The sequence below is a fragment of the Sylvia atricapilla genome, chromosome 4 (assembly GCF_009819655.1).
Source record: "Sylvia atricapilla isolate bSylAtr1 chromosome 4, bSylAtr1.pri, whole genome shotgun sequence".
NCBI lineage: Eukaryota > Metazoa > Chordata > Aves > Passeriformes > Sylviidae > Sylvia > Sylvia atricapilla.
The window spans coordinates 27,452,550-27,522,828 of NC_089143.1; the positions used below are offsets into that span (position 1 = coordinate 27,452,550).

The 70,279-nt window shown below is 42.3% G+C and overlaps 3 protein-coding genes across 7 annotated transcripts; 1 reads left to right on the forward strand and 2 right to left on the reverse strand.

The window, feature by feature from the left end:
- Positions 1–408: 408 nt before the first annotated feature.
- On the reverse strand, positions 409–11,115 carry LOC136360255 (histone RNA hairpin-binding protein-like). 4 transcript variants are annotated; one of them, XM_066317356.1, is made up of 12 exons: positions 11,017–11,115; positions 9,368–9,484; positions 8,039–8,143; positions 7,545–7,676; positions 6,638–6,787; positions 5,711–5,851; positions 4,989–5,105; positions 4,482–4,580; positions 3,954–4,067; positions 3,519–3,632; positions 2,573–2,716; positions 409–1,721 (listed from the first exon to the last, which is right to left on the reverse strand). In XM_066317356.1, exons 1-10 carry the CDS (start codon positions 11,067–11,069, stop codon positions 3,527–3,529), a joined length of 1,134 nt encoding a protein of 377 aa, XP_066173453.1. In that variant the 5' UTR covers positions 11,070–11,115; the 3' UTR covers positions 409–1,721; positions 2,573–2,716; positions 3,519–3,526. The 4 variants fall into 4 exon arrangements, with proteins under 4 accessions (XP_066173453.1, XP_066173451.1, XP_066173450.1 ...); XM_066317354.1 differs by having other exon boundaries at positions 2,573–2,748; XM_066317353.1 differs by having other exon boundaries at positions 2,573–2,765.
- Positions 11,116–16,413: 5,298 nt separating this feature from the next.
- Positions 16,414–23,838, reverse strand: TMEM129 (transmembrane protein 129, E3 ubiquitin ligase). Its single transcript, XM_066317358.1, has 4 exons — positions 23,553–23,838; positions 21,939–22,413; positions 19,549–19,708; positions 16,414–17,053 (listed from the first exon to the last, which is right to left on the reverse strand). The coding sequence occupies exons 1-4, from the start codon at positions 23,755–23,757 to the stop codon at positions 16,805–16,807; spliced, it is 1,089 nt and encodes a 362-aa protein (XP_066173455.1). The 5' UTR covers positions 23,758–23,838; the 3' UTR covers positions 16,414–16,804.
- Positions 23,839–25,481: 1,643 nt separating this feature from the next.
- On the forward strand, positions 25,482–45,392 carry TACC3 (transforming acidic coiled-coil containing protein 3). 2 transcript variants are annotated; one of them, XM_066317359.1, is made up of 16 exons: positions 25,483–25,574; positions 29,181–29,361; positions 29,501–29,646; positions 31,989–33,071; positions 34,203–34,299; positions 34,752–34,944; positions 35,944–35,990; positions 36,878–37,008; positions 37,625–37,736; positions 38,432–38,584; positions 40,883–40,959; positions 41,050–41,093; positions 42,044–42,204; positions 43,520–43,626; positions 43,833–43,953; positions 45,221–45,392. In XM_066317359.1, the coding sequence occupies exons 2-16, from the start codon at positions 29,182–29,184 to the stop codon at positions 45,284–45,286; spliced, it is 2,718 nt and encodes a 905-aa protein (XP_066173456.1). In that variant the 5' UTR covers positions 25,483–25,574; position 29,181; the 3' UTR covers positions 45,287–45,392. The 2 variants fall into 2 exon arrangements, with proteins under 2 accessions (XP_066173457.1, XP_066173456.1); XM_066317360.1 differs by lacking the exons at positions 36,878–37,008; positions 37,625–37,736 and having other exon boundaries at positions 25,482–25,574.
- Positions 45,393–70,279: the final 24,887 nt, after the last annotated feature.

The following is a 70,279-nucleotide window of genomic DNA, read 5'->3' on the forward strand; positions in this document are numbered from 1 at the left end:
GTCCATCATAGGCAAAATCTTAAAGGCTCTTAATATTCATAAAATACTTCAGATGAGTTTAAGTATTTCTCAACAGCCTATTCTTTTCACCTAGGAGTTTCATCTTCTCTAGCAGGACACCTTTCCATGGCAGAATGGGTGCTGGGACTTCAGCTGCTCCCTTCCACTAACCTAAGATTGCCCTAAACAAACTGAGGGGCTGGACAAAACCAGAATTGTAAACTACCTTCAAGAGTCTAATTCTAACCTCTGAAGACTCCTCCTTTCCCCTTTTAGCAAGGGCTAAAAATCCAAAATCACCACACAAACCAAACAAAACATGATAAAACAAACAAGAAAGGAGTACTGAACCCACATATTTCTTTTATAATCGAACCAGCAACATAACTGGAAAAGCAGACTAACAAGGATTTTTAAAGTTAAAGTCTTTAATTCTTCTGCATAAAGGCAAATTGCCAAAAATGTAACACATTGCCTTATTTACAATCATCATAAATCACAAGGAAACATGCACACTGGAACAACAAGGTTCTAAATATTACATCTTAGAAAAGTGCTGTACAGATGTGTCCCTTGTACACACACTCACTGTGCTCTATGGTGTGTGACTGATACACCCTTGTGTTGGGTAAAACGCCTGAGCATGTCTGGAAATAACATTTTGGAAGTGAGAGTAGTTTCTGAGGAAGCAGCTTTCTCCCAGTCAGCAGAACAATGGGCTCTTGGCCCTGAGGACTGCCAGCCCCACAGCAAGGGAGAGCAAAACCAAACTTCTGCAGAGAGACAACTCCCAGGCCTAGCAGACATTGGTATCCCAGTACATGCCACACAAGGACTGTAAAATTCTTGTAACTGGCATATTAATTTAGTCTAAACCCCTGTAGCCATAGCTCTCCCTTTAAACTTCTGCACACAGTGCTAGCAGAGTAAAAGGAGAGCCTATCCCAACACCATCACAACCCTTAGTCTGGACAAGAGCAGCTCCATACCTGCAAATACTGCTAGTCATCCCCCACAGTTGTAGGAACAACAGGCACTGAATGCATCCTCTCCTACTCTTTAATCGTAGTGCGGCTCTTTGGCTGCAACACACACAAAAGTAAAATCCAGGTATTTTAGCTGTGCTGCTGCTCTAACAGTCACTCAGCCCCTTCAAAAAAATAAAAAAAAAGAAAAAAAAAAAGGGATCTGATTTTGATAAACCATCTACCTTTCCTTTCTCTTCTCTCACCTGGCTTAGGCAAATGCCAGCTTAATACATCTCAGAGAACAATAAATAGGCCAAATGGGTGATCACCCCATCCAAAAGTTATGAACGGCTTGTCTTTAATGACTGAAGGAAGGCTGAAATTATCTATTCTTTTGAAGCAGTTCTTCAGGCTGGATGTCCAGTTCTGGTCCAGTGAAGCAGAGGAGTTTCCTTGGCTGGAGGGGTTCCATTCTTCAGTCTGACTTGACACTGGACCAACTCACTGGTGAAACATCGGCACACTCTAAGGAACAAGATCTCCAGAGGGAATAGCAGGATCCATCACCTGAAGCAGCCTTTGAAATATATAATGCATATGTCACCTGCCAAGGCAGGCACAGCAAAAATGTCCTCACAAAAGCTTTAAGAAACATCCACTGTAGTTGCAGCACAGGCTTCATGAAATCTGAAGTTTTACACTTGAGGCACAGCTTGCAGAAAACAATCTATCCTTATAAAGATCTGGAGAAACCTAAACAAAACAAAACAAAACAAAAGGCAGGTAACAGCATTTTATAAGTGTGCTATATCCAGGTATTAACAACAAAACATTTCCTCTTTAAACCTGTAGTGTTACAGTAGCAGTAAAAGGAAGAGAGCACAGCATATTGTGAGTTTACAGCACAGTATAAAGAAGAAACACAATATCCCTACCAAAAAAAGGTGTTACAGCTAGTATGAACGTTTTGAGAACATAAATTACTGAAAAAAAAAATACAGTAGCAGATACTCGACATTCCTAAAGTATTTGGTATTTGTTGGAGAGCAAAGGAAGCAGCTGAGCATATTTTTTTCCAAACCCCTTGCATCGTTTTCATCTAAATGTCATTATTAATTCATAAGCCAGACTTTTATCTCAATTCTAACTAAAATTTCTGCCATATTTTAAGTATTATATTGACTCAGGTTTTTCCCTAGAAAGCAACCAGATACATTCCCATTTATTCCTGTTTAAGACAGAAATTTTCTTTTAGCAAAAAGGAAGGTAGTGTGGAATTCTACCATGTAAACCATTATCTGGTTTTTCTGACACTTGAGAGTGAGAGCTCATCACACCTAAAAATCCAAGGTTAAAGGTAATGCTGCTCTAAATGCTGATCTTTCCATACCAGAAAACCAATGTGTTGATCCACAGAGAAGGTATTTAATTCACTTTGTACATTCTACATCTAACAGAGCTTTTTTTTTCAATTAGAACAAGTGATTACAAACCCACTCCTTAATACAGACTTATGTACAACCAAGACCACTGCAAAAAAAGCTAAGTATCAACTATGTGGAAACCAGAAAGGCTTTTAGCTGTGATGTAGATGCTTCTTTTACCTGAATAATTTCACCTTATGTTGATTGCACATATGCTGACTGTAAAGCTCTTCCTCTTTCAGTGCAGATCCTACATGACAGCACCAGTTTTCCAAGACTTGATCTGCTGATCTCAGACTACATCCCTATTCTTCAAGTCTTTTTCTGTCACAGGAGAAATTCTTTCTTCAGTACTTCTATATACAAAGAGAGACTAGATATTTTCAAATATTGAATTAGCACTTCAGAAAAGTGAATGAATGCATGTTAAATCTTATTCATGCTCAAAGAACTTAAATTTAAAATCAATAAAGTTGAAAGAAAAATGCCAGCTGCACAATTTTTTAAATGCTCTAGCTACCTTTTCCTCACATTGCTATAATCCAAAATCTAAGTGTAGAACTAATTTGGCCATATTCTGAATGAGTTTTAAGGCAAAATATTCAATTCAAAGATCACTGTTTAACAGGCAATTATATCCTAGTCTATGTTTCAGAGCCTGCATCAAATGTGTATCCAAGACTATCTAATTATACAAAAGACTAATTGCTAATAAAATCTGTTTGACCTGGATTACCACCCATCCTATTAATGCACCACAGGAATCTACAGTCCAAGAGAAAATTTTCACTAAAATCTACTGCTGCAAATGCCAAGTTGTGACTTCTTCACAAAAATATTAAGAGGCAGAAAAGGTGCTATTGAAATACTAAAAAAACTTGGCACTTTTCATTTGAGAAATAAAAACACATTTTCTGGCTGACAGGTAACAATTTCAATTTAGCAACAATTTCTGAAGCATTGGGTCTTTTAATTAAGGTGCTAAGTGCAAGAGGATGGGATAAAACACTAATAAAATGAAAGAGAAACTGATCTGCCTGAACTGAACAGTTGGATTCTGTAGAATGACACCGTGGATGGGCTACTGGAACAGAACAGATCAAGCAGGTAGTCAGCATAAACTCACCTTGATATTTAGATTTTTTTCCTCAATATTGTGTCTTCAGCATTTGCACTTTCCCATCCTCTGTCAGGGTATTCTGACTGATGCCCTTCCAATAAACTGCTACAAAGTTTAAGCCTAAAATAAAAACAAAACAAAACAAAAACAAAGATGAAGTGACTTTGTTATGTTAACTTTTAAATACTAAATACAGCTACAATTCATTTACATTAACACAGACTATAACATGAAAACATAAGGATACAATTTTACCACACAACATATAAATATTGATCAACACACCCCTAAGACAAATAGCAAAAAATAGCTAAATAAAAATTAAAAGTTAAATGTTTACAATAAATGCTTGGATTGAATTACAGCAAGAAAGCAACTAAGCTTCAAAAATAATATGCAAAAATACCCCTCAAACCCCAACTGATGAGCTGCGTTTGATACCTCTCCAGCCTGCAGTCTGCATCTCTGCAAGTCTTGCTGTCAGGCAGAAAGAAGCTGGATTTCTTCTGTTTTGGATTGTTCCACCCTGAAGAACAACTGGCTGGAATTGGGTCACTGCATAAAAACAAACAACTATCACTGTTGTCACTACAAAACAACTTAATCTCTAGGGAGACAGAGAGGAAGCTTCCAGCTCCTGGGCTGAGGAAGTCAGAGGCAAACTTCCAATTCTTTCCACAAGACAGAGTGTGAAAGGGGCTCATAATTTTCTAGCATTACCTGGGATGGCAAAGGCAGCAGAAAGCAACAGATGGAGAGCTGGATTTCAAAAAGTCAAATAAACTCAAAGAACAGAAATAACAACCAAACGTATCACATGCTGGAGGAAATGTAAGAAGGCAAAAAAAAAAAAAAACCCCAAAAATGTAGTAGTAACTAGTGAAGGAAAAGATTAAAAAGAAAAACAAGGACACCTTTACAGCATAAGCAATAAACAGAAATTAACAACATGATCACTGGGGTATTTACCTTGGTATTTCTATACTTTGTTCTACTGTCATTACTTCATCTTTTTCACCAAAAGCTTCCCACTCTGAAAAAGCCTCCTTTTGTCCTGAGTCAGTAAGGCTGGAAAGAAAATGAAAATGTCTGAATCCATGCACTGTGGTAATACAGTTCCTCTTAATTTTTCGGAAGGGGACTATGTAGAGAGAAGAAATAATACCTGTATATATATTTTTACTAAGGTTAGTGTGAAATGTCTACTAAACTGGCAAAATCCTTAGTGTCCTAAGGATCCTTAAATCTACACACAAAATACAACCTGTGCTGTGTCTTCTGTCACATTGCAATGGAGCACTGTAAATATTTGCTATCATACAGCAGAATTATTCTGACACAATTTCCCTTCTTCATTAAATTGCACACATTTAGATAAAATTAAAGCTACTAGCAAAGGGAGAGGAAAATACCAGTCATATTCCAAAAGTCAGTTCATAATATCAATGAATTCCTACATGGAGAATCATGTCATACCTTTCCAGTGTGTGATACATCTGCAGATACTGGTTTTTGCTCTCTGAAACCACAGAGGAGTCAGAATTGTTTCTTTTTCTGCGTTTCCATGCTGGAGAAGAATCGGGAGAACAGGAACTACAAAAACAGATTTTACACACGTAACATTTTTTATTTATGTTTAAATGTTTATCAGTGTTCTGCTAAATAATAGCATATGCTACAGAGGAAGTTTTCTTTTGAGGTATAATTCTTCAGTCACACAGAGGAACACTGAGCCAACCACTCACATTTTGAAAGCAAAAGCATTTTGAGCTCCACGCACATCCCCCCAGGACAAGGTATTTCAGTAAACAGGGAAGTACATGTCACAGTCAGTCTCCCTGCTGTTCTGCAGAAAGGCACACTATTATGGATGAGGACTCCTGCTACTGAAATAGCTCCCCTACTTTCAGAACATTCCAGCAATGGTTAAAGAAACCTCAGTACACCACTGTATAAACTGAGAATCTGAAAAACCACTGCATTTTCCTTCTTTTAAAGCATGTCATTCTGTAATGCTGGTAATTTTTCCATATTCAGTGTTCTGTACCATTGATGGACTACACTCAACAGCAAAAGTGTCAAACTTCAGAGCTGAGTATTAACTGCCCTTCCACAATAAACATTTCCTACAAAACCTGACAGCACTGACATGTACTGAATTACTTCCCGAAGTTAAGCACAGAAGTTTTCTCTCATACCTCTCAGGTGTGTAGTACGCAGTCTGTCTGCATTCATCTTCACACTCGTTTCTCTTCTGCTTTTCATCAAACACAAAGCAGCCAGAAACATCCTCATCTTTGCAGAACTGTTCCTGGGAACTACCTGAAGGTTCTGTACTACTAAACACAGGAGGAAAAAAAAAAGCTTTAAAAAATTACCCATCTGGCTTATTGCTCCAAACAGAAAACAGTTCAGCTGCAGTAACAATTAACGGTTTATCGCATATGACACCCAAATGATGTAAAAACTACAAATTCTACCACACACCAGTTACAACACAGGTAAAATTATTTACACAGTGCAGTAACACAGCTAAGAGAATTCCATTCACTTTTCTCCTCATAATTTACTAGTCCAAATCTTGTAAAGTATAAGGTGGCATTAAGTAGCAGAGCTAGCCTTGTTTCAGAAATACAAAGTTGTGAAAAGATAAAAATATTTCCTTCTTGAACACAGTTGCCACCATCCTGCAGAGAGCAGAGAAATCTCTCTCATCTTCTTAAACATCTCAAATCCTATAACGTATTGTCACTGTAAGAGACATGTGGTTCCACTGACATCAGGAACACTAAAGATGGAAAGTTATTAAAGTCAAAGAACAGTAATCACCAAATTTCTGCTTATGTCTCTCACTTTCCAGAGAGTAATCTTACCTTGTGCCCACCAATGTAAACACAGAAGGGAAGGGAATGTACTACTGCAGGCACACCAAATGCCTTTCTCCCCATAACACCTGACTGCAGATTAACTTAGACTAAATAACTGGAATATCTTGAAGACAACAGAATTCAAATGGAAAACAACGCATTCAAGAAGACTCCTATTTTTAAGTCTGATCTTTTTTGTCCCAGTCAGGAATACTCTAAAGATGCTACAAAGCCCTGCTTAAATTCCTTAAAACATACACGGGCTGCAGATCCCACGTTTCTCCAGCAGGAGGATCCCAGGCATGCAGTGCTATCTTCCACAGCCTGATCTGCTGGTCCCAGGACCTACGGCTGTACTTCTTAAACTTGTTGGGAGTTCTAGGGTGAACTCCTGGAATTCGCTGGTTCCTGTAAATGCACAGTAACATTTATTATTTCAGACCATAAGGAGATTTTTCCTTAAAAAGGATCCTAAGTCCATCAGGTCACACAAGTATCAGTGGTCTAATAAATAAGATGTTCATATTTCTAAACACTTAACTGAAATATGTATAAGATATTACAAAAAATAGATCACAAAAGCAACAATTAACCATAATGTGCTGAGTCTGGATGAGCCACCAGTCTGTCCAGCACTCTGACAGCTGCCAAAAGCAGATCCCTACTGCCCATGAACAAAGATGAAACAGAAGCGTAACTCATACTGCTTCAATATTATCCTAACCTTCAGCTCCTTCTACTTTACTCTTCCTGGGTCAAGTGCAGCTTCTTTTATTTAGTATTGTGGTGAGTCTGTCGAGGATGGAGTTACCATCCTTCACAGCAGTCCCTGTAGTGCTGTGTTTTGCATTAATTGCTAAAACAATGCTGATAAACACACTGGTTTTGGGGCATTACTGAACAGTGCTTTCACAGCTTCAAGGACTTCTCCTTCCCCCCACCCCAGGGACATTGAGGTGAGAACGAACACTAAGTTGAGAGGGAAAAGTGCTGGGACAGCTGACTCAAATTACCCAGAGATATCACACATCATATAATGTCACACTCAGCAATAAAAACCACAGGAAGAATTTGTAGAGAACTAAGGCTGTCTGCCATTCTACACACACATACACCAGGAACAAATAAGAGTTCATTTGGAAATCTGCAACACAGTGCAACTTACTTTGGAACTTCTTTAATGTATCTGTCATACGCGAGGGTATTCTTTCCAAAATTGATCTGTTTTTGTCTTCTCCTCAGGACCACTTCATCAGTTTCCCTTTCAGCTGGATTAGCAGAGTAGCTTGAAACACAACTTCAAAATAAAAATAATAATTAAGTTGAAAAGAACCTTAATAGCTTTCTAAAATTTAGCATAAACACATATTCTAGAACTGCCCTGTATTCTTACTGATAGACAGTGAGCACAACTCTTATCTCACTAGTTCACAGAAGTGAAAGCTATGCTAATTAAATCTGAATTTCATAAACACACAAGTAGCTTTTGAGATAAAAATTCTCAGTGCTACTCCCTCCTTAAGGCTTCCTTCAGGCTTGACATGAAACAGCCTGTCTGTGGTTTCAAGTCTTCATTAATGCATGTAAAGCAGTCAGAGATCATCAGATGATTATTGCTAAAACCAATGCAACAATAAGCAGTAATAGTTCAATACCTACTTTGTAATTTTTTTATTTGATGTCCTCATTGTTTTGCCTTCTTCGAGTCTACCTTCCCAGCTGGGGTAACTAGAAAGCAGCCTAGAATGTTCTGATGTTGTAGAGCTAGAAAATAACGAGAATTCAACATGAATGTTGGCCGCTTGTAACACATTTAATCAACAGAAACATCAATAATGGACAAAAACGGCTCCACAACTCTAAACTACAGACATGTTCCTTCCCTATTTCAGTTCTAACCTTCAGCTTGCCCTCTTCTGTCAATTCCAATGCCTCAACATTTAACATGTCATGTAAGTAATACAGAATCAGATTTAGCTGATAGTTTTACTTTCCCTAAGTGGTTTCACATCAATAGATGAAATTACTATCCAAGCTGACAATGTCATTTTAACACAGGACAAAGATTCCACACTGAAAACATATCCACTCAGCAAAAGAGAAACACAAAACACTGCTGGCACATCCATTTAAGTCCCACACTCATGCCATACCGTTAGTATTTTTTAGGACTATATCAAAGACATAGAAAACACAAATACAAGGCCTTTCCTAAGCTCTTCAAAAGATTAATTCATTAACGAAGCAATATTAAACATGCCATCAGAAATTAAAATCACCTTCATACAGTGGAATACTCAAAAATGTATGACTTATATAAAAAAATATTTTCAAGTACCCTTAGTAAAACATTTCCTCTTACATTCTGTTGCTTTTCCTGCACATATCTCAGCACTCACCACTTTATACCCTCACTATCAGACTGAAAGATACCAGTCTCAACCACTTCCTCCACCTTGGGTCTTTAGTCTAGAACATACAAAAGCTAAGCAAAATATCTATAGAATTACCTAAGTATAAAATTCTATCACAACTCAAACTGTCCTCAGTAATGGACTGTAGGAAAAAAAAGGTGCTCACTAAAAACTGCAGTACAGCTGAATATACCAAGTGGACTGTGAAGAGAAAAAGATGGCCTGCCCACATTTACACATAAAGATGCATAAGCAAAGTATGAAAATAACAGCAAATGGCCTCATTGGGAGTTTTAGACTAATATTGAAGACTTCAGCAATAAACAGCTTAAAATACTGCTTCAGTACATACATAACCTGTCTCCCCTTCATTTTGAATACTTGCTAATACTATGGCACATATTTCAATGAGACAAACTGGATGGTCTTCAGACATGATGCAGGTATCGTCTTCCAACTCTGTTACTCTGTTACAAGAAAACACTAAACCTAAACATGAACAAGCTTTTCTTGGACTCCTAAAGAAGAGTACAGCAAAGTTGAGATTAAAAAAAAAATTACACTTATTCCTTACCTCTCCAACCAGCGCTCTGAATGGTTACAATGATATTCCTCAAACACCACAGAATCGGAATCATTGCAGCTCCTACGTTCCTGTTCTTGATGCCAGCACTGTGGATGTTGCACAGAACTAGAAAACAAGAATTTTCATCTGAAATCAAGTCACTGGTAGTCAGTGAGTGGCCAATAAAAAGCAAATATCGTCAATCTGATTTGGCATATAAATATGATATGTGATTTATATCAACTTATTCAGGCAACACATACTTAACAAAGGTGTCAGTTGAACTGCTGGGAAAATATCTTTGACTAATGCAATTAAGAACTCAAAATTTTCAAATAAACAGTTAATATTTAGATAACCAAAAATGCAATTTTGCAAACAAAATGGTGGGGAAGAAAAACCTGAGGACTGCCACCAGTGTTTATGGACTTATGGACACTTATGCCAACATCCACAGACCATCCTCTGTCATCAGTGCATTATTCGATATTTAATACTGCCCCATTCAGTAGTAAACTCATAGAAAAGACAAGTCCAGCAACTACACTTCAGCCCAATGGCTAAGGAGAAGTAGGTCAAATGTTTATGTGGAAACACTTTTACGTCTTGACCAGACGCAGCTGTGGAGCCCTCGCAAGGAAGCCAGAGACAAGGTGCTGACTGTAGTGCTTATGACAAACTGGTGGGTCAGCCAGGGATTGCTTAAGGGTTGAGTTCTCTACATTCTCCTCCTCGGTTCTGGCGGCTTTGACTTCCCAAATGACTGGTTACTAAACAAAACACAATTGTAGCATCTACTAACACCAGACCTGGCTTCTGGGTTAAGGCCCACACCTGCAGATACACTGTCACACCTGCCCAAGAGACGGTCTGCAGTGCAGCCTCTGCTCTGTAAATACGCCGTGTTTCTGTGTGTGTAACAGCGAACACACTGCTCCGAACGTGCCAGGTCTCTGCCCTTCGCTCAACAAAGGAGAGGGAAGGATTTCTGATATTTTACTCCTGTGTTAACTACCCATGTTTTCTTCTTTCCCTTCCTCCTCCACCCTGCCTGGCTTTGGGAGTTCCCTGCTCCCAGAGGGCTCGAAGTTACCAACAACACACAGCACAAACAGCTGCCTCAGAATCACAGACGCAGGCAAAAAAGTCCGCTTCCAAACCCGGTCACGGTTCGCTAAGGCAATGAACGAATAAAACCCTTCTCTAACCACCTTAAACAATAACTCGGTTTAACGACTTGAAATTTTTTTTTGAAACCACCTTAGGTACACTACAACACACGCCATAACTACGACACTGTTTGAAAATGAAAGAGGAAATAATAACCGAAAACTAAGTCTTTCAGAAACAGTACAGTTATTTGCTTTGCGCTGCCCACCCCCTCCAGCCTGATACCAAGCCCCGGTGCCCCCAGCCGGGCTGGGGCGTCTCTCCCGTGCCCAGGGCTGCTGGTCCCTCACTCGCCACAGACACGGGAGGCCAAAGGAGCCGCCGCACGGGGGCGAGGCCGCAGGAGAAGGGGCCGCTCGCCGGAGGAGCACGGGCTGCACCGCCAGCAGCTGCCCCCGGAGCCGCCCGGGCACAGGCAGCGCCGCACTCCCGCCCGCCCAGCGGAGCGCTGCCCGCCCCGTTCCCCGTCCCCCCGCGGCCGCTCCCACCTGCTCAGCCCGCCCCGCTCCGCTGCGCCCGGGCGGCGCGGCCCGCCGGACATGGCTGAGGCGGGCGGCGGCCCGGCCGAACATGGCCCCGGCCCGGCCGCGGCGGCAGCGCAGGCGCGGCCCGTCCTCCCGCGGGGAGCGCAGGCGCGGCCCGGCGGCCGGGACACCCGGGACGGTGCTGCCCTGTGGGAGTGCTGTTCCTGCGGGAGTGCTGGCCCTGTGGGAGTGCTGTCCGTGCGGGAGTGCTGTTCCTGCGGGAGTGCTGTCCTGCGGGAGTGCTGTCCGTGTGGGAGTGCTGTCCCTGCGGGAGTGCTGGCCCTGAGGGAGTGCTGTCCTGTGGGAGTGCTGTCCTGTGGGAGTGCTGTCCTGTGGGAGTGCTGTCCTGTGGGAGTGCTGTCCCTGCGGGAGTGCTGGCCCTGAGGGAGTGCTGTCCTGTGGGAGTGCTGTCCTGTGGGAGTGCTGTCCTGTGGGAGTGCTGTCCCTGCGGGAGTGCTGTCCTGCGGGAGTGCTGGCCCTGAGGGAGTGCTGTCCTGTGGGAGTGCTGTCCTGTGGGAGTGCTGTCCCTGCGGGAGTGCTGTCCCTGCGGGAGTGCTGTCCCTGCGGGAGCGCTGGCCCTGTGGGAGTGCTGCTCCGTGCGACTGAGGAGAGAAAAGTGTCCTGCGCCCCGTGAGGGCCAGGGCTCAGCTTCCCTCACACCGAGGGCACCACTGCCCTCACACCAGCTCACTCCGGCTGCATCCCCCGGCCCACTCCGCTCTCAAATGCAGGGAAAACCCGGCTCCCACATCACGGCGGTACCCCACGCAATAGCCAAGGATTTGTTTCGGGACAAGTTATTTTCCTTCTAGACGTCGTGAAGGGGTGGTGGCCACCACAATGCAGACACTACAGGAATGTGTCCCACATTCATACCATTAATGGAATCATAGAACAGTTTGCCTTGAAAAGGACCTTAAAGGTAACTTGCTCCAATATTCATATCTCAACTCCTTAAATAGCACAAAGTCAACAAACATTTCTTAAGAAAGGCACTCAGAACTTTAGTCTTACTTAGGTTATTCTGACTGGAATGGTACTTAGCTGCAGGCTAGCCAGTGTGATGAAACCACAGAATGGTTTGGGTTGGAAGGGACCCTGAAGCCCATCTACTTAGAACTCCCGTGTCATAGGCAGGGGACACCTTTCCCCAGAGCAGGCCCATCCAGCCTGGCCTTGAACACGATCCCTTCCAGGGATGAGGCATCCACAGCTTCTCTGGGCAACATTTGCCAATGCCTCACCACCCTCACAGTGAAGAATATCTTCCCCTGTATCGAACCTGAACCTACTCCCTTTCAGTTTTAAGCCATTCTCCTTTGTCCTGTCATGCCACAGCCTTGCCAAAAGTCCCTCTCCAGCTCTCATGGAGACCCTTTAGGTAGTGGAAGGTGCTCCAAGGTCTCCCTGGAGCCTTCTCCAGGCTGAACAGCTCCTACTCTCTCAGCCTGTCTCCATAGCAGAGGTGCTTCAGCCCCCTGAACATCTTCATGCTTCTCCTTTGGACACACTCCAACAGGTCCTTTACTACAGGGATGTGATATAGGAATATGATTGATTCTTTATTGCTGGTGCTTAGTAATGAATCCGAGCAAGGTCACAATTAAATAAATGTTTTATATAGGACACACCTATTGCTACATGCCAGTGCTTTCTTGGAAAGACAAAATTTTAGTCATTGCCCCTGCTGATGTGGTGACATCCCGTGTCACCCTTCATATCTGGTAGTTGTGAAAAGTATTTGGAGGCATTTTTTCCCTGGGATTCTTACAGAGATTTCATACACACCTTCTTTCATTTATGCAACCCTCTGCATTCAGGCTGAAGTAAGAAAATCCATCCAAGGAAGACTTACCATGTACACCTTCAGGAGGATTTAAGCCCTATTTGTATTTATTCCCATGTTCTCAGGTAAGACAGTGCATACAGATAAGCCAGACTGATTTCCATATAAAGTTTTATCTGATAAATATAACTTTAAAATTAAAACCAGAAGTCTTACAAAGAATCAACTGTATTTTTATTCAGCTCTTCAGAGTTTTAAGATTAACTGCATGTATTTATTAAACCTTTTCCTTAAGGGCTATCCAAATAACTCTGTTCATTTTAAACAGGTAAGCTATCTAGCAAAAAAACCCCACCAACAAAAAAACCCCAAAAAAAAGAACCCAAATAAGAAATCTTGCAGTATGTCTTTGGAAGAAAATGTCTTGTAGTCCATGTAAGAGCTTGAGTATTTATATCTCAACTCCTTAAACAGCTCAAAGTCAACAAACATTTCTTTTAAAATGACACTGAGTACCTCAGCCTTACTGAGGTTTGTTCTGACTGGAATGGTGCTTAGCTGCAGTCCAGCAAGTTTTACAAATAAAGGTTTGAGTTGGAAGGGACCTTAAAGATCATCCAGTTCCAACCCTGTGCCACAGGCAGGGACACCTTCCACTAGACCAGGTTGCTCAAGGTCCTGTTGCTAAAATTTCTTTAGCCCTTCCAAGAATGAGGCAGCCACAACTTCTCTGGGCAGCTTGGTCCAGTTTCAACACAATAAAAATACTTACACTGAAGAGATCACATGTAACTTAGCATTTTGGTTTCAAGCGATGCCAAATGTGATGGTAGAAAAACTGTACTCATATAGTGGATTAAAAATATCTCCTGCTTGGAAAAAAAAAGTCTTTTTTGGGTTGACAAATTATGTTAACCTAAAAAAACACAGGTAATATGCTATACAACAGGTACCATATTTTCCCAATATGCTCTGGAACACTACAATTACAGAAGTAATACAACTGTGGAAATAAATTATATAGCCATGACCCATGTTTTGAGAAAGGCCTGTTGAACTGCAGCACGCCAGGAAATTTGGGTTATACATGATACACTCATATGGAGTATTTGTATTGACTCAATGCAGTCACAGACTGTCTTTAGTTTAATGACATCACATTTATATAAAATACTTCAGCTTACCAGCATTGCCCACCCACAAATCACTGATGTGGAAAAGCATACACACAGCTGGAAATGCAGAACTGAATCACTATTAGTGATTTACACACAATAATAAAAAAGAAACTTCTTTTAGTAAATATTTTAGCCACTTGCATTACTTAATTTTTCTGGTTTGTTTTTTTTTTTTTTTTTTTTTTTTCTTTTCTTTTTTTTTTTTTTTCGTTTTGGTTGTTGTTGGTTTTTTTACAAAATGCTGTAAGAAAACTGATTCTAAACACTATCCTCATATTTAATGGCCCTGTGTGTACATATGGCTCTTTGGATGATAAGCTGAAGCTATCACATAGAAAAATGCCTATTTTTAACTCTATTATTTTCATATTCATATGGAATTTTAACAAGTTGTTTCTCTAACACAGCCTTTAAGAAGCTCACAAATATTGGAAGCATGTCAGATTACTTTGAGAATTTAAATTTGGGGAAAACTACTTGTTTTAAGGAATATAAGTCAGGTACTATAATTAACATAAACTGTAATTTTGTTTTGGCAAATATTACTAAGTTTTCTAAGAGGCACTTCTGTAGATAGAGCATTAAAAGATGCAAGGGTATAAAACATTTATGACTGTTACTCTGTTGTACTTTTACATTGACAAAAGAGGTAGGATGAACAAAAGGTTAAGTTCCACTGAAGTGAAAACTTCCAGTCAACTCAGAGGAGATTTCACTGCAAGAGCAATTAGGAATCTAAAGCTTTTATTATGTGAGATGCTATTGGCATCTGACCTGGTTTGTCTGTAAATCATCTGCACCTACATGCATCTAAGATTCTCAAGGCCTTTACAATTTTAGCTTCTCAAGGCCTTATGATTTTAGCTTTACATTTGTATTTTTATTCCAAACAGCCTAAGTGTTGTAGGAACTGAATGACTGGGGGTGGCAAAACCACAGCTCCAAAATCCTACCCTCTCTTCTGCAACTATTTCAAGGGCCACATCCCTTGTATCTATGCCACATTATGTAAACTTTCCAGAAGCAAATGTTACAAAATGCTTATTTGTGAAGGCTGCTGTGTAGTGATAGGTGCATGTCAGACAACACCACCTGGGTGGCCCTGTAAGAACCTTCCAAAGGTTAAAAAATCCTGCAAAGACCATTTGAAATCTGAAAATAACTTTCCCACAGAAGTACTAGAAAATATTTTTAATTCAATCACTGATCAGCTCCTAGATTTTTTATTAGTTTTCAGACTTGCCAGCAAATCTGTCTGAAACTCTGGAACTCGATTTAATTCTATTCAGATGAAGAATGACATGCCAGTGAAGATCTCTTTGGGAAAGAGAGAGAAATCCACAACACCATCTCAGTGTCAAATTTTCACTCTGTACAATCCAAAACAGCAGGTAATGGAAAACAGAAAAGCCACTGTTATTAACAGGGAGTTTACTTAATTGCATAGGAGATGTTGTATATAAAGCAACTGAGATATGCTGAAGCAATAAATGTTCTTAAACTCCACCAGTTTGGATTTTTATAAATGAGTATTATTTATAAGTTTCAAAGTTAAAAGCCAACACCAACAGTTAAATGTTAGTTTTCAAGCAATGCTGTCAGATTTGTCTTCAGTTCCTTACCCCTCTATCAATTCTTGCTTGCAGACACATTTGTAACCATTTCCTGGCTGGCTGCAAGTGCCTGTGGCTGCATCCACCACCTGTAGCTCATCTGAGACTCATGAAATGTTTTATGGTTGTGCTTCCAATATTTGTACCATTTTTACATCCTGCCACCTGTTCCTGCTCAAACCAGTTGCCTGTCATGGTAATCAAGAGGCTGTCATGTAATCACTGGCATGCCACCTCTGCCCATCATTTACTGCTCAGATCCTTTTCATTACTCAGGTGGGAGGTATTAAGAGCTTTTATTCTTGTAGAGCAAAGCTTTAAAGCACTCCTTTCTCTATTAGATCCACTTGCGATTTTAAGTTACAAATTAAGGCTCAGATGTTTGCTGCACTCCCTTCAAACGTTTGTAAAAAAAGTTCCATCACCTAGAGAACATTGATATCCTAAGCAATGTAGCTCCTGGAAACCAACAGATTTTAACCATGTACCAGCAGTGTAGGTAAATGGGTTGACAGATCCTTCTGTTATTTGAAATAAAGACATCCATCAAAAAGTATGCTAGAGGCAAATTAATGGAATAAAAGGTCCATACAGGACTTGTAAATCTTCAGGAATTACACTTCTTAGCCTACTGCAACCCTTTGTGAGTAGATGTAGTGGAAGGAGCTCCTTCCAGCTGAAGGAGACTAATACACTTGTTTGAAGAACAACTGCAAAGGTTAATAATAACTTTACAACTGGATTAAAGAATAACAAAAGTATCAATGAAGTCTAACCAAAGCAATTTTCTTAGTTAGCCCTTTATTAAAGAATCAAAACCCTATTTAAATTTAAAAATGTAAAGAGTTTAACCTACGTTAAAATTGAAAAAAACAACAGTAATGAAAATATAGAACAATAACCTTATTCTTTCCAAAATGTAAGAAAGGAAAACAGAGACTTAAACTTAATTAAAATCCAGAAGCTGACATCAGGTGAGTAAAATCCACAGATACAGGTAAAAGTGGAAAGGAACTGAAAAGATTTACATCTATTTTCAACACTGTAAAAGAAACCTTTACAGTTTGTACCCTGGTAAAACATGAAGTCTCAAAAACAGATCTAGCAGGCCTTTAACCAAACCCACTATGAAACACAGTCAAATTAAAAAAGTTAAAACATACCCAAGTTACTACTCATCGTATTAGGCAAACATCTAGAATGCAAAATTTGGCTCGGCAAGTCGGGCAAGGCACTTGGCTCGACAGCCAGGTCTCTGGGTGCTGCTGGTCCTGTCTGCTGGCAAACCACTTGCCCATGCAGGTGAGACACCACATGGGCCGGCAGTAGCACTGCTGGCATTCCCCCTCGTTGGGCTCCTGGCAGTTCTTGATGAGCTTGATGTTGGCAATAGTCTGCATACACCCTATGCATGGCTCCAGCTCCTGAGGGAGGAGAAAAACCATCAAAACTCTGAACTGCACACAACGGTTCCTGCAACTGCTTTTCAAAGGCTTTTAGAAAATCATCTGTGGCAGAATAATCAAAGCAGAACTGCCCCACCAGAGGATATCAAATGGTTTTATTAGAACTCTAATGAATGACAGCAAAACTTCTCTCTGAACTGAAAACCCAGAACTGCTGCATGAGACTAATGATTAAACAAAAATGACTGAAAAATAAACATTATTTCACTCTCTGAAGAGCTTCCAGCAGCCACAGCAAGGTAAGCAAGCAACCACCTTTGTCATTCACACTATTTTTCAAAAACCATACCAGTATAAAATAAGGAAAACAAACCAAGCAAACAGTTCTTACCACTTAAAACAGCAAATGGCTGTTCCTACCTTCCATCTTTCTAAGTAAGAGACATAAACGAGGACACCAGGGCTGTACTGGACACAAGGATGCCCATTATGAAGATCCAGAAACTTACTTAATTGTTTTTTTATAAAATTGGAATAACTGATTTTTTGCCCACAGGTAATTACGCCACATCTTGCTATGAAGTATTTTATAATTAATAAACAATAATTAGCATTTCCCACATTTTCCAGCTGTCCAAGAACTTAACAAAGTTCAAAAGACAGCATACTGAATACGCACAGAGACCTGAATCTGTTCAAAATGCTCCTGGTGGAACAAAAACCAGCTCTCTCTGTGGTGTCTAGTTCCCACCTCCAGTGACTTTTCCCTTGTCGGCTCTAGTGTCTGCTCAGCTGCACTGTCAGCTGGGCTGTGGAGCAGATCCAGATGAACACAAGCCACTCAGCTTTAACTTGTGAAATTAGGTCTAATCTCCGCTTTTAAGTAGGAAAAATTCTAGCATAGAAAGATTAACTTTTTCAATGTAAGAATGGAGCTCCAGAATAGGGAAAAATTCAATGTTGTATTTTTAACATCCTTATCATCATCTGTGATGTCATTTGTCACTCAATGTCAAACCCAAGTTCAGTAGCTCAGCTGCCACTTAAATGTGTCACAAACTGAATGCTTTGCAAGAAAGCAACTTTAATATCTTCTCTTTATTGTGACCATCTTTTCACTGGCAGTGCAGTCAGAGCACACAACGTAATGTGCAGACACACCTGATCCTGTTTTATTTTAGGTAGTTCATAAACCATATAAGCTGCACAACAGTACCAAAAATACCAACCCCACACTCCATTAGCTGAACCACTGGACACAGACTCCCTGCAGAGTCACCAGTACTGGTTTAATTGGTTCCCTCTGGAACGCTGGACAGTGCTCCAGTCACACTTCCAACTGCTGAACAACTAAAATAATGACCAGATCTCTCTGAGTATTACTGGAGGTAGGACTCTGTGCTGTTATAATCAACACCATATAATAACAACCATAGTAATTATAACTAAAGCAAACTCCAATTAAGAATCAGTTTATTTCAGCAGAAGATCCAGCAAAACCTGGCTGTCTAGAAAAGCAAGCTGTATTGGAGCAAACTGCCTGAAGAACAGCAACAGCAGCTGTGGCTCTGGCTCCCCATAAACTTTCTGCAAGTGCAAGCAACATCATAATTTCCAAACATGTTCATGTAACATTTTAGTAGCAATTATTACAGGAGATTTTATTTCACTATGTTATTTCTCGTGTCTCAAAACTGCAATGCTCACAATACAGTTTGTTCCTTGTAGCAGGAACAGAAGCAGCAGCTAGAGTTACATTTATGATGAGTTTACTGACACAGAAGGTGAGCATTTGTGAGGGAAGCATCACCCTGACTGAGCAAAGATTTGGGTTTCTGGCATCACTGACCAGGAGGCCTGACTGCAGTCAGCCTTGTGCAGACCCTACGAAATTGTGCTGGGCTGTATCTTCTCAGGAAGTTAGGGAATCTAGGCCATGTCTTATCAAGAGCCAGTGATATGAAACTATAGGTCCTGCAGCCACACACCCACACCAAGGGGCACTTTAACCCCCAGTCACTCTCTGGGTAAGTGACTGCAGCCCCCAAGCCATGGAGCTCTCCTGTAGGGCAGCCTCAGGTAGGTAGGAGACCTCTCAAAGGATCTCTTGAGATCAAGAGATCCCTTACTTGGTATCTGTTATCTACAGCAAGATAAGTAATAGTCTATATTAGATCTAAAACAAATTGTATGCAAGCTAGCAGAATTATTAGAAGTGTAGCAAGTAGTAGGATGTTTAACTGCTGTTCAATTACCATTTAATTACTGAATACTGCTTAATTATTGAATGATAATTATTAAGCAGTAAGCACATGATAATTATAATTTAATCATAATTTGTAATTTAATCCACATTTTTAATAAAACTTTTTTGTTAACCTCACAACAATGAATTCTCTTCATAATTCACCTGAGATAGCCCTAGGTAAACATTTATCATTTACACAGTAATCACAGGCTCATCTATATTCAAAGTATAATTGTTACAGTCTCACATGGATAGAAAGTTTCACCTGAGTGCTTGGAACATGGTATGTCTGGTTTATTTCCACCAGAGATGTAAAGGTTTCTAAAAATAAATCACTAAGGCTTTGATGGATCACAACATTAGCTGCATTGCTGATAGGAGCACGGAGCTTCTCCCGGAGCTCCCCATACTCTGTGGAGTTCAACCTGAAGAAGAAAAGATGGAACAAAATGTTATCACAATTATGCACCCAAATACCTTGATAGTGTCTTGCAGATGTTAACATCAAGGAAGTGAATCCACAGAAAAACTGGTACTTATTAGTCAGAATAAATACACAGCATTGTGTTTTCTTGTATTTTTCTGCTGTTTAGTTATTGGTTTTGGTACAATTTGGTCAACAGAACACACTGTCCTCATTCATATCTGTGTAAGATTGCCAGCAGGATTATGTCAGAAATCAGCTAAAACATCATACCAAAATAAAGCATTTTGAAGTAATCAGCAAGAACAAAAGTAAATCATGCATTAACTGCAAAGTGCTGTATGCACCATTTCTGTCACCTTTTAAATGCCTATTTACCTAGACAATACTTAAATTCTCAATTATAAACTTCTGAGGAATTTAGGAGAAATTAGTTAAATCACACAGCAGGCATCACAAAGTGATATAGTACTACATAAGTAGCAGAAGAATGTCAGTCTATAGGTTCTGTGATTTTATGACACAATTTTAGATTGCATCATAACATAATCCCAGAAATTTCACAAAGGTCACAAACCACTGCTGATTTAAGGCTGCAGCAAGCTGTGTTTCACACCAGCTGCATCTGTAAATTAAAGTGATGCCCACAGCACTCAAGTGGCACCTGAGACCTCACACAGATCCTAAAGTGACATGTCCCTGTTGTTGTCCCTTTTTACCGCTCAATGCTTCCACTCATTAAACAGCTTTCATGGAGAAGTGCTGGGAAGACTTCCATCGTTTTCCTACTGCTCACTGAGTTCTTAGAGCCCAGCAAAATGCAAGGCTGGCTTAGCTCTGGCTCTCAGTGGTCTCCATTGTTTTTACTGCTACAGGAAAATTCATTTAACAGATGCTGTTCATGCAAACCACAGAGACATTTATATCCAGAGGAACAATTCACACTGAACATGCAGGGAATCATGGCCCACCTGCACAAAAGCATTTTCCCTCCAGAAACATCTCACTGTATTTGATTCTGATTCTGGATATATACAATGATCCTGTGTGATTCTGCTACATTCTAGCAGAGATTTACGTACTGACATCTTATTAGAACAGCTTTTAAACGCTGTTCTTGATGCTATTCTATTTAGTCACAAAATACAGTTTGGGCTTAGGACTTTTTTTCCTTAAAAGGAATTGTCAATCAAGTAATGATTTTCTCAGCTGGGGATGTAGTTTTACCACTCTAGCACTGAAGTGCTTGCAGAAGAAAATCATCAGTTGTTTAATACTAATATGGTCACCACTGTCACAGGTCTATAAAAGTCTCTTTTCTTAGCATTGTCATGCTTACCTTAACTAACCTCTTGTTCTGTTCACCTGGACCTCTACCATAATTATCTCTGCCTTCCTCGTACTTGCCCCACTGCACACCTAAAAGTCTGGTGATCTGCCTGCTTTTAATTACCTAATTACCTAATAAATGCTCCTGACATACAAATTTACAGCAAAAAGACACTCAAATACCTTTTCAAATATAGTTTTGGGAGCACTAACATGGCTCTTAATAACACAACAACGAAGACTTTAGCACCCTTCTACTCAGAGGTTTCTGCCGAACTTGTACTTTAGCCTGGTTACACAGAGACTGCTGAGATAAACAGCATGGCCCCTTGCAAAACAAGTCTTAAGAGTTCACAATTGTTATGATTTACTACTATGAGAATACATAAATCTGAAAGGGACCATAATTCCTTACTTGTTTTAGGGGCAGTTGGCTTGCAGTAGCTCAGTGAGAACTCTTATGAGCAGTGACAAAATTATGAGCCTTAAGCACAAGGAGAAATCCAAAGCCGTGGATAAACAACAGACAGTTTAAGACAAATAGGTATTTCTCCTCACCCAAAATTTAGAAGACCAAAAATTCTACCTTTCATTCCCGTTCTCTATCTCTCACCTAATTTTATCCAGTTACTTCTTCCTGCATCCAGCATAATCCTCTTCCTAAGAATGGATCAAAGAGGCCAATCCCTTTGTTTATCCATTGTGTACTCAGTGTTGCAGTTGTATGAAGCTTTCTAAACAACCTTCTCTGCACTGCATGGCAGAACTGCACATACAGCAGCCCTAACACCAGGCAGGGACCAGAAAGGAAGGGATGAGACCAGGGAATCTGGCACAAAACTGGTCCCTCACCACCATCAAACAGCACACATGTAACATAAAAGGTTTAGCAGTTGCTTTACCGGATATCAAATGCCTTGACGTAAGGATTAACACTGGCAACTCGGATGGTGAGGAACTGCACAGGCACGTTGGAGTCTGGGGTGAGTTCGTGCTGTCTGGAGTCTGTCACTGTCAAGTGAATGTCCTGCTGCTGGGCAACATGTAAACAGTAGGTGGTCACTTTAATCACCCACGTGTCCGTAACGATCACCCTCGCTCCGGGCGCTCCGGTAGCGAATTTGTCGATTCTCCTAAATTCTGTGTTGATGGAAGAAGCTACTGCCCTCCAACCCGACTGTGGGAGAGCATGAACAGCGAGTGTCCGGGCTAGCGGATGATTATTCCAACCTTTCCGTGACCAGTAATATGCCAGGGCACTGGTGATTGCTGGGAGGAGAACAGCGAAGAAGAAGAAAGTTTTCCACTCTTTTGAAGCCAGGTAGAAAAAACAAAGATGTTTTTCAGGTGCAGCAAAGCACATACCAAGGTAATAACCTGCAAGGAAAAAAAATAACTTACTTTCAGAAAACAAGAACAGGGATTCAGATACCCCTGAATCATATGGTTATCTAACCGGTGTGCTCACCACCAAGACAGGTACTGTACTTCTGGATGACTTCAAATTCAAGCCTCTTGTCTTAAGCAAGTTGAGGTAAATTCTTAGGCATCACTAATTTTTAACAGAATTATACACTTGTGATAAAATGATCTGAATTTGCTTGTTGAGTAAAATTACTTGTGAGATGCCACGTAGTTTTAGGAAAATTACATGGCTAAAGGAAGGCGATTTGCATTCCTTGGTTAAATCACAGAAGATAATGAGCTGGAAAGGACTCCCAAGGATCATCAAGTCCAACATTTAGCCCTGCACAGGGCACCCCAAGAGTCATACCGTATGTGTGAGAGCATTGTACAAACACACCTTGAACTCCATCAGGCTTGGTGCTGTGACCACTGCCCTAGGGAGCCAGTTCCAGTGCCCAACCACTCTCTGAGGGAAGAACCTTTTTCTAATATCCAATTTAAACTTCTCCTGACACAATTTCAAGCCATTCTCTTGTGACCTATCACTGTCACCGCAGAGATTCAGTGTCTGTCCCTCCTCTTCCCCTCTCGAGGAATCTGTAACTGCACTGAGGTCCTGCCACAGTCTCCTCTTCTCCAGGCTGAACAGATCAAGTGCCCTCAGCCGCTCCTCACACGGCTTCCCCTCAAGGCCCTTCACCATCTTTGTTGCTCTCCTCTGGAAACTCTCTAATATTTTAATGTCATTTTTATACTGCAGTGTCCAAAGCTGCCCTCAGCACTCAAGGTGAAGCCTCTCCATTGCAGAGCAGAGTGGGACAATCCCCTCCGTTGCCCGGCTGGCCATGCTGGGCCTGATGTCCCCAGGACAGGGATGTCCCTCCTGGCTGCCAGGGCACTGCTGGCTCATGTTCAGCTTGCCATGCACCAGGAGCCCCCAGGTCCCTTTCTGCGACCCTGCTCTCTAGCATCTCATTCCCCAGCATCTCATCCTCATTCCTCATTCTGTCCTTAAACTTCAATTCCCTTGTGAGTGCATGTGCCGCGGTGCAGCCCGCTGGTTACAAAGCTCGGGGTGCTTGTCCCAAGGAATCCGGAGCGCTACTCACCCAGGGGCAGCAGGGAGTGCGCCAGCAGCGTGCCGGTGCTGCGCCGCAGGTGGTACTGCACGAAGGCCGCGTCCTCGCTGCCCAGCCAGGCGGACAGCAGGCTCTGCACCGTCAGCCCCGCCGAGCGCACCTCGTCGGGCGGGAACACGAAGCACACGGCGAACACCAGGTAGGCCAGCGTGAAGGTCACCGCGGGGCTCTCCATGCTGCGCCCCGTGGGGCGCCGGGGTCCCCGGCAGCGGTAGTTCCCGCCGCACCCCCGGATGCTCCAGCGGGGAGCGGTGCTTCCGGCCGCTCCCGCGGTAGTTCCCCCCACAGCCCCGGATGCTCCAGCAGCAGTTTCGCCCCGGCTCCAGCGGCAGCTCCCCCCGCGGCCCCGGATGCTCCAGCGGCAGTTCCCCCCCCGCTCCAGCGGCAGTTCCCGCCGCACCCCCGGATGCGCGGCGCGGGCGCTGCCGGGCTGGCGGGGCCGCCGGGGCGGGACCCGCCTCTCCTCTCACTGATGGTCCCCGCCCCTGCATCCATCTCCTCCCTCCCCTCCTCCGCCCATCGCGCCTGCCCGGCAGCCAGCCCCGAGCCACGTCCCCGTCGCATCCGGAGCCGGAGCCCGGCCCAGCGCAGCCCGCGCACGCTGCCCCTGCCCGTGGCCTCCCGCCTTGTCCGCGCTCCCGGTCATGCTCTACGGGCCTGGCACAAGGAGCAGATTCCAGTTCTTTATGAACGTAAAAGAGCTCTGTTGGATTGAGGGCAGTGTCTTTCTGAAGCAGGCAAATGGACTGCTTTATTTAAGCGTCGGAAAAAGCTTCTCTTTGTTTCTCCTAGTGTATTTTATGTAATGCTTTCTAATATTTTCTAATAAGATAGGGATGTAGGATCTTAAAATGCCTTAAAGGGAGGCATGTTTCAAGGTGTCTTCATACACTCCGAAACACAGTAAAGAGAGAGGCCTGACTGGAATATCTTGTTACTGTTGAAGTACAAATAATAGCTAATAGCCCCAAGATTTGCTGTTTCTTACGGAATGTAGGAAGCCCCCTGCGCGCACCCTGTTAAAACCACAAATTTCCATATTTAACTCTTTTAAAGAAAGAAGAGATTGTATAACTGGAAAAGCACGGCAGAGAAAGCAGCATGTGATGTTATATGCTACTACTGATGAGAAACCAACTCAATAGTAAATGCCGCCCACGGCAGCGTATGACATCCTAACGCTGGCAGATGGCTGATGTGTTACTGCTGTGATGGGCATCGGGGATTCATGGTGGTTTAGTGACTCTTGAGGATGGCTGCATCAGTAAAATCATGCCTGGAGTCTGTGCATCTTACTTAATGCTAAAAGACATCCTTGTTAACAAGTTTATTGTTTTTACAATAACTTCATTGTTGCTGTCTGGTGACTCAACAGTAAGGACTGTTTTAATGCGCTCAATGGACTGTGAAGTTCAGTAATAAAAAACGGGTTGTGAGGCAGAAAGTTTTGTTTCTGTGATTTCACGCAAAAGCATGTTGAAGCAGAACAGCTGAGACTGTAGAATCATAGAAACATTTGGGTTGGAAGGATACTTAAAATCATTTCATTCCAACACCCCCATCATGGGCAGGGACACCTTCCACTAGCCCAAGTCACTCAGAGCCCCATCCAGCCCGGCCCTGAACGCTGCCGGGGATGGGGCAGTACCGCTAACGCGGCTGCTCTTGGGGACACGGGGACATTTGTGCAGACCGGGGGGTTTGTCCCGGGCGGAGCCGCGCCCGCGCTGCCCGCTCCGCCCCGCGCGGGGGCGCACTCCGAGGGGCGGGGAGCGCGTAACGGTCTCGCGTGGCGGTGTCCCCGCCCCCCTCCCGCAGGGAGCTCTTCTGATTGGCGAGCGAGCCCGAACGCCGCTTTCTCATTGGCAGGCCGGGGCTTCCGTTGGGTTTGAAATCGTGTGGCGGCGGCGGAGGGGTTGCGGCCGGTGGTGGGTGCAGTGTGCGCCGCCTCAGCTGAGCGCCCTCAGGGCTCGTCCCGGGAACTGCCGGCAGGTACGGGGGCTTGGGGACCCCCCGTAAGGTGGTGTGAGGCTGGGGTGAAGCGTTTAGGTATCTCTTTGTGAGATTGGGCGCTGCAGGGGCTCGGTGACCGCTCTGTGAGCGAGGCGGGGAGGCTGTTCGGGGGGATGGGCACGGGGAAGTTCGGGCTCTGTAGGCTTGAGGCAGTGAGGGGCCGCGTCGGGACCTCTTCGGGAGATTGGAGGGCTCGGGGCCCGCTCTGGGAGCTTGGAGCACTATAGGGGTGAGCTGAGGGGCCCCTTTGGGGCCCTTTCTGTGACCCTGGAGTGCTGGGGCAAGGAGGCTCTGGGCTTGCTCTGTTAGTTTGGGAGGAGGCTTGGTGACCCCTCTGAGGCTGAGATGGTTTGTGTTTGATGGGGGGACTGAGTGGGACGGCTTGGGGTAGTGTGGTTCTTGGGGATTTTAGCGACCCCTTAATGAAATTCGTGCTTGGGGTGCTGTGGGACTGGGGATACCACCCCTTGTGTAGGGGTGTCAGGGGCGCTTTTGTGGGCTTCAGATTAAGACATTTGAGGGTTATTTCTGTCAGTTTAAGGATGAAGAGAAGGCAGGAATTTGGGGGTAATGGTAGGAGCTCAGGGGTGGAGCTCAGGTGCTCCGCCCCACCGAAGTCGGGGGTGAGGTGAGGGTCTTGGGAGCATCTCTGTGTGTTTTAAGGATGATACGGGTTTGCTGGGGAACCCGGGGTGAGCCAGGAATAAAGAGGGACTGAGGCAGGATTGCGTTTGGGTTTGGGGGATTTTTTTCTGGTGTTTGTAATTTTTTTTTTTTTATTTAAAACACGCCTCGGTGCCATGATAGGCAGGGATGGAGCTCTTGAAAAGCCCTTCCCTGGCCTTGCTGCTCCTCCCCTGCAGTCAGGAGAAGGTGATTATGAGGGAGTTGCTTCTCAGGAGAGTGCTTATTTTTTCGGAAGTGAAATATTTGCACTAAAGTAAATATATATATATATTTCAATCAGCCATGTGTCAATTTGTATGGAAATATTCACAGCATGTACCTATTTGCTTTGCCATGAGTGAGTGCTCTGCATCTCTGCTGCTGGACGAGTTCGGAAGGATAACAAAGTAGAAAATCTCCATCTCTGCCCTGCATGTTCAGTGGCTTTTCAGGCATTTGAGACCACCTTGGTGTTTTGGATATTGTGTCCCAGTATTTGTGAAACAACAGGTTACCTGAAGCACATTACAAATGATAGCTGAGGATTAATTATCTGATGTCATGTCATTGAATTTATGTTGATTCTTAACTGTAGAATGACAGGTTCTGGCATGTGCCCACATAAACATTCTTGTAAAACAAGGAACGTTTTCATTTTTGTGAACTTTGATAGATCCATTGAAAAATTTGGGTAGAAAGGGACCTTGAATATCATCTAGTTCCAACACTCCTCGCAGGGACATGGACACCTTCCAATAGACCAGGTTGCTCCAAGCCCCATCCAGCCTGGCCTTGAGCTTTGTTTTGCTGCAGTGGGAAAACCTGCCTTTCATAATACTTGTGTGCCTTGGATGCCGAGCACTTTAAACAAAGATATGAGTAAGGCTGCCCTTTTACTTTATCACAGCTACTGGCTAATGAACTTGTGGAATACAATTTAGATCAAATCTTGACTGCAAATTTTTAAAAGAAAATTATTAATTACTTTTATTATTTTAATGCTAGAGAGAAATTTGACTTTTAGATTTAATATCTAAAGTGTTTTATGTATGTGGTGTTAATTTATTTGGTTTAGCAATGGTGCACAAGTAGCTCAGTGACAAAGCTGAAAATGTCTCCAAACCAACCTCCCCTGCTTATGGAGCTTGTTTTAAAGGTGTTGACAACTTTACCATGTCCTAGACTTGTTTCTAAAGTAATTACAGTAAAAAATACAGTTTGTAAAGATTCACTTTATCTAAATTTTGTCTCAATTTTAGTTTGGAATAAAGGAAAGCAATAAAATTCACTTCAAGTTATACAAGTGGTTAATGTAAAAATACTTAATACAAAAAATAACCTGAACTGAAGCATTAATATGATGAATAACAAAGGAATGAAGAAATAGCTAATACTGGCGTGCTTTGCATACCATTGCTTCTGCAGCTATTGTTTGCATTCCACTGTTGATTAAAAGTGCTGGTGTCAGGCTTGCAGACAAAGCAGCTGAATTCTGTGGGGAGTAGGAAGCAAATTTTCCCATAAGGATTAATGCAGGAGTGGAGAAATGTTTGGAGGTTTGTGTACAGAAATTTAAATTACATAAAGGCAGGGAGACTGAAAACATGACTTAAAATTTTCAGGCCAGGTGTTCTTGTTACCTCTTCATGACACTGAAACAATCATATGTAGTCTTCCTCAGCTGACCTTCTAGATTAATCCTGAATATATGATGGAAAAACAGGCGAAGGATTACACATGTTTGGCCAAACCAAGATTTGAGGTCACTTAGAATGGTTAGACATTGCAGAAAGCAAATGCCTCTTCCACTTGGCACTGGTTATCTTACACAGGTGATAAAAGATAATACATCAGCTCTTATGACATAAACTGCATTGACAACAGTTTTTCAGATAAATAACTACACTTCTGGTGTCATCCTTCATGGACAGTGGCTATGCTTAGATCTTCCTTGCCTTACCTCCTCTCTGTCTCTTTTTTTCCACAAAGAGCTGTGCATCATTGAGTGTTAGCATTAAACCTTTAAGAACAGCAAAGGCTCCAATGGGAATAAAAAGCAGGCAGAGTTCAAGTACATACAGCATGATGGCTTGCCTGTTGTATTTTTAATGTGCTTTTTCTCTATTTCTGATTTGTTTTCATCCTTAATCTTAGTTACAGCCTAGGCTTTAGCTTCAAGACCTTCACACTAGTACAATTAGATCAGTATTTAACAATCTACTAAAGCTTGTGCATGTCCTATGTAAGAACAATATTTCTAATGATGATTTTTCTCAGACTTGCATACCAATAAGGTCTATGCTGCAAAGGATTCCTAAGTGCTATGTCCTTCACAAGAGCAGCATATGCTTAAATAGTGCAGGAAGAGCCTAATTTGATCCAGGACACTGATCCCAAACACACCCTAAGTAACCAAATTTGTTTCTGCTCTTTGCTGGTGTAGTGTGTAGTAATGAGACCATGTGGGTAAACAGAGAGATGATTGTCATCTGTCTCATCTGGCCCTTGCAGAAGCAGTTGTGTTGTTTAGCTCCTGTTGCAAGAGACAGGGCTGTGTGTCATTGGCTGAAGGGGTTGGGAATGAGGAAACATTGCAGGTGACAGAGCTCCCTTTAAAGAACAGGGAGCTTAATTAGTAAGGCTAGAATGTGAGCTGTGGAAGGCAAAATATCAACAATTAGCTTCTCAAGGCCCTACCAAAAGCAGAGGGGCTGTGCACTGCTGCTTTTAGGTACTTCAGAGTCTTCTGAGAGACCTTTCCCTGCGAAGACTTCCCATGCTTCCAACTTTCCCTTTGAAGCTGTCAGTAGTCTTGGCTTGTCAGTGCCAGGCTGCCAACTTCTTCCATTATCTCAAAGTGCATCTGGCTGACCACACCCTCTCATTCATGCTGCGGTGCTGTGTGTGTTGATGTTCTAGAATGAGTCTGCAGATTTTAAATGCAGAAAATGGAGAAAATGGAGGAAGCATTAAGGATGATTTAACAGCGGAAGACTGTGGCTTTTTATTTGCGCCGCCGGAACTGACAGGGAGACCTTCTATTCTTCGCCCGTCCCAGAAGGAAAACTTGCCACCAAAAAATGTGGGAAAAGCGATGAAGGTGAACTTTTGGTTTTGAATTATTTTTAATCTTTCTCCTCCTATGATCTCTGGTACTGAATGCATGTGCTATTTGGTGCTTGAAAAATACTGTGTTCATGTGTTTCCTTTTTCTTCCCCTCGCCACCCCTTTCTTAAAGGTAACCTTTCAAACTCCTCAAAGAGATCCTCACACTCGAAAAATCCTGAGTCCTGCTATGGCAGACAAACTTCAGACTGCTTTTGCACTTGACAACTGCCATGAAGATGTGGCTGATGATCTTTTACTTGCAGCCTCTGATGCTGAGTGAGTAGTGAATCCACTTGGTGTGTTACTCATGTGGAACATGCTCAAGTTAACTTTCCCTATTTTAAACCAGTATAGTTAAAGTATAATTTTCTGTTCTATAACAAGATGTAAACTGCAAGCAGACCAAAATGAGTACTGACGGATGCATGAACTTTTTCAAAAATAACTGTCATTACTTTTAAAGAAAATTTTATCTTGATTGTATTATTAATTATTGAACTTCTTCTAAATCCTCCGTAACTGATTTCATTAAGGTAACTTATGGCATGGATAAATAGCTTGAGAAGAGATACTCTAAGAAACAGTTTTGTGTTCTCTACTTGATGTAAGATTTTTGTGTGAGACTATAACTATTCTGAAGTTAAGCCTTAAAATATCTTATCTTGTATGTTAAGTACTGTTGTATCTTGATGTATCTTGAGGGGTAAAATCTAAAGAGATAAATCTTCTCAAGAGTTAGTTTGAATTGACACCTTGAGTCAGAGAGTATTAAGATTTTCTTTAATCTAGCAACACAAAGTGAATATAACATCAGTCACAAGTGTAAACATGTTTGTGCCTTTATAGTCTAGCAGCCTGAGTCTTAAAGTGGCTCATAGTAGCTGTTTGGAGAAGAGCATAAAATCTGTAATGTTTCAGTTTGGGGGTGACAATATTAAATGCAAATTTTTGTTACTTTTAGCCCCCACTTTAAACTAGCATAGACACCTGACACCTGTAATTCCCACCAGCAAGAAGTCTCAGTTCTTAGTTCTGCCTTTTGCAAGCAAACACATCCTTTTGTTTGTTTTTTACTACCCAATACTTTCATTTGGTCCCTGTTTTTGTTGTTGGGAGAAGGGGAAAGCGAAAAATGTGGCAATACTTAAATGTTCTTTAAGTGTATAAATTTGTTTCAACTATTTATTTCCACGTACAGTCTAGTTTAGAAAACTGTTTCTGAACTAACCACCACAATTTAATAATGTGATGGTATTTATGCCCCAAACTCATTGCTTGCACAAATAAACAAAGATTTAGTACTTATAAAGTTCAAGTGAGTTTAAAGGATCAGCACTGAATTGTTTTAGTTAGGACATGATTGTATCAATGCACTGCTGGTACTGAACATGTCCTCTCTAGTTTTAAAATGTGAGGATTTGTTTGTAGCAAATACGTGAAAGGGCTCCGTGTTGCTGGACGGGGTCACTTTTGACTCGTCACAAGGGATTGACGTTCCGGGCGGGTGTCTGGCGGCTGACTGGCACTTACTAGGTTAAACACTGAGGGAGAGTGGGAGGGACCTGAGCAGTCGAAGCCCGGGGCTGAGCTGTTGCCGGGAAGAGGCGCTCAAACCGGGTGAGAAGAACTTCTTCATCTCTTACCTCCCGCCTCTGCTTTCGAGTTTATCAAAGTGGAGTTTTTAGTGAGTGGCTTTTAATCATGTTCTGTTCTGCAGCAGATAAGGATGGCACATAGAAATAATAACTTTATGGAGGGACAAAACAATGGGAGGAAATCCTCTTTCAGGAAGTAATGGCTTAACTGTCTGTAGTCTGAGGCTGAGCTTTCAGAAGTTGTGTAGAGTTTGGGGAAATAAAGTAGAGAGCAATAACTTGTAGGATATTCAGCAATAGTGAGTACATTTAACCTGTGTCTTTTGCTAGAAAATCTTACTTTTTCTTACTGGAGAAGTGTTTTCTTATATATCACTCTGCTCTTCAGATCTGCTGTTGTACAGAATTTAGAGTGCCTGAAGTCCAGGTTCTGTTTTTGTATGTAGGCCCTCAAAAATCAAACGCTGGTGCATACCTACAGGGAAGGAAATATTTGCCAGAATGTCCAGACAGAATAATGACTAGTGTGGGAGAACTGAATCATGAGTTGGTTTTGTCCCAGATTTGAGTCTGTCATGACTCAGATGAATCTGCATGAATATGGAACCACAAGCTGTGCTTGTGTTTGAGCTGCTGATGGTGAATAACTTCTCCTTAGCAATGTGTGTTTCAGTGCCTAGTGAAAGGGCAGTGTCCACATGCTGTGGTGAGTAGAGCAGTCTCCAGGGCATAAGGCTGTGTAGAGCAGGTAGCTTAAGAACACTGCCTAACTTCAAGGGTTGATCTCCCTAGGTTTCGTGTGTACCAGAGCTCATAAGCCTTGACTGTTTAGGTGACAGCTAAAGTCTTGCTGTTATATTTTGCTTATATAATAAGACAGTCAGCTGTCTTATTGCCAAAAAAACCCAAACAAAAAAATCGGACTACTCTGACCATGTGAAGCTACTTTGCAAATCTTTCTAAAGATAATTTCAAACTATGCCAGTGAAGTAACTATGTAATATTTTTTTTTTTTTTATGCAGCACATGTCAACAAAAGACTGAAGCTGAAGCAAACACTACACAAATGCCAGAGAAGGTCAGCGTGGCTCCTTACCCAGATGATGAGATGCCAGTGAAGAGTCGGGGCTCCTACAATCTTGATTTTGATAACTTAAATGACATCAATCCTTTTCAAAGTTCAGTACAGTTGCCTCATTCTCCTGGAAATCTGCAGAAGTCTCCTGTAAAAGTATCCAGCAGCCCTGAGAAAACTACTGAAAAAAGTCATGATCCTCTTCTGTGGGATGATGCAGTTCCTTTTGCTTCAACCACAGCAAGTACAGAGTGTTTAAGTGAAGACAAGGCTTCCATTTCTGAAAACGACTCCACCTCACTCAGTGCAGATTCTAACAAATCCAAACTGTCCCCTAAGCGAGCAATTGGGGACTCTGAGCAGGCTGTGAAATCTGCTTCCGCAGATGCAAGCCAGACTGACAATTCAGTGGTGTTAGCAGAGGTACCTACACCTTCTCTACAGTCACCTGGCAACTTAGGGCCCAGCAGTTTTGATATAAGTAACTCTTCTAAAACTGGGGAATCAAAGCCTCAGAATGTTTCAGTAGCAGAAAAAGGCTCTGCACAAGAGTCAAAGCCTGATGAAGCACTGGGTGTCTCCGAAGGGAAACCTGCAGACAAGCCTGATGTCACCAAGGCTGGACCAGTAAAACTGGAATTTGACTTTGATAATACCACTACTGGAAAACCACCTCCTAAGAAACTAGGTAAAAGACCTGGAATTAAGCCACCTTCCAAAAAAATTCCTGTTACCAAAACAAAACTGGAGAATACCGAAGTGCAAAATAAAAGTAATGTGGAAGATGAAATCCCTCTTCCTAAAGCATCTTATAAGCTTGACTGGGACAAACTTGATGATCCAAACTTTAATCCGTTTGGAGGAAGCTCTAAAATTTCCACCTCACCCAAGAGTTCTAAACCCAGCCCTCAAAAAGTTCCCCTGCCAGAGGAACAGGACAGGACCTCACCAAGAAGGGAACCTCTTCCAGTGGAGCAGGATAACAGGCCAAGTACCTGTGAAGCTCTTGAGAAAGAAGAACCCAGAAATCTGTAAGTGAATCTGTAGCTGAATGCAGAAGCACCTTGAATTCATGTGAGGAAAGTTAGATCTCAAAGTAGTCCTTTCCTACTGCTTAGACTGCATCTCTCCTTGGCAGAGACTGTTGTAATCTCTAACACAATTACGTTGCAACAGCAAAGATCTTAATTGGGGAAACTCCTGAGATCACTAGCTTTAGGCAAAAGGTGTTCTTAAGTCTGGGAGAACAGGAGAGAACAAGTTTAGATGGAAAGCATTGTTCAAGTGGTGCTTTCCCCACTCCTCAAAGATAAAAATATGGAGAATGAGGTGACTGCTACTGTCTTTAAATAAAACAGGGAAGTAGGCAGCAGTGTTGCACATAGTGCAACTTGGGAAGGGATTAGGCAGTTTTGTTCTCTGCTGAACTCTGAGGTGCTGTTTCTTCCCTGGATGTTCTTGGTATCTAAGTGCTATCTCCAGTAAAAAGGCCTGGCTCTGAAGCTGCAATTTTTTGGCAGCACAAAGACTTTTTATTTGAGGATGGAATGTGTTGTTACCTTTCCTAGAAAGTCTAGTTATTAATGTTTTTATAGACAGTCAGGTGCTTGCCAGAATTAGACTGACGCAAATTGTTCATTTGACAGAAATGTTTGCACTCTTGCTCCCCATGTAACATGATCAGTTACTGTTTACCAAGGTGAGAAGTTTACTTACTCCTGACAGCACAAGTGGAGTATTGGACTTCTCTAATGAAGTTCACACCAACAATCACAGCATTGCCTTGGAAAGAGGAGCAGGCTGCTTGTAATTCTGTTTTTAATTAAACAAAGGGCCTATCTTTAACTTTAAAAAAGCAATGAGCCTAACCAATGGAAATAAGAGCAGTGTTAAGTGAATAGAAATAAGAGATGCTGCTGGGACTTTCTGCTTCCCAGAAAACCCTGCTTCTGATGGAGGGAGAGCTTTCTGTCATGTAAGTTGTCACCAGGTGAGACAGTAGTTTTACCTCCCCACGCTCTAAAGCTTCCTGTGTTGTGGCAGTAGAATCTCTCAAATAAGCTACCTTTGTTCAGTTCATCTGGTTATATAGAATTTGAACTGTCTGGCATAAATACTGATTTTTTTTTTTTTTATTCTGTTTCTTTGTTTCTTTTCTTTAGGGAAGTTGTTGAGCAGAGTATGGTAGAAGATTTGCCAAAAGCTCGAGAAGAGAAGGCAGGAGTTCAAGCAGAAGCTGAACTTCCAGGAAAAGAAGTGGTAAGGTATAGGAAAGATAGCCAGTTGTTATCAAGTTGTTCCATGGAACAGAGTTCTCTGACTTAATGACTTAATCTTATGAAACCTCTTGTTGGTATTTTTTCTAAGAATAAGTGGGTTTATGCATCTTCAGCAGCTCTAGAAGGAGTGTCAACTGTGCAGACCTGTGTTTTGAAGGTAGCATCAGAGGCAGCCAAATTGGTACCTTGGTATTTAGTATCTTTTTTTGATCAGCAATTGCATATAAGGACAAACAAAAGGGTGTGGACTCTAGAAAAGTGGCTCCTGGGCTGTGCTCAGTGTTGGTAGTTTATTTTTTGTCTGTGAATTCTTGTTTTATTGTATTAATTGCCCAGTTAGTTTATGACAAATCAATTTGATCATCAAATAATTTTCATTGCATTTTTAAATAATTATTTTAACTATTAAAAGAATTTTGTTTTTGTTATCAGGAGAAAGAAATTAGCCCATCTAAAATGTCTCCAGCTAATGCTGCCCCCTCTCAAGATAATTTGGTTTCCACTGACAGTGGAGAAAAGTCAATGTCTGCAGAAGAAATTAAACCTAGTTCCCCCAAAACTGAAGTAACAGCAGATGAGACAGCTAATGCTGAACCTGAAGAGCTCTTCAGACCATCATCAGAAGGTAAGGGCATTTCTTTTAAACAGACTGAAAATGTTTGGTTTTTTTTCAATAATGTATGTGGATATATTTCTACTTGTTTTATTATGGATTCTAGTGTTTCTCTCATTCTGCCCTTCTGAAAGGACTCCAGAACCCACAATGACTAGCAGTGTTGGGCAATGTATCTAAGCCTATTTCTAACTTCCTCTGGTTTAAGCTAAGTTCAAAAAGCTGGCTATTAGAATTCAGCAGCCTGTGAGGATAGAGTTTAGGCTGGTACAGAATCTATCTTTTTAGAGTTTGTTGCAGTTTCTGTGCTGAAAAATACTTCCTGTAAAATAATTTGTTTTTAAAAACTTTGTAAATTGAGAGCTCAAGAGCTCTCCAGGTGTGTGTTCGTGAGCCCTGTAGGTTACTGCAGGCCTTAGCACTACTGGTTTTGTGTTGCAGTGTGAATGAACTTCCTGACAGGTTTGCTTGTCTTGATCGCTTCCTTACATAGCTCTGCCTTAAGCACTTGGGTGGATTATTCCTGGTAGGAGCATTGTGTGGAAGGATGAGCAAATGGTTTGACTGCAGTGCAGTCTGTCACTTAGCTTCATGCTGGAGTGGAATCACTGTACTAGGAAATGGTTATAGCTTCATCCTTCAAATCTGAGCTGTGTGCTGATTTTAATGGTGAGATTGACCATCTTGCTTTTTCATGGAACATTGTGTGTAACAGAATATGTGAGTGTGCTTGTTACTTTAACCATAGAACAGCAGAAGTTCTTCAACCGTGTTAAGTCCTACATATTCATACACATATTTGGGAACAAGTGGAAGTTGGAAGTTTGCATAGCTTAAAAACCTTTGCGTTTTTCAGGTCTGAGTGGAAAGACTGTATTTTGAACAAATTAAGAGCTAGAAGTCACGAGAATGAGAGCTGGGATTTTTTTGTTTTATACACGTTTGTTTCTTTCTGTGATAGGATAATTTGGCAGTATTGCACCTTCATTATATTGTTTCCTCCTTTTACAGTTTTTGGAATGGGCATAGACTATCTGGAACAGTTTGGGTCTTCATCAGTAAGTATCACATTAAGTGTTTTGTTTCCCTTCCTGGCAGTGTGGAGAGAAAAGCAAAGATGAAAGATGAAAGCCTTAAATGTTTTTATGAATTAACTTCACTTTGAATAGTCCACAGAAATTGTTATCTGTTCCAAAGGAATGCAGTGACAAGGCGGGTAGGGAATGATGGTGCAAGGCAATGTAGTTATAAGTAATTCAACTAAAAATCAAAGGTCTCTGACTGTCAGTGTGCAGAGGTGCTATTTTTCTTTAATAGCAGTGAAACCGAGGTGAATGATGTTTCACTTCTAGCCAAAACTGCTAAAGGCATTATTAAATTAGCATTATTAATATAATGCTAGAGGCATTAAAAGTGCAGGATCGTTGTTTCAAAAACATTTTTTTCTAAGCTCTTTTGCTTTATGGCCAGTTTCAGGAAGTCTGTCTCTAAGTGGGGCTTGTCATGTTTTAATCAGTTCAGCTTAGTTATTCTTTCTCCTGCTTGGGTCCAGAATAAGAGTATCTGTGAACAGTGAATGCACTGAATTGAAATTCTTTTGGTCATGCTGTGTTTGTCATTATTTTATGAACAAAGAAAATGGCATACATTGCTTTTTCAGCTTATAATACTACCCTTCCCTCTCAGTGTCTTCTGGTTTGGAATAGTTTGTTAATGTTTGCCCTTTTGATTGTGTCTGTGAGCAGATTGAATTCTCTTGATATTACATAAGGACTTAAGCATGTGGGCACGGAGTTCTCTTATGTAATTTTCCTCCTGAGAACAGTGCTCTGGCCACTGAAGAATAGGCTCACCCACTCTTCAGAGGATTATTTGTGTGTGGGTGGGATGTGTGTGTTGTGCTCTGAAGCAGCAGATCTGCCAGTTTATGCCTCTCTCCCTTCAGTTCAAAGAATCAGCCTTGAGAAAACAGTCACTGTATTTGAAGTTTGACCCGCTGTTGAGAGACAGTCCAAGAAAACCAGTTTGTACTGTTGAATCAAGTGAGAGTATCGTGGCAGCTCCATCTCAGCCTGGGTAGGTATTGGCTTAGGACATAAAATCAGAGTTGTTCAGTTTGCAAAAGACCTTTCAGATTGTCAAGTTTAACAGTTAACCCAGCACTGAGTCCACCACTGAACTGTGTCCCCAAGTGCCACATCCATAAATACCTCCAGATCTGGTGAGTTCCCTGTTCCAGTGTTTGACCACCCTTTCAGTGGAGGAATTTCCGCTAATATCCAGTCTAAACCTCCCCTGGTGCAATTTGAGGCTGTTTCATCCAGACTTTTTCCTTGCGGGACCAACTCCCACATCACTACAAACTCTCCTCAGGTTGTAGAGACTGAGAAGGTCCCCCTGAGTCTCCTTTTTTCCAGGCTGAGCCCCCTCAGTTGCCCCTCAATCAGACTTTGTGCTCAGACCCTTCCCCAGCTCTGTGCCCTTCTCTAGACACGCTCCAGCAGCTCAGTGAACTTATAGTGAGATGCCTGAAACTGAACACAGGATTCCAAGTGTAGCTTCTTCACCAGTACTGGGCACAGCAGGGGGCAATTACTGCCCTGACCCTGCTGGACAGACTACTGCTGGTACAAGAGCTTTGCAAAGAAAGACAGCACTTGAATCTAATGGTGTTATGTTTGTTCATTTTTAGTCCTGTTGCTGATTTCAGTAACTTTGTTGAGGAAGATGGAAAGCCTTTAGTGAGTATCCAGAGTGAAGAAAAACCAAAAGGACTTGATCTTCTGGGGACATATACAACTTCTGTAAGGGTGCCTGGAATGCTATCAGTTTTCATTTTGACAGTTTGGGAAAGGCATAGCCTAGGTTCTGGATTGAGGACTTATGCAGATATTTTAGGGATTGCAGAATGTGATAAATATTTATTTAAACTGTTGTTTTAAACCAGGTTTGATACTCATTTACATCAAAGTTGAACTTAGTAATGAAAACTTTAAGTATTAAAAGTATTTTTTGTGGGTACTGATGCCATTGTACATGGTCTAATGGAATTTGAGCTGTTTTTAAGAATGCTCTAGTCAAGCAGTCTTTTTATGCAAGTCAAGCTACAAAAGACAAGCTTTGTATTGTAATTGCATTGGTGGGATGAAAAGCAGGTTAAACTGGATGCTCTTGCAGCTATGGTTTATAGTTTGAACAGATCTCCCTGTAGGAGCTCATCCTGAAATGGTCCCTTTTTCACTTGGAGGAACAGTGTGGTGTCATCTGCTTTGTTTTTGATAGCTGTCATTGGTGGATAGCAGTTCTGGTTCTACCTCGTGGGTATTTCTTAGAGTTATGTGGTCAACTTCAAAGTAAGAGTTTTATGCTAACAAAGTTCTGGAGGTCTCTTGTGTGTTTAACTGAGATATGTTGAACTGGCATTGAATAACGTGTACAAGTAATCAATGGTGTGACAATAGGAATCTGTTGAAACTTTGCATTTTTTTTTTCTATACAGGATGCTGGTCCCCTAATTCCGGATTCCCTGAGTAGTGATGTTCTTCCAGTCCCTGTTGCCACTTCTACAAACGCTGCAGTGGATGCTATTATAGATGTGCTAAAGTACAGCCAAAAAGACATGGATGCAGCTGTTGAAGTGGTGAAGAGAGAGGTATGGTGGCCCTTCCAAAGCAGAACTTGACATAGCCTTGGAAGGTCCTTTTGTTTGGATTTTTTGGGATAAATCTTTACCTTGCAGGTTTTTTCATTATATTTGACATAAGTATCTCATTATGAGAAGCTTGCTGTGGACTTAATGGGTGCTGTAGGTATAGAACTCTTCAGAGCTAGCACTTCAGGGAATAGGACAAACTTCATTATTAGTCAGGTTCTGCCTTAGATCTGGTCACTATTAAAAGGCACGTGTTGTCAGATGGGATAGTTAGGCTTAATATCAGTCATCTGGATGCTTCTTATTCAACAGGCAGGAAATACTTTTTCATGCTAGTGGAAGAGAGTGACTTGTATCATTTCCCTGAAACAAGATAAAACTGTAGTGCCAGTTCAATGCTATGATCAGTTCTTTTCTTGTGAGTGCACAACAGTATGTCCAGCTAATAAAGTGAAGGTGAGATCTGGAGCTTACTCCAGGGAAGGGCATTAGTGAAGGAGGGAAGAAGTAATTGGGAAGGTTTTAAGCCTGTTCTGTAATTACAGAAATTGCCTTTAAAAGCCTATCTTCTGATTGATGCAAGAAGACTCATATATCCACTCACTTCAAGAATTTGAGTCCTTGATTCATTATGACTTCTGAGTTATGTAACCTTACAAGCACTAAATAATGTAGTAGGAGTATTTAAGCATAAATTTCCTTAAAGCTAATTGTATCACTTCAGCAAAAAATTGAGCTTTCCAAATTCCTGACTGCTGTACTGCCGGCAAGGGCACTAGGGGCACTAAAGATGACCTATGATTATTTGCTGCCTAAGTTATTCTTTTGTTTTAGGCTACGGAGAGAATGGCTTTTCTAGGAATGACTTTTTCTTTCTGTCATTCAAGCGGTGACTTTCACTCAGCATATTGTCTAGTACAGGAAAACTAATGTGGCTTTGACAGGGGACAACTTTTAGTGCATTGATCTAAAACGAATCTGTATAGTAGCAGGGGGTAAAGCTTGTGACATCTTAAAAGTGCTGCTCTTTTGTGTTGGAAAGTACTCTAAATCTGCAAACACTGTTGTAGGTGACTGGATGACTCCAGCTATGTCACTTAAATAAAAAGATCTGGAATTAAAATATCAACCTGAAAGGAAGACAAATTAATTTTAACTATGTTTTTTGTCTGTGAAACAATGCAGGAGTAGGAGGAAAGTGAAAACCTGTTTTCCTTCTAAGCAAACACAGCACTTTTTTTGGGGTCTACTGAACCCTTTTTTGAACTTGCAAGTGCAAGTTTTCTAACTTGTTTCCGTCTTCATATACTTTTACTTTTGTAACTTTTCTTCTAGCTTAGCTATCACTAATCTTAATAGTTTGGACATTCTTTTTTAACTAGTGTCCTGCTTATTGTCACCTGAAATATTGCAATATATTTAAAAATAAATTGCTCAAAAATAAATACTGAAAAATCAGCATACTACAATTTACTATGTAGTTTTGTGACAAAACTAGCACTAATAATGTGCTTTCACTTCCTTTTTTTTTTTAGTCCCAGGTTATTTTATGTATTTTGAGCCTCTTGTATTTGAAGGCTTTCCAAAATGCAGTCAGCTGTGTTACAGTTATTAAACATAACTTTGTCCTGAGGTCTTTGTTATGGAGCCTGCACAAAGTGTTTAGCAAAGAGTATTTGTGCTGCTTAATTCTGTTGTGAGGTCTGCTTTGGTTTAGCTGATATGAAGTAGGTATCATTATTCTCAAATGAATTGAGACATCTTTTAATCCTCCCCCTTCCACATTCCCTAGTTTAGTGTTGAATAAAAGTTACTGCAAACAGCAATTTGATCTTGAACATTCTTCTGGTATTTGTTCTCTCAGCTGTTAATATTAGCAGGTTTGTGAAGTGCTTTTTTTTCTGTTTGCCTTGTAAATAAGAGGGAAATGTGTGTCACTTGAGAAAATGTTCCTTGGCCCATTGTATTCTCTTAGAAGTTACAGTTATCTACACAGACATTGAGTTAGAGTAGCCAAGAGGTTGATTGGCCGAGTTGGCTCTGAACTTGCCACTTAGAGATACTGGCAATGTGCTGGGAATTAGATAATGCAAAATCTATGTATTAATTTAAATTTTATTTGATTCAAGTTTGTAATTAAACAATTTTGATTCTGTTAAGCAATTAGAACTTATTTCTCTCCTTATATTAAGTTAAAAATATACATACTCAAGCTGCCCTTTTAAGATTGTTTTTAGTGTCAAATCTTTTTATCTCTTTTTGTGCAAAAAGTAAAGGCTCACCTTTTCACCCCCAAAGGTTCAAGAGAAAGAGCTGGAGATTCAGAAATGGAGTGAGAAGTATAATAAGCTTCACATGGAATACAAGGAAATGGGGTAGGAATCTGTCTTGACTTCTACATCTTCTTAGTTATTCCAGATGCTTTTTCTAACTTACATTCAACTTTTCTTTTTCACATTTTTTAGAAAAATAGTTGCTGAATTTGAACAGACAATAACACAGATTATGGGTAAGTTCCATATTTACCCTTTGAGTGCCTTGGGGGGCTGGGGCCTGCTTAACCCAGGGTTACTAAATGAAGTTAGTACTCTTTCACCTCTGACATTAATATTTTAAGTGCATCCAGGATAAGTGTAAGGTTTAAGACAAGGTAGACAACAATTTTATGCATATTCATACTGACATGATACCACCTGATAGGTAACAAGGACTTTTTGAATCAGGCGTGAATTTTCTTACTCTCCACTGGAGTGTGAGCTGGTGGTTTATTAAAACTGGCAGATCCAGTTTTTAGCAGTTTGTGTGTAATTATTTATTATCTGACATCATTTAAGTGGCAAGGTATCGCTAGAAGTTCTTTCTGGACGGATCTGGCCTTTTGCTTTAGTTAGGTTTGTGGCTTCAAAGCTAGAAAAGACATCCAGTGAAGCTCTTGTATAGTTACTTTCTTAGCTCAAAGCTGAATGAGGCACATTTGTGCCAGCTCCTCTATGGCCATGGGAAACATAGCTTGTGTGTGCTAAACCAAACCTCTTCTGAAAGTCTGCTGTGCTGGTCTGACTTGTTATCCCAGTCTCCTCCAGATCTTCCAGCTGTTTTGTATGTTTAATGAAAATATTTTTGGATTCCTTGCATCTGTCACAACATTTGAGTCTCCTGTTACAGTAAACTCGATTGGAGTATTTTGGCTACAGTGCTGGGGAAAAAATGTAACTTGGCAAGCACACTGTCACATTGTCAGGCTGTTTAGTGGCCCTAAGTTTGGTGTGAGTTAATATGTAACAAAGCTACAAAGACTTCTTAAAAGCACAGACAAGGTGCTGTCTTTTCAGGTGAGAGAGTATGTTATGAAACCTTTGTGAGGGGAAGAATTGAACGTGTGGGGATTATCTGTCTGTAATATAGAACTGCTTTTATGCTAAAGGAATCACTGTCGTGGGTTATCTCCACTTTCTCTAGAGGATGCTCAGCAGCAGAAGGAAATCTCAAGGAAAGAAATACAGAAGCTGATGGAAGAGAAGCAGCAAGCTATTTCAGATCTGAGCTCTATGGAGAAGTCCTTCTCTGAACTCTTCAAACGACTTGAAAAACAGAAAGAGGCATTAGAGGGTTACCACAAAGTAAGATGACTTAATGCCGATAATATGCTTCCAAAATAAATGAGATTTAGTGGAGAGGAAGTAGTCAAATTTCTAGAGCAGCCATTAATTAGGTAGTATAGGGACTACCTGTAAAACCAGGTGCTAAGTTGTTTATTTAAAGATTATAAAAGGCCTACTAATTTGTTGTATTTAGTGACTGACTTAAAGATATTGATACCATAGAAAACAAAATTTCTTCAAACAGGTGAGCTGTTTCTTGCTGCAACACATTTTTTGTTGATTAGAGATACACTCTCATGTGGCAACTGCAGCATAAGAGCAGCTTGTTTCCCCTACAACATATTGAATGGATGCTGAAGAGGATGTGTGATTACAAATCAGAATAATAGGTTATTAGGTACTCCCTACTAAGATGCTTGTGGGGTTTTTCTAAAGCTAAAGTTGAGCCTTTGTTCTGCAGCTTTTTCAGAGGCTGGAGGAAGGAAGCTAATGAGTATCAGCTATGGTTTTTTACTCCATGAAATGCATAAAAATTGATTCAGTTGGTGCTTAAAAAAAGTGCCTTCAGATTTTTTCATTCTGTTATCCTTTAATGTCCCTGTTTACTAAAACTCAGAAACTAGCTTAGAAGTTTCATGGTTAGTCTAGGTTTTAGAAACAGACATACTGTCTGTTTATACAACTTCAGTTTCTTCTTTGCTGACATGTCAGGCTTCCTTCTTGTGTGTCTCTCCCATCTCCACCCTAAATTCACAAGCCCTTTCCTTAGCACATCACTTGGAAACCCAGTTACTAAATTCAAGACCTAGAATTTAGTGAGTCCTAGCAATTGTTTCAAGCAGTTCCAACTTCCTACAGTAGCTAATAAAATATGTTCGTAGTGTGACTACCAAGGTAATTCTCTTGCTGCTAGTGTTGGATTTGTTTACATCAGGGTCCAAACTCTGGATCTTTCCATGGGTTCTTTGGAGAAATTGGATTTCTAGCTATTCTTGTGACTATTCCAACTTAATGCAAAGCTGATTTTGAAAAAAACTGGAGCAAAACAAGCAAAACCAATTAGTTACTGTAATTTTAGTGATTTTCTTTACTAGAGTTTGCTACTAAATAATGTAGTGGGGGCAAATATGATGAATAAATGTTTGCAAAGCTAAGGTAGTTGAAAGGAGGCATTTCAGTCCATATAGGCATGTGGGTTTTATAGTTGTTGCTGTTACTCCAGTGAGCAAATGCTGCCACTCAGGTGTAGTGAAATAACCCCATTGTCAAGTGGGGAGATTATTCCATCTAGTATCTTAAAGAGCTAACTGCATTTCTTTGGGTTTGGGGACAGAATGAAGAAGTTCTGAAGAAATGTGCAGAAGACTACTTGGCTAGAATTAAAAAAGAGGAGCAGAGATATCAGGCACTCAAAGCACATGCTGAGGAAAAGCTGCAACAGTAAGTACTGTGCCAAGAAGCAGGGACCAGGAGTGACATACATAGTTTTCACAGTTGCTGCAGAATGTGGTTCAATAGTGCCAAAAGTTAGCTTAAACATATTTTATTTGGTGATTAACCCAAAGTGCAAGCATATAGTGTGATTCTGTGAGAGTTTTGCTGTGCTGTCTGAAGGGGATGTAAACACCATCTTGCACCTGTTTCAGAGCCAATGAGGAAATTGCCCAGGTTCGCAGCAAAGCAAAATCGGAGACTGCAGCACTTCAAGCCACTCTGCGCAAAGAACAGATGAGGATCCAGTCTTTAGAGAGGAGCCTTGAACAAAAGGTCAGTTGCAGCACCATGGGTGGGTCTCTCCAAGCTCTTGCCTTGGACTGGGTCAACAACTCCTTCGTATCAGGGCTAGAAGGAGTCTTGCTAACTGTGCTGGTTTTGATGACTGCTGTCCTGGCAAGCTTTGCGAATTGGCATTGAGACCTAAGACACAACTGTCATGCCAGGACTTGTCTCTATCTGTGTTTGGATTTTTTTTTTGTGGGGAGCACAAGGGTTATTTCCAAACCAGTCTGGGCTCCTGTGTCAGGAGGTTACTGGAACTACTGAAGGAGGTGATGATTAACAGTTACACATGAAGCAGAGCAGAATCTGGGAGTAAATTTTGAATAACCGTCTGGCTCAGCTTGTTCATGAACATGATTTATAAGCTGTTAGCACTAGTACATATTTAACTGTATGTGACTCAGATTTTCAATATTGTTCAGGCCATTAATCCTTGTATTTTATATTGTTTCATATTGCATAGATAGAGTCTTAGAATGTTTTGCAAAGGCAAATCCTTTGTTAGAATCCTTCAAAGGAATAAGCTCTTTAAAGATTAAAAGTCACTGCTAGAAGTGCATGCTGTTAATTTTATTGTATCATTGTTGTCTCTGCTAGTATTGAAGACTCAAAAATTGATAATGCTGACACATACCTGTTATGGAAAAATACCATATTTGAGAGTCTTCAGGTTTATGGCTGAAGTTTGCATGGCAGACAAAGCAGTTGGCCTGTAACTGGAGAGATGAGACAAACCATTTAACACAGGATTAGGTTTGGGCTTGTCATAAATACAGTAATGCTTTAAGAGTTCTTATTAAAATGGTTTAACTGTTCCCTAAGGAATTCTACAAACCGGGAATTGTCACATGTCAGTAAAAGTATCAAGGCCTCATTTTAAGAGTCTGTTTTGTGGAGATTAAAATCTAAAGTGTCCATGTTTTGAATTTTAGTGTACCTAACAAATGCTGAGTCCCGAAAGTCTTGTTTCCCTAGATCAGTTGGTCTCCATTTATTACGGGTATTACGGGAATGCCTGTGGAAGAAGCAGAAACAGTATAGTGGATTCTGGCTCATTTCCTGAGGTTCCTAAGGATGCCATGTGACCTTTGGCATAGTAGACTGTCTTTTACATTAAATTTGCACGAGCCACCATCATGCAAATGGAGTTTCTATTGCATATACTGGCAAACAAGACTTAGTGCAACTCAGCTAGCTGCAAGGCTGTAACATAGTTTGGACATACCTGAAACACACTTTTTTCTTTCCTCCACAGACTAAAGAAAACGATGAATTAACAAAAATCTGTGATGACTTGATCTTGAAGATGGAAAAGAACTGATATCTTAACTGTCTTGTAAATATGTTTATTTTCTCTGACTTGCTGTCTTGGGTGTTCACTCACTTTTTTATGTATGTGGGGAAAAAAATAAAATTCTTGATTCACACTTGTCGTCCATATTGGGTGTATCTTTTGTAGGAAACATCTATTAACTTAAGTTCAATTGCTGCTTCCAGTAACAATGTCTTTCATAGCATTTTCACACGTTGCTAAAAGGAAAAAGCAACAACTCCTTCAGTCTGTTCCCTGTGTAAGAACTTTGAAGCTCTGTACTCTTGACCTGCCTCTGCTGGGAAGGGTTGCCAAGGGCATTGTCTGTGTTTTGCACTTGCTGCTCTCTCACTTAAATGAAGGCATTCCAGAGTTAGAAGACTGAAGTAAAACTGAACCTGCACAAATGCTATAAAGTATTTAGTAATGTAAAAAGATTTGGAACTTTGGCTTTGGTTTGTGGGTTTGGAGTTTTTTATTATTATCTATTAGGAGCTGGAGTGATTGTTTTTGCAGATAAGCTAAGGCCGAGGATTTAATGGTAGGACTGATTGCTGCTCTCCTTCTCTGGGGTTTTCCATGTCTGATGCTATTGACGATAAAATCTTCAGTCTCCCTAGCCCTGCCTATAATGGAGAGCCTTGAGAGCTGTGGGTCTGCAGGTCATGGGTTATGATAAAGTCATAGGAATAGCTGACATCTTGTAGACAGCAGCAGGATTGTCTCAGTGCAACATACAACTTTTGATTTCTAAAATTACTTGGGAGATTATTCCCTCACTTCCCTGAAAGGCTGTTGCCTGCTGAGTGTGTTGAGCTGCACTTGGAGCCCTTCCCTTAAATCAGGATAGTCTGCCTGGGCAGGTGGAAAAATGAGCAGCGGAGACTTGAAGTGTAGAGTCAACTCCTCTGTGAGGCAGTTACTGCTCAGTGTAGGTACCAGGAACACCCTATAGATGAAAGCTAGTTAATCAATATTCTTCAGGTTGTGACTTGTGGGGTTTTCTTTGTGATTTCTGTGCTACTGTTAGAGGGTGACAGCAGTGGCACTGATACTAAATGCCTGGCTCTTGTAGAAGTTGTGCTATACTTTTAAACTTATAGCTTAGGGAAGTGGCAGATGGAAAAGGAGAAGAAATAGCCATTGAAGAGTGTATAAGACCAAAGTTCACTATCCCCTGCCTCAACTTCATATTGTAGGACTCCCTTGGGAGTTCCTTTGTAAATAGATAACCATACTGATAAGAAATCTTGTACTCGGTCTAATTTGGGAAATGTCTTAGTTATGGAAACAGATTTTTCACTAGATTTGCAATAAAATGGTTTGAAAGTGATATCAAAGATCATCTCATTCCAACCCCTGTCATGGGTGGGGCACCTTCCATGAGACCTGGTTGCTCAGAGCTCTATCCAGCCTGGCCTTGTACATTTCCAGGGGTGGATCATCCACAAATTCTCTGGGCAGCACACGAGGCTGGCACCGAAGTTGCTGCTACCATTGGGCTACAAGTAGCAAGAGTTCAGTGTTCAGTCCCAGAGGCCAGGCCAGTGCTTTGCTCCCTGCTGCTGGATCATTGCTGTGGTGTGATGAGCCAAACTGGTCTGGGGGAAAGGGCAGTGATAGGTCGAAGCTGCTGTTTTACAATAGATCAATGTATTGTGCAGATTCACTTCGTGCACTGTGCATAAAAAGAGGGGTAGCAAAGGGCAGTGTTCCAGGGATATTTATTAGGGATAAGCCTGCAATCCTAAATATTTCCACAAGATGTAGCTGCTGCTCCTTGAAATGGGGGCTTTATGGGGCGGTGCTTCAGCACTTTGCAGAGCTGGAGGTTGTCCCTCTTCCGGAATTGCACTTAATGTTAGTAAGACAATTGCTTATGGATTTCTGTTGGAATGGATGAAGAGCTGCACAGTGATGTATGATAAATAGTAAACTGTAAATAGTGACAATGCACTCTGGAGTTTTTGTACTACAAGTGCTAAAGCATTACACTGTTTGTGTGCACCTTTAGGAAACTGCTGCATCAGGGAGCACTGGGCTCTTCCTTACCTTCCTGTATCGTTTTAGGGTAAAATGCCTTCCTACTCTTCCACCTGGCTTTCTGTTATTTATGCAGAATGTCTCTGGTCCAGTTTGCTGGGTGAAGTGAGGAGAGACTTAAAACAAATTGTGTTGTTGAATATGGCAGCTGTACAGACACCACCACCCCCAGTGTGTTGACGGAGGCGAATACAGAAGGCCAGTAGAGACCAGCATGTCAGATGCAGGTGCAAGGGTTGTGTTGGTGCCTGAAAATTCTTGTCTGATATCAGAAGTTTTATTAAGAATTACACCTTGTGTGTCTAATTCTTGCCTGTTGATATTAAATACTGGAAATTGCCACATTCCTACTGTAATCTCTGACCCCTGCCTGGAAATTTGCCTGGGGCTGTCTTGTTTGCTGCTTGTGTCAGTACCTACAAGAAAAGTCACAGTACATGAAAACCAATGCTTGAATGGAGATGGCTATAAAATGCCAGGGCACTGAGCAGGATCAATTAGCAACTCCTGTATCTGTGAGTCCCTGAGGCGTAACTTCAATGCATTGCCTTGGATAAGTATTTCCTTGCCAAGGACTGGGGGTAGGAAAGGCCTCTGCTTTTTAAGCTGCTCAGAAAAGATGGTTGATTTTTCTTTGCAGTTGCAGTGTGTACCTTCAACTTGACACACCATCTGTAAGAATTTGATCTTTTATAATTCCTACCTGAAAACATCATTTAAGTGTGACCCTTCCTTAAACCAGGCAAGGGCTGAATCAAGTTCTGACTTCAGCTGGACTTTTAAACTTACAGCTTTACTTCTTAGGTTGCAAGTTACACCTCCAAAGCAAGTATTTTTCTCTTCCCTGTTGAAAAGTTAAAATACAGAAGAAAATCAGAAAAATAATAAACAGTCTCATTTTTTTACTCAGTTTAGAGGATGGATTTATTACTTGAACAAAACCCAACAGAATATCTTAAAGCAGAAAAGGGAAATTTGTACTACTTTCTAATTTCCATTAGAAAACAAATGGTAAAAGCATTTAAACTAAGCATGCTGTCTTTGGCTGTATGAGGAGCTCTCCATCTCTTTAAAAGTCATTAGATCATGACATGACTAATCCTTTTATGGTTTTGAAAGATTTGTGTGGTTTGACTTTGACAAATGGATCAGTCACAGTATCTACTTCCTTACGTTTAATACAAACTAAATCCTCTATATTGGTCAAGGGGAAGGAAGTACCTTGAGTTTTGTCCTATTTTTGATGATAGTGCATGTAAAATTAACAGCAATTTACATCAGTTATTTGTTTTTCAGCTCCTGCGCCCAAATTTTTGCTGGTAATGTCTTTACTGTTTGAAAGTCTCTCTTGTAATTTACAGACAGCCTCTGTCAAACCCTGTTTTTTTTTTTTTTCCTCCTTGTTGTGAGAGGGTTTCACAATGAAGTTCTGCTGTCCTCAGGAGGTTTGTGGTGCACCTTTATTGATCTCCATGGAGTCTCTCCTGGCTCTAGATGTCTAAGCGGACAGTCCCTTGGGCAGTGGCCCCTGTCAGACTACTTCAGGAGCTGCTTGGAGCTGTGGACCAGCTTCCCTGACTGTGTGTGATAGGTGTCAGTGGCCCAGAAGCAGCTATGGCTGTTCAGTGGGGCTGACACATTTTGTGGTGCCAAGTGTCCTCACTGGTGTTGTATGGCTTGTTTGGCTTGAGGAAAGAGCCATTGGGGAGACAAATGTGGTGAATCTTCCTCTCTCCTCTTTAAATCCACTTAAACTTGCAGCAGAAGACTACATGAGGATCTTCAAACCCTTCCAATACTAACTTCTTGTATCACCTCTGCCCAAAACCTGACTTTTGTACAATGCCAGGGTCGACTTCAGATTCTTCTGGAGGAAATGGTGCAGGGTGGCACTGAATTAGCTAATGAGTCATATAATTTTCTTTTTTTTAATATCAGTTTCCCAAGCTTGCTGAGCAACACTGCATCCTGGAGCCCAGTTAACTACTTTGCTGTTTGCTTTTTCATTTCTTCTAATAGCTTCTCTCTAGTGCCATATAATTTTTTTCTCTAAATCAAGAGCCTGTATCACCCCCTCCCAACACAAGTAAATGTATGTGTCAAATTCAATGAACCTGTTTCCTTTTGAATAAGTTCTTTAAACCAGTTATCCTTTACTTCCTCTGGGAAATACACCAGCTAAAAAGAGAACAAAGCTAACTGAAAGCTTTGGGGATTGAGCAGCCCGTATTAGTCAATATGAACAGGCTCTGCTTCCTCGAGCTGAGGAACATGCCAGTCAGGCCCAGGGAGAGAGGAAATCCAAATGTTTCCCGTGAATTTCCTGTCTGAGATTTGTCTCCAATTTAATGGACAGGTACCATTAAAGAAACAAAAACAATGAAACTAACCAGCAATGGATTGATCCAGGAACTGAACTTTTGGGAAAATTAGTTATGCAACTTTCAATATGTAGGAAGTTCCATTGGTTGTCTGTCTCTTGGTATTTTAAACACCATTCCCTGCCTTTCTTTCCGTTAGCAAAGCCAACTGGCCTGTGCTTGGGAGACAAGTGACAAGTGTTACCCTGGCTTACACTGAGGAGTTGTGTGAGAGCCTGTGCCTGACAGCTGATAATTTTATTTATGGTCACAGCACTTCACTGTTCTGTTTGAAGGCACTGTCAGTGTTACATGGGAGAGCTATGTTTGGGTTTGGAAGAGAGGTAAATATTGGTCTAAAAATACATCCAGCCTGGCTCCTAAACTGAGGAGACTCGGATGCAATGAGTGCTTTGTTTTCCCAATCACAACATCACCTGCTGCTATTCTGATTTTTTTTTCCTGGTATTCACCCTAGAGTTTAGATGCAGAAAATCATTGGATATAATCCATAATATCAGTAAATAATGTTGATTATTGGATATTGCAGTAAAGATGGGGTTTAGTTCATTTCAGGATGTAATGACTTAAGTGATATGAGGTGAATTTGGGCACAGGGATATGAGGGCTGAGTAGTAAAAAGCTCTTGAAGAAACCACTCTGGTGCTCTGCACCTCTCTTTTCCATGGAGGTGGCTGGAGAGTAACAGTGTCTGCTGCTTTTTCACCATACACTTGAGGTTTTCAGGTTCAAAAACTGTGTTGCTAATATTTTCCATTTGAGGGGCAGCCTGGAGCTAGCACTTCAAATTTTAGCTGCCCAGATCTCATGATAGGAAAGCTGTTGTTCCAATAGCTGAACTAATTAACAATGAAGCATCACATCTGGTTGAAAAATCTCTGCTGTAGTTTCTATGGAGATTTCTGTAAATAAATAAAATCCTTTCCAAAACAGTGTTTTGATCAGCAGTTGGTTTCCAAACAATAGAACTTGTATCTGGGTCCCAAATCTGAAGTCTCCAGACCAGATCTAGTATCACTGGAATCTGGGACAGCAGGGCTGGTAGATTTGCAGCAGATTTAACTCTTTAATAACCAGAACTTCCCCTTCCAAAGAGAAGCCTGATCTAAATTTTTCGGGCACTTTTTGCATTACCTGTGACAAGCACTGTAGGAGCTGTGTCTGTTCTTAGAGCACGTGGTAAAACATCAAGTATTTATAGTGAGCAAAATGTGATGTTTCAAAATGAAAGTGGAAACATCTCCATGATTTCTGTAAAATGACTGCTTTTGAGGAGTTTGTAAGGTGTGGCTGCTCTTAGGACCCCGAGCAAGGTAGATGCACCTCATAGGCATCCCTTTGCAGAGCCCAGAGCAGCTGGCACTGATGAATCCATCACTTCAGCTCAAGAGATTTCAGTGCTTGGAGTGACTCTTCACAAGCAGTGAGAGTTATTAACCTCCTTCTGGAGCCTGAGGTCCCTGCAGTGACAATTATGCAAAGTGCAGCCTGGAGTCTCTTTGTCTGGAAGAGATCTGTAATTCATTCTTCCAAGTGTCGTTGTCCCGTTTTACCATAAAGCCTATTTGAGGAGCTGAGGGAAAGCACTTGGATATGACAGAGCGCAGAGGTGGAAGGAGGATGCTGGTGGGTGACACCAGCTGGTGATGTGGAATGAGGTGACAGAGAAATGTGTGTGACTGACAAATAGCTGTACCAGGTGTGTACTTACCATGAGCTGTCCTTGGTATGGACTGAAAAGATTAGGACGATTCAGACCACACACATGCAAAAAATAAATTAGGAAGTGTCTGTGTACTTGAGAGTAAACATTAGTTGAGTTTGGCTGGCTCCTGAGAGAGGAAGTGTTCCATCTGGAAAGAAATTAATCTCCCAGAGACCTTTGGAGCTAGGGGTACATAATCCTAATTTCCAGGATTAGCTCAATCTGAGAATTTATGATAACCTGGTCAGAAAAAAACTGCAGCTGGAAATATTGGCAGCATATTTGCCTTTTTTCTGCTCAGCTGTGTATACATATAGATGTATACATGTGTACATATAGATGTACATATGTGTCCATATGTATACATACATATCTGTAGGTTTCACTCCTTGCTCTTTTACCAAAGCTTACTAGGACATCAAAAGCAGATCATGTGTGCATCTGTCTGCTAGGATGATAAACTGTTTTTTTAAAAACAATCTATTCATGTTTATCCCAGCACTGGCTTGTGGCAAATGTAATCAGAGTTGGAGCTGGTGGTGTCTGCTGTCGTTGTTGGGGGATCTCTGAGGATGAGCCTGGCTGCAGAGAGTTGTCTACTCCCCCTCTGCACAAGAAGACAGTTTCAAAGCCCTCTGTGAAAAATAGGTGTGCAACTTTCAGTCAGGGTCCAGCTGTTTCCTGAGTACAAGGAGCTGAGGTTCTTGACCCTACAAGTGATATCCCAAAATCTCTGTGTGCTTTGGAAGAGACAGGTTCACAGGCGGGTGATGGTAAGTTTATCTCAGAGGTCCCACTACCAGCCCTGCACTGCCAGGGATGTGAAGTGCCCCTCACAGCCCCACTGGGGCTCACCAGCTCCCAGAAATCCTGCTGTGATGTTTAACCCCAGTTGGCTACTCAGCCCTATGCAGCTGTTCCCTCACCCCTCCAGTGGGTTTGAGGGGAGAATCAGAAGAGTGAAAGAGAGACAATTTGTGTGCTGGGATACTGCCAGTTTAATGAGTAAAGCAAAATCTCTGCATGCAACAAAGCAGAACAAGGAATAAATTCACCACTTTCCCAGGGCAGGTGTTCAGCCATCCCCAGGACAGCCAGGCTCCATCACACGTAACAGTGATGTGGGAAGACAAATGCCACCACTCCAAACAACCCCCCTTTCCCCCAGCTTTATATACTGAGCACAATGCCACATGTATGATATGGAATATCCTTGGGTCATCTGGGGTCAGCTGCCCCAGCTGTGTCCCCTCCCAGCTCCTTGTGCACCCCCAGCCTCCTCGCTGCTGGGGTGGGTGAGGAGCAGAAAAGGCCTTGGCTGTGAATGAGTCCTGCTCAGCAATAACAAAAACACCCCTGGGTTAACAGCTCTGCTTCCAGCACCAAACATGGCCCCATAGCAGATTCTATGAAGAAAATTGACTCTGTCCCAGCCAAAACCAGCACACACAGCTAACAAGAGCTCCTGATCCACTGACAGGAAAGCACTTGGCATGTGTGCTGGGTGTTTTTCAGCTGATTTGCATGGATGGACAGGGAGAAAAGCAGGTTGCTCTAGACAAGGCTAGCTGTACTGCCTGTCCAAGTGTGAGATTACTGTGTGCTTAATTACTTGCTGTGCTCACAGTAATGTTCAGTTTCTCAGCATTGTAAAGATTATTATTTATAGAAACTTTATCCTCCTGGCAACTAACAAAGTAATTACTTCAGACTGCATCTTTCCATTGGATTTTGCTGTGATTTGTGGCTATGAAGTCCAGAAGATGTTAAAGAAATGGATAACAGGGATTTACAATAGCAATCTTGCAAATAAAACCAACTTCTGTTTGTGTTTTGGTTTGATTGACAATCAATAGAATAAAAAGGTAAAGGCTTTAAAGATTTTAAGGATTGCAGGGGAAATTCACTGGGTGGGCCAATTCAAGTTTCCAGGTTCTCTGATGTGGCTCAGGCAGGGCTGTGGGTCCTTGATTAGCAGTGAGTGTGTCTCCAGGTCCACACAAGAATGCCAAGAGGGATCTAAACTGGGAATTCGTAACAATCAAGACAAGAAGAGCAAAGTACAAGGCTGCATTTCCACACCATCTGCAGCTGGCTGTGTGAAGGGCTTTTGCCTTCACTGTCGATTTGCTTTATTCCCAGTGCAAAACTTGGGGACTGGGTTAGCACCAATAGAAACCAACATCATCTCAATAATAATGATCTTGGTGAGGTGAAGTCTCAATTCTTCCCCTCTGCCCTAGTCCAAGTCACATCCATCCTGACAAAAGTGACGAAGAGCCAACACCTCCTTGTACAGAAATAAGGGGGATTAAACGCACCTTGCTAGAACAAGACAGCAGCATCTTTATGAGGCACAGAACAAGTCCATGTGTGTTCTGGCTCACATCCCTGGCACAGACGCTGCAGGTGCTGGGGTGTCTCTGTCTCCAGGAATAGAGGAAGCTGAATTGCAGCAGGAAGGGTTTCCTGCCCTTGTGCCCGTGCCCCTGAGGCTGTCCAAAGTGCAGTGTGTCCATGGGCAAAGGCAGTTTCTGGCAGCTCCCAGCTGAGAGCAGGCTGACGTGTCTGATGTCCACAGGTAACACAAGCCCTGGTGCAGGTGGACCTGCTGAGCCAGGGTGCAGTCAAGGTGGGGAAGATGGTCTAGCACAGCAGTCAGACAGCTCAGCTCCTTCTTTCTATTACAGGTGGGAATTCAGATGCTTCCAGAGACCAAGAAATTCTTGCAAATGACCTGAATTTTACTAGGGCTTGGAATTTTCAAACTTGGAACTTCTTAAATGAATTCTAAGAGGCTCTCTCAGACACAAACTTGCTGAGTGAGAGGGAGAAGCAAAACAGGGATTTTATTTACTCCCTAATCTCCTTTTTGAAGCCCCTGGTGAGGAAACAAGAAGCTTGTTTTTTAAGCCCTCTATTGCTGTCAGACTTTTCTGCTGGGAGAGAGGGTGGTTTCTTTCCTTATTCTTTATTGTGACTCAGGACTGTGCACACTAGCAAGTGACTGCCTCTGCATAATAAATTGGAGGCGACCTGGGGAAAAAAAAAAGAAAACCTGCAGTTTCTAGGGAGTTCGAAAACATATGCTCCAAAATCTGTTTGTCTGTATATTGACTATTATTTCCAATTGCCAAGGAACTACATGTACATTTCTGTTTTTTTCAGAAGCACATTGTGTGTGTTGTTGACAGGAAGCACTTTGGCTCCAAAATACTGCCAAACTGCCATGTCAAATGAAGACATTTTTTTCTCTCTTTTCTCCTCTCGTCTCTCTCTGCCCCTCTCCCTGCTTCTCCCTCTCTCCTGTCCTTTTTGCACCTCTTCCTCTTGTAGAGGATATGGGGTGATGAGCTGTGCTGTGCAAAGGGATGAATTTCAGGTTGTGGATTCAGCTGTGCCTTTGTATTTCTGACATTTTTAGCGCTGAAGGAGCCAGTGCCAGTGACCTTAACGAGATGACAGGGCCCACAGTGTCACTCACACAAGAGGGATTATTACCTTCAAAAAGGACATGAGAAGGTGACAGCACTCATGCAGAAAAGTCAAAGGTGGGGAGATCAACCTTGACTCCCAAAGGCACGTGTTGTTGACAGGGGCCTTAATATTTAATTACTATAAAATTCTGAATCAGTACAATTATGCTTAAATAATTTAAATACAAAGTTACAGAGTTTTCTCAGTTGTGTTTAGAAGCAGCAAATGTTACTGGGAAAGGCAACCATGTAAAGTTGGTATTTTGGCTCAGGAAGTGTAATATGAAAGGGAAAGTAGATGACCTCTTTCCCCTGGATTTTGTGCCTCTGGTTGTAACAATCTGATTCAGGAATGTCTATTAATATTAAATAATTCATTTGGGTGACTGTAGTAGGTGGAAACCAGAATCAATTTCAAAGGACTCTGAAGGAGGCCCTTCATAAAGGAAACAAATAATTACACATTGGTTTTTATTTTGTGTTTTTACCTTATTTGTGTCCAAGAAACTTTTAAATAGGCCTTCTTTGTTTGTCCACACTGGTGCAATATAACCAGGGAATTTGGCAAAGTCCCAGACCCTGGCAGCAGCTGCCAATAAAAGCTCGCTGAGCAAGTACAAAAAATAAAATCACACAATATCATTTTTAACTTTGATTAAGTTGTGCTGAATTGCTCCAAAGGAGGTAATGGCAAGCTCCAAGGGGTTAGGACCAGCCTGGGATGTGAAGGATGTTTATCTTGCAAGTGTTTGCTTTGGGCTGTGTACGTAGTTCCCACTGCTGGGGAAACACTTTGTCAAAAGCCCACTACTAAAAGAGTTTGGGGAATAAACATTGCAACAATGGGAACAAATAAAATCCTTTATGCTGTAATGTGCATAGCGAGCCGCTGTCAAATATAAAACCTGAATATACTCTAAAATACTCTGAGCAAGGGGACTGCCTTAGGTTTGCCAGGGAGTGGCTGAGCCAGGGCCATGGTGCTGGGGCTGAGTGTGCCAGGAGTAGCACATGGTGAAGATACATGGCTGCCTGAGGCCAGCCTGTTATCAGCCCCACAAAGGTGTATCAAGCTCTGAGGGATGTCCCCAGCCTCTCAGAAATGGCCTAAAAAATATTAGCAAGATGGCATGATTGGAAAATCATGTTTTGAAAAATCAAAAGGGTTTTAGTTAAAGCAAAAATAACAAACTATACAGAACAAAGGAACAAAAGTCATGCACAGTGCAGGGAGATCCTGTGCACTTGCTAAGACACCCTGAAGAAGCCCCGAGAGACTCTGTCCTCTCTCTCAAGTATTCAACGACCTAGGAGGGGTTTTTGGCTTGCTGCCTAAAAGAAAATAGTTACATCTTTTGAGGAATAGCTCAAGGATTCAACAGGTGCTTTTGTCCTGGCATGGTGCCAATTATGGTGAGAGAAGCATAGAAGTTTCTGGTTCTTCTTCCTTATAAATTCAGGGATGAAACTCAAACTCTTTCCTAATACAGAAACACCTGGTAAATTGTAGGGATGCACTGCAACATGGTGAGGGCACGGCCACGTTGCTGCTGCAGGATGAGCACAGCAGTGCTGCTGCTCAGCCTGGGGTGCCTGGGAAACTGGCACCTGCTGTTTTGTTTCACGAAAACTGTTTGTTTTCATGATGGGTTCATGACTGGAGTTTGGCATGGTGAGGAGTTATGATGGATCCACATCTGTGAAGCCAAAATACTGGATCCATGTAGGAATGCACCCCTGCCAACACCAAAGCAGGTGTTTCTATATAAGGGAAAAACTTTCAGCTTACCTTGGAACATGTAAGGAAGTTAAACTGGAACTTTCCATTGCCTTCTCATTGTAATTGGCTCCATGCCAGCACAGGAGCACTGATTGGGCTTTAGCCCTGTGCTTCAAACCCTGTTGCCAATTTCATGGTAATTCTAGGTAGTTTCTAGGTGGGCTATTTGGGCAAGGTGCCTAATAGCCTACCTAGACCACTGAGTGTTAAAGGAATTGCACAAAGAGCTCAATTGCTTTTTTGGGTCTGCCTTTGCCAGTGTCAGTGTTCTCTGCACTGTATTCAACTTATATTTCTTTGTTTAATGATGTTTATTATTTTTGTCACAATTAAAACCTTTTATTTCACAAAGCATGTCCAAAGGAGTAGACTCACTATTATTAAGCCATTCTGAGAAGTGCTAGACACCCTCAGAGACTTCTGCTCTGTGGGGGAGGCAGAACATCTTCAGAGCCACAGTTCAGGACAGCCTCTCCCCTGACTTATCCTGTCCTTGAGTAAAAGCATCGTTACATGGAGGGGAGAGGACTGGAGGGGTAAAATCTTCTAATTCCTCCTGTCTAATTCCACCCAGCCTTGAGACCTGCTCAAACAGCTATCATTATACTGGAGGGTTCTAAGGAGTCACAAAATCTCCTTTTTCCTTGCCTGACTTCTGGCAAGTCGGACTAGCTGGGGACATAAAGTACAACTCTTTCCTCCTGCTCTGGTGTCCAAAATGCTTTTACTTTTTGACATTCCTGCACTGGCCTACAATAGATGATTTCCCCATTCCCAGCCTCCCATCACTTGAAGCTGTGTCCTTAGCTCCAGTGTTTGTGGATCACATCCTCTCCTTGGACATTTCTAATGGCCTTCCTGTTTGCAGGTCTGTCTTTTTTGCCTGCAGTAGTTTCTCCTGAAAATCTTGGGTCCCTCAGAGAGCTCTCTCTTGAGTCGGGAAGCATTTGTTCTTCCTGGTTTGTATGCAGATGACAAAGTTCTCAGCTGTGGAGCAGAAATCTCTATTCTATCCTTCATTCCTTGGTTTCAAGTGAAAAAACCCTATAGTGGTTTGAAAGCAAACCGAGTGAGAGGCTCCAAGTCAGAAATACAATTTAATGAAAATAAAAGGGAAAAAAGGTAAAATAAAATAAACGCAATAATACAAAAAGACCACTGACAGAGTGAGGTGGTCTTCCGGAAGCAGTGATCTCATAGAAAGGTCTGGTAGCTCTGGTGCTCTGGGAATCCAGTCAGTGAGGGCTGCCTGTACTGTCCCAAATCCCAGCTTATATGCAGGTGAGAATGCTTGGCTCTTCCCCATGGGCAGAGCATCTCACAATGGGATGATGAGTCATACAGGGGGCCTTGATGGCCCATTAAAGAGAGATAGCTCCCGGAGGGAGTTGTCTATGAGTCATGGACAAGGCATTGATGGGCCATTAACAGAAGGCACCCCAGAGGGAGGGGTCCTGGGAAAACACTGCTCCAACAATTGGATTCATCAGTTCATAAAGATGGTGATAGAGTACTTTGTGCACATCCTATACTACAACCCAGGACAACCCACAGAAACCCAAGCCCCAACAATGAAAACCAAACTCCAAAAAATTGTAATTTTTTTCATTCTTCCCATTCATGGAGTCTCAGTGTCCATCAAATGACTCTAGTTTTTGCATTTCTGGGGACATCGTTCTCCAATGCCTCCATTCATGTACTTTTTATCCCAGTGAGGGAGTAAAATTTATTGCATTTTTGTCTACTCCCCTTTATCCCATCATCAGCCCATTACATACACTGGACTTGCTTCCACATTTGGTCTGAAAGTTGTTTGGTTTGTTTTTTCTCTAGAAATCCATCACTCCCAGAAGCTCTGGCTTTCTTTGGTTTTCTGGTTTTCTTTGTTGCCAATCCACTGCTCCAGAGCACCTCTGGTTTGACCCACATCATTATATCTCGCAGACACATCGGCTGATGCACCTGGGAGAAGTCAGGGAATGCCCAGTGTCCACACGAGTGGAGTGAGAGCTGCCAGCATGGCCATCAGTGGATGCACAGCTCCAGGAGAGCCCCTGGTGCCTCCATTGAACCTGGCCAGGAGAGAAAAGGAGCTGGGGTGAGTAGTTTATGGCTCAGTAGAGACCCACTGCTCCTGAGCCCAGCAGCAGCTTCTGTAAAGCCTTCACCTAGGAATTAACCATGACCTGGCAGGAGGTTCAGGCTGCTCCTGTGGGCAGCCTGGCTGGATATCTGCCAGCCAAAGGCTGAAGGACACACCTGATGTGAAAAATTTATCCCAAGGCATTGAATGCGAAATTCTTCTTGTGTGAGAGCACCAAGGAGAGACATTTACTCTCACTGGTTTTCTTTATGAAAACCCACAGGTTTTCTTTGGCTACTTCTTTAGCACGTTTGAAAACACAAAAAAAACATTTCTTAGGGAGCAGCCAATGAGGCCCTCCAACTCCTGGTGCATTTCCATTGACTTTCACATATTTTTGTCATATTTCTCTTGGCCTGTGCTATAATTTAGGCACTTGCTTCTATGCCTCTTTGGTAAAGGTTTATATGGAACTAAAATCCCATAGTGATTTGCTGTGTAGGCTTGGCCCTGGCTAAATTTTTTAGGATCTTCTGCTCTTTTGAGTTTTTTTGTATGCTGCAGAATACTATTGGTTAAAATTACTTTTGCAGTAAATATAATGGAAGCCTGTTTGTATTCCTGGTGTTATCTCTTCCAGAAATGCCAATAGTTGTGAGGAAAGCTTCAGCAGCAAAGGCTTACGTGACAATATTTTTGTATGTTGGTGTTCGAAATGGCCTCCACTTGTGCTAAGGGAGGTTTAGATTGGGTATTAAGAAAAAATTCTTCACTGGAAGGGTGGTCAAGCATTGAAGCGGCTGTCTAGGGAAGTGTTGGTGTCACCATCCCTGGAAGTGTCCAGAAAATGTGTGGATGTGGCACTTAGGGACATGGTTTAGTGGTGGACTTGGCAGTGTTGAGTTACTGGTTTGACTTGTCTTAGAGGCCTTTTCCAATCTTAATGTTCCTCCTTATTGTGCGTTTTTTTTATTTAGTATTTCTGTCTTATTCTGATGTCTTATGATAGAGGGAGAGCTTATGCTCTTTGTCAGGAGCTGAGAACCTCACCTATGCACTTGACTGCAGGGCTTGCAGCTTGAGGAGCAAAGCTCCTCACCAAGGGCATGTTGATCTAGAGAGAGCTGGAATCAGTGTGTGGCTGTGAAACTGAACATAAATGTGCAAGTCTGAAGAGCTGGTGTGTGTTTATCCACCCTGCCGTCCCCTTTTATAGCAGTGGCTGACAGAGCTAGACAGCATATTTATACTGGAGCCAGTGCCCATTAAGAGAATTGAACTTCTACCCTCTTCCCCCTGAATCTGATATCAAAACACCTCAGCAGAATAAATATAACAACTATAAAACATTCTGTTTACTTTTGATCCTTTTAGTCTACAGCATGTTTACCCAGTTAAACCACTGGCCACTCACTCGAGCCATGCCTATGGCAGGGTGAGCTCCTGAAGCTATGGTGAGAGGTAAGGTTCTTCTGCTTAATTTTTTTAGTAGATGAAGTTTTTATGTGGTGAGATATTCAGAACCAGATGCTCTTCAGCCCATGGTGAAGCTGAGGCATGGAGAAACCTGCTAATCTCCACCAGTGATGTGTTTATCTTCCTATAGCCATGTGGGGGCTGCTGGGCCGGGAGCTTACAGCTGGAGACCCTCCCTGGTGCTGAAAACCCTCTGTGGGCTTTGTCCTCACCCAGAATTTGGCATATTCCCCCTCCTCTGACATCTCTCCTAGAGGGTCCTAGACGGCCTCACAGAGGATGAGGGGGGGTTTACTCTTGATGGATGTAGCTCTTTAAAAATGGGGATATATGCTTGACATGAGTTTGTTGTCTTACCCTTTGCCTGTTCACTGGGGAGGTAAAGACATTTTCAGAGGGGGATTCAACCTTCCCAGCATCCTTCTTTAGGATGGGATTGATCAGTCCCCAGAAAGGCTGTGGGGGACTCAAAACATTTTTGCATAGGTTTTTGCATTCCCATGCTCTAAGGCAGGGCTGACTTCCATAATTGTCTGAAATATCCCCACAAGGAGTTCTTGAAGGAGGCTAGACTGGTGGTGGTAAATCCAGAGACATTCCAGCACCACTTCTTCTGGCCTTTTCCCTCTTACGTCCCTGTGGGGTTGTGTGCCAGGTACCTGCACCAGTGACACTGAGGACCCCTGTCCCTGGGGCCTTGGGGGCTCTCTGGTCCCACATGGATGTTTCAGCCAGCCACAAGGTTTCCGCAAGAGAAACAAAGCCAGTCTCTGCCTATACCTGTACATTATGAAACTGCAGAGCAAACTTTCATATGCATGCATAGATAATCGGAAATATCAGGATATTCAGAATAATCAGAAATCAATATATTTTCAGATATATTTTCACTGACATCAGAAGTGCAATAATTTCCCTGGCTCTCTTGCAGGGCAGAAGGTCTGCAGAGATCTGACTTAGGTGGTTCATGTGCAGCAGCCTCTTCATATCCCAGTGTTACTACAGCTCACCCTTAAAGAAGATTAGCACTCCACTTAACAGCTCTTTATATGACAACACACCATAAGTTAAATTCAATATAGAAGGAAGTATATGCGTTCCTGGACCTGGTCTCTGAGCCTTTCTGTTACGAGTAGAGCTATATTCCAGATTAAGATGCTATAATAGCTCTGGGCTTTGCCACATATCATCTTCAGATTTGAGCTGTCACCCAAGACAGATTCACTTTCTCCTGAACAAAGACACAGAAAGAAAGGAGAATAGGCTATAATGGGGAAGTTGGTGAAATGTCTTAGTTTCCAGGCAAACATTTTGGGGTGGATGAAGTGCCTTGACAAACACAGAAAGCCACGAAGAAGCTGCCATATGTGAGTGGGGGAAGGAGGGGTTTAGAGGAGCTTCTTAGCAGTGGCATTGTGGAGAGGTCACAGATAGTAGCTTTGGAAGCTGCTCTTGCACCAGCAAGGTCAGCACCTGATCTTGGGGTTGAGACCTCAGGCAGGCAAAGGCTGAAGATGACCTGAGTGAGGTGCTTTTGGGATCTACAGAAGGTACAGTGGAATGACAGTAGAAAAATAGGAAATAGTGAACAATTAAAATTATTTCCAAGGGCTATCACAGCTTCTCTGTCACTGGAAATATCTCCAGCTCAGGAACTACTCAGCTAATGCAGATTCTGATATCATGCATTAACATAATGTAGATGAGACTCAGCTGGCTTGAGTGGTTTCCAGTGGGGTACACCTTCACTCTGGAGAATGGTGACCATAAATAAAATAAAGGCAGGAGGATGGCCTGACAAGAAAAGGCAGACTGGACAACTAGGCTACATTAGATAACCAAAACCTGGGAATAATTCATACAAAGTAGTGGACTGAGTGAAAAGAGCTGGTGTGGCATTTGGAGCTCAGTGCTGCAGGACACTTATTCTGAGGCAGAAAAATAGCAGACCTTGGAAGCAGGTGAGGTGGGGAAGATCCAAAACCTGGTTTCTCACCTCTCCTCTTGCCCTCAAGACATAGTCCTGTAAGACACATTTAACCTTCATAACTGTTCCTGTACATCATCCCTTCCTGAGACACAAGGGAGTGGTCTTTGACACTGTTTTACTCATACTGGCTTCAAGTGGGGGCAGTTGCAAGGCAAGGCTGAGGGCCATGTGTAACTCTGTGGGTGTGAGGGAATGCTTCAGTTCTTTTAGAATTCATTAAGCCACCTAAAAAGAAAAGAAAGAGCTAAAGATGTTTAAACCCCATTGTGAAGCCACACTGGGTTGGGGAAATTGGAATGGCATAACAGGTAACACCCTGACTTCTCTGCACAGGGAGGCGTGGTAAGAAATCAGCATACACACACACACACACACACACACACACACACACACATCTATCTATCTATCTATCTATCTATCTATCTATCTATCTATCTATCTATCCATCTCTGTCTGTCTATCTTTCTGCCTGTTTATCTATCTGTCTATCAATCAATTGATCAATCCACTGATATGTAGTTACAGACACTTCAAGAATGTGTGGTCACTGCATAGGGGCATTGAAATGCCAATTACACATCCCTGCAGCATTGTTCAGCCAAGGAGAAATGGGAACAGAAGTGTATTTCTGCCTCTTGTAGAAAAGGCCCGCTTTCAAAAACTGGGCCCTACCCTGACCTCAAATACTTTGAGTGGCCTCTACGCTGTAAGTGAGGTGGTTTGGTTTATGCTGTGATGTTGAAATGGGGATCTGTCCTGTTAGCTGGCTTTTTATTTTAATCTAAACATCAAAGCGACTGAAAGGATAGTTGATCTTTAAAATAGTAGTTGCTGCTATTAATTGTTCCAAATGCAGTTCAGACTGGGTTGTAGAATTCATAATTTAAAGGAACGTGTATATTTTAGTCCATCCCAGATTCAGCTGCAATTAGCATTCCCATTAACATGCTGATTTATTCCCATACAGTCCCTTGTTACTCAGAGAGGGAGGCAGTGAACAGGATCAAAGACACGTGGTCCTGGCACTTCAGCATCTCCTGGGAAATCTGTGCTCCCTCCTACCAGGAATTCTTGCAGTTGTGGCTTTAGGACTTGTGTGTTGCTGCTCCTGGGTACCCAAAACTGTGGCGTCCTACTGCATATAACTGCTTTCCTTAAAGTGAATTAAAACAATTCCTCAGCAGGGGCAAAGGTTTCTGTCCACATTAACTGCTGGAAAACCAGGTCCTGGTCCATGCTGCTTTGTTGGGCCCCAGCATCTTGTGGAAGGCCAAGGACACTCATGGGACTATAGAGAGGGTATTTTCCCACCTAGGATTCTAGTATGGATGTAGCCACAAGGTGCAGTCTGGTCTCCAGGACCTCTGTCTAATGAACACTGGTGCAGCCTGGCTCTGCTTCTCCCAGTACAGCAGGTCCTGCTCTCTGCAGAGGAGATGGAGAAATCTCTCTGTTCCCTTGTGTTCACTATTCCACGGCTCCTGTAGCAGCAAAACAAAACACAGATTTATTGCAAAAACAGAGAGGCTAGGTTAGGACTGTCTGTTCCTTCTTTTTTTTTTTTTTTTTTTTCTATGCACCCAGCTTGTCCTCCCACATTTCTGTGTGTACCACAGTGCAGATGTGCACAGCTGCTGCAACCTCCTCCGTGGTGGCTTCAGCACTGGGGCCATGCAGGACCATCCTTTCCTGTACAAACCTCAGTGTCTGGCTAACCCAGATTTGAGGAAATGACATTCCAGATCATTTTGGGGAAAGCCCACACTCATGTCTAGGGTACCGAGTTCCCTGTCCATCTAAGTCCTTCAGAGACCAGCCCAGGGAATTTGAAGTAATGGGTCACAGGCAAGGTTTTCCCCTACACCAGAAGATAGAGGTAAGAAGTTTTTGGGTTTTTTTTTTTTTTTTTTTTTTTTTTTTTTTTTTTACTCTTGCCCTTCTCTGTGAGCATAGGGCATGCTCTACCAGCATTTTCTCAGAGCTTTGTCTTACAAATCCCTTTCTATTGAATTTCACAGCATCACTGAATATTCTGAGCAGGAAGGCACCCACAGGGATCATTGAGCCCAGGTCTTAAGTGAATGGCCCAGAGACCTGGGTTTCTCCAGCTCTCTTCCACTGGCACATCAGAGTGATTTCCCAAAGTGTGTTCTACTGCAGGGTGTAAGTTGGCCCCTTAAGTGGCCCTTGGAAGCATTGCAGGATCACCCAGGTACACCCAGGTGCACGGTGGAACTGTGCCATCTGAACTGTGTGGGTGTTTTTAGGACACTGGAGGCAGTGACCTTCTTTGTTTGCCTTTGGAAAAATAGCAATAACCCCACTGTTGGCTGGGAAACTGAGCAGTGGCCACAGGCTGCAGCTGTGGCTCTGTCACCAGCTGCTTTTACAACGCTGCCCAAGTAGTTTCCCCCGTTTCACATCATGGAAGCAGTATACAGGGATCATGCACCCCTGAAGAGCTTTTTTCTCCAAATACATAACAGTGCTACCTGAGAACGAGATTATAGCTACAAATCACACCCCTTTTGCCTCCAACAATACAAAGCCTACCTCCCTGCTTTTAGTGCAATACACCAGCTGTATATGACTGTACATTAGCTTTACTAGCCCCAGAGGTGCCGTTCAGTCTGCCGCATTCTCTTTTCCACCCTAACACCTGCACATTATTTTTGTCTCTTGTTTTTCTCAGCTGTGGCTGGGAGCTGTTCCCGCGGGCAGATGGAAGCTGCACATGTCGGAGGAGGCTCTAGATGGTGCTGCTGTCCTGGGAAAGCAAAGCTGGGATCTTTACTCACCGACAATAAAAGCTCCAATAAAAGCGGTGTAAAATGAGCAAGTCAGAGGGACTGAGAAAACCAGGACGGCTCAGAGCTGCGGGGGCACCTTGCCGGGTAAATCCTGAACTCCAGGGCCAAGCACTGGTCAGTCAAAAACGGGATGCAGAGAGACTGTGGAGCAATCATGGACCACTGTGGGATTCATCAGGGCATTCTCCTTTGGCTGTCCCCTGCAGACCTGCCTGCCTGAGGTGAATCAGGACAGTGCTTTGCTCCTGCCAGTACTTCCTAGGCACAGGCTGGGGGCTCTGGGAGGAGATGTAGCACACCTCAGGAGTTCAGGAACAGCTGAACTTCAGAGAAACATCTTTCTAACCCTCTTTCACTGGTTTAAACTCTGAGGAATTTTATTTCATCCAAACATCTTAATTTTTGTTTGTTTAATACAGGCTCTTGTGACTAGCTAATCTTGTTAGCCATAAGTGCAAGCCATTCTCTTTTGGATTCTTGCTAGGTTTGTTGTGTATGGAAAGAAAATCACAAGGAGTTGAAGTATCATGGCATAATGAATTACCACTTCTCCACTGAGCTGTGGCCATTGGCCATTTGTGAGCTCTTAGCCCTCTGCACAACAAAGCCCAGCAGCAGTTTTAGCCAAGATCTGACCTGCATTTACAGAAGCGCAGGATGTCCCCAGCATCAGACTGTTTCAGTGCCATCCAGTGTGCTAAGGAGCAAGCCATGATCTGTTTATTCCCAGAATCCTGGTAATGCCCTGTAGCAATGAGTTTCACAGGTCAGTTGGACAGTATTTAAAGCATTTCCTGATGCTGGTAACACGTCTCTGGCTGGCCAGGTGCCTCCAGTTTTCCTGTAACCTTCTAGCCCATGCAAATGAGAGCCAAGGTGGCCACATAGAAGCTTGGACTTGGCTGCTGTGGCTTGCCAGGAGGTTTTCGGACCCAAAATACATGCCTAGCACTGCATACCATCACTCCTTTCTGTGTGGAGAGGCTCAAGGAGCAGCTTTCTGAGCCTTCATCTGTCCTGTGCACAGTGCTGGGATTTGTACCACTACAGCAACAGTTTTGGACAGTTGAGATTGGGCATTTTTTGTCACATGGCTCAAGAAATGCAAGGTAATGCTTCAGCTTTAGGGCTGAGCCTTTACTTCAGGGTTGGCAGCACTGCACAAGTCCTGAATAACACCTTCATCAGACCCTTCAAATAAATCAGGAAAGCCAGCCCGCCTCAACTCCACTTCAGCCTTGCAAAGACTTTTTCTTCTTTGCCTTCCCTCTCTCAAAGGAAGTTTATATCAGAATACTGCTGAAATTCAAGATCCCTCATCTGCCTCCCCCCACAAAAAACAGAGGCACAAAAGAGGCATTAAAGACACTGAACATGCAAATAATCGAATGTTTTCATATGTGGAAGAATGGTTGCTTTTAGTAACTCATCCCAGAACACGACGGCATTAGAGGTTTTGGAATGAGTGCCTCCCAACAGCATCAATAAGGGGAAGAAGTCCAAAAAGTAAGCTAAACGGTGCTGCTGCCTGAATATAGCCTTTCATTCAGCTCTCCTCACACTGCTTCAGGTCCATTTTGAAGTTTTTTTGATAAATGATGGAATTTGTATTTTTTGGCTCCCTTTCAAGAGTTTATGTTTTCATTCTATAATTTCCTTAAACATTTAATTTCCTATGTTAGCTGACAGTCTCTTGCATCTGTTGGAAAATTAGTTCTGGTGCTTCTGTGCCTGTGCTGGGAATTTATTTTTTTAAATTTTTGTTGTTGAAGATACAGAGAGAATGAACCCACCTGTGAGTAGATGCTGTTGCACACTGACCTCCAGTTTTGCAGATGATATAGGAAGACATAAAGGATAAAGAAATATTAGAGTCAAAGGACTCCACTTTTTAAATATTAGAAAATGTTCTGTTCTGCTTGGCTGTAATACTCTGGCCATCTCCTACAGATCTGGACCCAGAGGTGATAATACACAGGAAACAAGAGTTTTCTTACAAATGCTGCCATTGACCTGTGCAGGTGGCTGCTTTGAGGTATTGATGCCACCTTCAACCATCAGGCAGCATTTCTGTGAGGTGTCCACATTCCTCCTCCATTTATGCTGTTCTTCCTTCCCAGTGCTGCCTCTGCAAACAAAGTGCTCCTCATTCCAGACTCACATTTCCTACAATGGTAGAGCCAGCACAAATGAAAAGTGGCAATCCCAAAAAACAATATGAGAAAATTCTTTTTTCTAGTTCCCTTTAGGTCTCCAGGGCAAGAATTCATTTTGCATGGAGTATCAAAGAAGGTGCTCAGCATCATTGGAGGAGAGGCAGTGGCAAGGTCTAGGAGCAGACATAGGAAATAACTGCCTAGAAAATAAGTTAGTTATGGATAGAGTAAAAAATGTGAGAGGTAAAATTATCCTAAAAAAGTGTAGCTAGGGAGCAGACCACAGGAGTGATTTTACCTGATCTCTCAGACAACATGGTACCCTTCTCTGCATGGCTGAGTACCAAAGGGCATCCCCCTTAAAGCTGGAGCCAGCAGTCAGCAGACAGGGTGGCTCAGGATGCAGTTGTCCCTCTCTGAAAGTGTGTTTGGACATTTTTTTCTGAAGTTTGTGATGGCACTTTGTGTTGGGAAAGAGGGGACAGGAAGAGCTTATGGATATGATTGTCTGGTAAGAAATACTGGAGATATAAAATCTGTGAGTGAAACAGAAATGAAGGCCAGCTTTGAGATGTAGGCATGGCAGGCTGGAGGTTGGTGATTAACTGGTGATAGGTTGAAGGACAGAAAACAAAAGGACCCAAGAATGCAGTCCTGTCTCCACCCTGCCAAGGCATCAAGGAAAAAGTAGATAAGAAGAGTAGTCTTTAGAGTTTAGAATATAGGATGATACGGTAATTTAGTAGTTCTCATAGGTTGCACTCAAAGTTTGTAGGTTTTGTGCCGGTTGGTCACTGTAAATTACAATATTCAACACAAAAGGAGATATAATGTGTTGGAACAAGGTCCTTCTCTTCCCTTCTCTTCCCTTCTCTTCCCTTCTCTTCCCTTCTCTTCCCTTCTCTTCCCTTCTCTTCTCTTCTCTTCTCTTCTCTTCTCTTCTCTTCTCTTCTCTTCTCTTCTCTTCTCTTCTCTTCTCTTCTCTTCTCTTCTCTTCTCTTCTCTTCTCTTCTCTTCTCTTCTCTTCTCTTCTCTTCTCTTCTCTTCTCTTCTCTTCTCTTCTCTTCTCTTCTCTTCTCACTGTCTTTTTCTCTTGCCTCTTCACCCCCTCTCTTGCCCACTCTCTCCCTCTGCTTCTTCTACCTCCCTCTCTCCTCCTGCCCTGACCCTGGCACTCTTCTTACCTCCTTCACCTCATACTCCCTCTCTCCCTCTCTCTTTGGGGCTTCCCTTCAGCCGAGGCTGGTGGCTGAAAGCAGGCCCTCTTTACTCACGACCCTTGCAATAAAACCACATATTTCTAGAATATCACAAGTCTACAGAATTCCTCATCCCTGCTGTTCACGGATGCCCCTACAACTTTGCATCTGGAAATTCTGATTCCTACAGTCCTGAGGAATCATATGCTTTGACAAGCATCATTTGACTCTCTGGTGTCTTCTTCTAATAAACTGAGATGAGTTTTCTTGAGACAAAACCCCTGAACTTGATGACACAAGTATATTTTTTGTGCTACTGCAGGAGTCAGAAGCAGTCAAATAATTTGTTGCCAGCAAATTATTTCCCAGATGAAGTGACTCCTCATGAGTTCCTTCTGGGCAGCTCTCAGATGGATTTGAAAATGCAAAATGTCAGGATCTATCCAAGTTTATCTAAGTTGTGCATTATTAACGTTACTGGAAAGTCGCAAATTTGTGATTTCCTTGATGCTTGCCTAGAAAGAAAGCCATGTGCTTCAGCTTTTTCCAGCACAGAGGACTCAAGGTTCTTGGCACTGAGGCAAGCAAAAGGGTTGAAGTCCTGGACTGAAGTGGGATCAGACATCTGAATGGCTGATGATACAGCACTGGGATCATCAATAAACTACCCCATCAACAATTCAGGTGCTTTCTGACCAGGTTACATTATTTCTAGGATTTAGGTCTGGTCTTATGAACACTCCTGGTTCTTGTAGCAGCCTGAGCTTGCCATCAGAGTCTCTAAGGAAATCTGAACTGGTTTGAATTAGCGTAGTATTATGAGAGATAAAGGACTCCTCCCAATCAATATCAGCTGATACTTGCTCCAACAGACATCTTGTCCAGTCTTTCCATAAATAAAAAAAAGGAAGATTTTAAGACCTTAAAATTTGTTATGTCTTAGTGGAAATGACCTGATGGAACACCTAACAAATTCTCTTTGTTCATTAAGCCCATAACAGTGTGTTTGTGCCCAACTTTGTTCCTGGCTGCCCACAGGACTCTGGCCCATGGAGAGACTTGCAAGGGATCTGAGAGAGAGCAATGGGCAAGCCCAGCCTGCCCAAAATGGGGCTCATGCCTGGAGAGATATCTCATGCACAGTTCTAGGATATAGATCATGTCCCTCTGTCCTTATGCCATCAAAAGATTCATTAAATGCTCACAGGTTTTTTGATCTGAGCAAGGGTTTCACAGTCCATTCCTTTTGATGGCTGAATTTCATCTCCTTCCTTTCTGCACAGTGTGCTGGTTGTCTCCTCCATCCCCTTCTTGTTCACCAGGCTGGGATATTAGAAGAGCTGTGTGTGGTCCTGGCCAGCTACTGATCCATGCTTGCTCCAGGAGAAATTGAGGTTTGAAAGAAAAAGTGTGTGTGTGGAGTGGGACTTATTTTTCTTGATACCAAAAATGTCTGGAAAAATGAAGTTAGGCAAAGAAATGCCTGCAAAAGCCACACATCACCTGAATTCCCAGAAAGGCAATGGCTGGAGAGCACAAAACAATATGTGAGAAAGTATCAGAAGGGGAAAATGTGCAATAGCAGTTTGTAGGCCAGACATGTTTGAAAAATTAAAAGCTCACAATCAGTTCTGCCATCCTTTTCTGCCAGGTGAGGTAAAACCTGATGCTGAGACTGGCCAGCAGAAAAAGGAACAAGGGGTCCTGAACTGCTGGGAATTTTTGTTACAGCTCTGTGTTGCGAATGATGTTTTCCCCCTTTCCTCCAAAGATGACTTTCTTCTTGAGGGCCCTACTTGCTGCTCTGCTCCCTGATCTCCTCTAGAAAACTCTGTGGGGGAGGGCTGGGACAATTGACCACAAGAGGAGAACAGATTCAATGGGAGAGCCTGATGTCTTGAAG

Excerpts from the sequence above, each read along its gene's own strand:
- LOC136360255 (XM_066317356.1), bottom strand. The coding sequence starts at position 11,069 with ATGTCCGGCGGGCCGCGCCGCCCGGGCGCAGCGGAGCGGGGCGGGCTG. Across the intron at positions 9,485-11,016 it reads GAGCGGGGCGGGCTGAGCAG|TTCTGTGCAACATCCACAGT; the intron begins GTGGGAGCGGCC and ends CTTGTTTTCTAG. Across the intron at positions 4,068-4,481 it reads CAAAGTATAGAAATACCAAG|TGACCCAATTCCAGCCAGTT; the intron begins GTAAATACCCCA and ends GTTTTTATGCAG.
- TMEM129 (XM_066317358.1), bottom strand. The coding sequence starts at position 23,757 with ATGGAGAGCCCCGCGGTGACCTTCACGCTGGCCTACCTGGTGTTCGCC. Across the intron at positions 19,709-21,938 it reads GTCAAGGCATTTGATATCCG|GTTGAACTCCACAGAGTATG; the intron begins GTAAAGCAACTG and ends TTTCTTCTTCAG. Across the intron at positions 17,054-19,548 it reads ACCATGTTCCAAGCACTCAG|GAGCTGGAGCCATGCATAGG; the intron begins GTGAAACTTTCT and ends CTCCTCCCTCAG.
- TACC3 (XM_066317359.1), top strand. The coding sequence starts at position 29,182 with ATGAGTCTGCAGATTTTAAATGCAGAAAATGGAGAAAATGGAGGAAGC. Across the intron at positions 34,945-35,943 it reads CTTCAGACCATCATCAGAAG|TTTTTGGAATGGGCATAGAC; the intron begins GTAAGGGCATTT and ends CTCCTTTTACAG. Across the intron at positions 40,960-41,049 it reads ATGGAATACAAGGAAATGGG|AAAAATAGTTGCTGAATTTG; the intron begins GTAGGAATCTGT and ends CACATTTTTTAG.